Raw genomic sequence first — 60,948 nt, forward strand, 5'->3', positions numbered from 1 at the left:
TAATTTTCATTACTGACGTGTACAATTTAAGTGCTATATACACCACAACGTTCCTCATGGCCTGTATTCTTCAACTGCCTCTCCAACGACGGCCTAAAAGCTGCTGTAGACGATCTACATTTGTTTTTTTTTTTACCAATTTGTATTTTAAGACTAAACGTAACATAAATGTACTATGTGTTTATAGCATTGCCATGGCAGTTTTGTGACACCCTTGTGTGGCCGGTAGCAAAGAGATTTTAGTAAAACAGCTGTGTGCAGTTGTTTTGGACTTGAACCGCTATGGATGAAATCCATGGTTGTTTGCTGGTTAGTGATTAAGAATGTGATTTCACATAAGACACTAAGTTTCAAGCAGATGTCTTGGATTACAAACATAAATCTCATGTTATTTTAATATTTCTGGTTTATGCTGCTGTATAAATATATTTGCATATCAGTGCTGTTGTAGAACCTGAGTCAACAAGGTATGAATATTATGCCAACCTGTTCAATGAAAGATGCAATGGAAACCTCTATCAGATTACAAGGGTCTCTTCCTTTCAGAACAGATAGAATCATAACATTTTAAAAGGTTTTGGATCATAGTTTGAGATAAACCTGATAATATAAACAGAACTTAGTCCGACCTTTGGATGATATTAGCAATGTGTATATGCTCTGTGTTGGCCGAACCAATGGTAGCCAGCCTCATTGTGAGAAAACAGCTGAAATGGGCTTTGCTATCTTGCTAATGAACAAGCCTAAATGGCCGTTTACATTCATATCTTACCATCAAAAAACAAATTAGCAGTCAAATAAGCTGCAACATCTGGAAGATACGTTAATGGAAAAACGTTGTCGAAAACGATCAAGTAAAGACCTGGCCTCAGATGTAAATGGATTCATTTCAATATCTTCTTTTAGAAAGGATCTACTTTAATTGTTACCATTGTTACCAAATAGGAAAATAGTATTCATGAAATTGATGTATATTTCCATATTGCGTGCCACTAATAATACAAGTTTAAGCCCTAACAGATGGTGCCACAGGAAGAGGCCGTTGGTAGTGGTTTTCTTATGAAGACGTGTATATGAGGATATGTTCTAGTCCAAAGCAAAAATTTGTTTATAGACTGCTATAATATGATATTCAACTGACATGGGTAGAATCACAATGGGATATGCTCATTAAATTCTAAATAGTGTTCATTTCCGTCTCCTTTATTATAGGTACATACTGTGGCATGCAATGGTTTGGGGACCCCTGGTAAAAAAAAAAAAGTTACTGTGAATAGTTAAGGAAAGGAAGTAAGTAGAAATGATGACTTTATTTTCAAATGGTTAAATTACACACATATTTCATATTTTAAGTAAGATGTACTCAAAATATAAAGGGTTCAAACATCGTGGATGAGCCCTTAACTTGTGTTACAACCTGTGAGCTAATGGACGTTTCAGGCACTGCACAGGAGATTTAATGGAGTTGGCCTTCAACAAAACAACAAAAGAAAATTCGAGCTAATTTCCTGGCCGAGGGAAAGTTTTTTGTTTTTTTTCTAGCGTTAGTATTGCCAGTTGTGTTCTACTTCCTCTGGCTCAGCCGATCCACAGTTCCAGTCCAACTGCATTGTGAGCCTGGTCATCTCGTTTCACTGAAGTGTTTACAGCAGTGCATTGCAGAAAGTTACAGAACAGTAGCATGCCTTTGCAGCGGCCTCTGCTAGCCCATTGACTTCCTTGTTCTCTCACAACTTCTTAGATTCAAGATTCAAGAGTTTGTCATTTGCACAGCAGAAAGAAGCAGTTACACTGTAAAATGAAATTCTTACTTTGCAGTTATACGTGTGTGTGTGTATGTATGTGTGTGTGTGTGTGTGTGTGTGTGTGTGTATATATATATATATATATATATATATATATATATATATATATATATACACACACACACACACACTAAGTACACTAAAGTTAAGTAAAAGAGGAAAAAAGTATAGAAAATGTGTAAAGTGCATGTGCATTGTGCAAAAGTAAACAGTATTGTAAAACGGTAGCAGCGATATATGTAGTGGGCTTATATTAATGGGTGCATTGAAGTATAAGCCCACTACATATATTGCTGCCGTTTCTATACTATACGTGGGTAGTATTTATTATTCTAACTTAGGCTTCTATCATTTCTGATGTAATAAGCCTGTAAATACAAGTTACAGTTAAATTGAGGAAGGTTAAAGACAGTTTTACTACTGTGTGCGAGTGTGTGTGTTTTCTTGGTTTGTTCATTTTATTGTTTTTCTTTTTTTGTGATAAAATAAACATAGCAGTAGTTCTACTTAGATTCGATTAGATTCTCGTTCTGTGAGATTCATGGATCGTCTTGCGAGCACTGCTCCTTTGAGGTCTATCCACAGGTTTTTCGATGATGTTTAGGACTGTGAAAACCACGCTAAAACTTTCAGCTCTTTTGATCTTCTGCTTTTATGCTTCCAGAATTTGCTGGTTTGTAATTGAATCCATTCTTCTTTCTGCCAGTGAAATGTTTCCTAGGCCACTGGAACACATTTCAACACAAACCCAAAGCATGAGCAATTTAACACCATACATAACAGTATGGTGCAGACATTCTGCACCCTTTTAGTGCCAGACTTCATCAGGCTTGTTTAAGTGTTCCTTTAAAAACATCTAATACTGAATTTGGTGGTGTGCATGCAAGTGACCTCCACAGTTCCTGTTGACTGTCATTTCTTAATTACATTATGAACTAAGAAAATGACTACCTGAATACGGCTTGCTGTCTTATTATAAGTAAGACAGCAAGATCCCTCATTGTAGGCATCAATTATTTAATATTTTTGAGCTGCTTAGAGAAAGCCATGGCTGCTGAATGCTCAGGCAAGGTTTGAGGAGCCAAAGTATGTATAAAACTATGTATAATGTGTAAACATTACCATCACCTGACCTTTCCTTACAATAACTGTGAACAAGCCAAAGCCCTAACAAGCTAATTTAGGTCTAATACCTTTATCTTATCCCAGATGTTTACATAGTGATTTTTAATCTTGCTTAGAATGTTAAAAATAATATTTCCTCTTGATTCCTTTTAGAGATTAGTTTGCCTTCTGCCCACCTAAGTATTCACTGTAACAGAAATGTTGACTGGGGTGCCTAAACATTTGCGTTCCATTGTAAGTATTTGCATATATTTAAAAAGTAACACAGAACAACTTGGATGTTTTGCAAGCTGATTTAGGTGCTTTGGACAGGAATAAAGGCAATTATGTGTGTAAAAGTCTTTGTGTAAATGAATAAAAAGTGAATGAGTATGTACTGTTTTCATTATTATGGAAAGAGCTGTTTGTAAGCAGAATTATATGCTGGTGTGTCTAGTCAGGTGAAGGTTCAACAGGCTGAAAATTCTTCTGAACAGTGTTTGCATTTTTACTTCATCGTAAACTTCACAGAGACAAACTGTCATTGTTTTAACTTGTTTTAACTTCATTTGCCCAGGTACATTATAATAAGATATTTTGAAGTTGATTCGGCATAAACCATTTAATTGCTGTCAGGTAAAAAGGCTTAAGTGGGAAATGTGTAGACCTTGTTTGTAATGTCATTCCCAGTGTTAGCAGCCATGTGTTACTGGAGCACTCACTACTGCTTGCTGAAGCCGAGGGTCCTGACTGATTCTGTGGATTGTAGCTGATCAGCTCTCGTTCAGTTGCTGGTCTTCAGTTGCTTATTAATAGCATTCCTTTCAGTTAGGTTCATATGAAGAGAAGCTACAACACTGGAAGATATAAGGAATAAGTTGAGTGTAAATGAGAGCTTTTGAATCCAGTATTTGCTTGGATTTGTTGTTGTTGTTGTTCTCCCCCAACTTTCTTCCCAATAGTAGTCATTTCCAATTCTCATCCACATACTAAAACACATCCTATACTACCAGTGCTGCAAGGTAAAGACTAGTACCAGGCAAAGTTAGGCAACTAGAATTTGTTTTATCTGCAGCTAATGAAACATTGCTGAATGCGCATGGAGAAGAATACTAACTGCTAAGTCTGTTACAGTTAATAGATGCCAGCATTGTGCCAAGTGATCGGAGGAGAGCGGGGGTCATCCTACCCTCTTAGAGAGTACAAAGCCGATCATACGGTCTTGGACTAACAACCACGGATGGCCGTGGCATCACTGATTATTAATTCGGGATTTCCAATTATGGAGCCAAAGCTTCAAGAGTTGCAGCGCCCTGGCTTACGTCTAAGCTGTAATAAACTTTATATGTAAGTATCATTTACACAGTAAATTGCATTGTTTAGAAACACCACTTATAAATAAAGGCCTTTGAATGCTTTTTGGCTTTGTTCCAATGTAAGGTTCTTAAGTTCCTTTACATGCATGGGGGAAAAAAAATTCTTTAAATACTTTTCCTTTGAAAGGTTCTTTAGGGAAACCAAAGGTGGTTCTTCTATGACATTTGGAGGTAGCAGGGTAGAGTTATGGGAATGCGTTATTCCAGGTGCACTGTCACGGTATGGTTCAGATGTGGTTTCTTTAGTTCTTCAACCGCATATTATATATTTTTTTGGTTTTGTTTTGTGCTAGTCATTGTGCTGTTGTGTAGGACGTGTGGGATCAGTTGCTAGCATTATTGTCCATGAGCAGTAATTATACTGGGATATTCAGGCTCTCCTCATTTCTCCCACTATGGAATGCATCGCTGCTTTGATTCAGCCAACAGATGCGCAGGGCTTTCATAAAATGTTGCCTTTGTTTAGCAGGACATGGCTGACATCCAGGGCACAAGCATTATGTAAAACAATCGAATAATGCCCAACACCTGCTGGAAATGTGCAAGATCCAGGATTTACTTGATCGTGGAGTTATTACACCACTATCGTTTAATATGTAAACTGCAAGGTCTTGAATTTCTTACATTTACGAAGTTGACTTTCCGATCCAAAGGCAATCATACAAGTTGTACTGTGGGCCACAAGGAATATATTTGTGTTGAAAACTTTACCCTCCCATACTTTTGGCAGGGTTCTGCCATAAAAGACTAGGTGTGATAAAAGGCTGCATACTTTTAGCCTAAGACACCTACATACCTGAGTGTGTGCCACAGGCCTTAAGGTATGTGCTTTGTCAATAGCATTGCCCTCAGTCTGAACTCTGGGTTGTAGTTTTTGAGAGAGAGAGAGATGAGGAAAACATACAGAATGATGGGTGCGGCCAGCTAAGTAATTCTGTAAGAAACTAGAAGAAGAAGAAAAGGAGCTACGTAGGAAAGTACTCAGTGGTCATTTTTTGAGCACTGACTCTCCACTCTATTTCCTCCCGTTCATATTCTACAGATGGGGCCTCATTCCACATCATTCACAAGCAGCTTTTTACTTTGCCAGTAAAGCAACATTAGCATTTACCTTAAAACGACAGCCTGAGAATCATTGTGTGAGAATATGCTCTTTCTGTTGCTGCTACTTCTGGCTCGGCACACTGCTAACTCTCATGCGAGGGGAACACTGCCTAACTTGAGTCATATGTGTGTAAAATCCTGTAATGTTACAGATATCAGTTCTGTGTCTCTCAGCTTGTCAACAAATGCTGTGAAGAGTGTGTCCTTTAGTGTTGGCACAAAGTGTAAATTACACTTACTGTCTGAAGGGGGAGCCCAGGAACAAGAAAAAAAATTCTCATAATGCTGCTTTAAACTGCAGATGTTTTAGCAGTGTTTTAGCGCACCCACAAACAAATTTTGTTCTGGAGTTGAAAATGAATGTTTGCACCAGTTTATTAAACCCTCACTTTAAAGAAATTAGTTTTTGGGGACACTAAGAATTTAATTCATTTATTTATTTATTTATTGATTGATTGTAAATTAACATTTTTGACCAAGCTTGCTAGATTTTGATCGTAACAGTTTAATTTACACTTCAGCAGGTAATTCTCACTCCATGCTCTTTCTGTAAGGAGTTTGGGGTGTTCTCCTCGTGACCATGTGTTTCTACTGGGTACTGGGTATTCCAGTTAAAGGTAAAGGTAAAGGTGCACGTATTTGTCACTGTACAGTGTACAGCGAAATGTGTCCTCCGCATTTAACCCATCTGGTAGTGAACACACACTCACACACACACATGTGTTAGGGGCAGTGAGTACACACACACACCCTGTGACACCATGTCCATGGATTATTCCTGCCTTGTGCCCAATGATTCAGGATTGGTTCTGAACCCACTGCAACCATGACCAGGAAGAAGTGGCTATGATGATGAATAAATTAATTTGCAAAAGAAAACAAATCATATTCATATGGGGAAAAAAGTGCTTGTGGGTCCCGAGTGGTCCAGCGGAATAGGGCGTTGTCATTATGACCAGAGGATCATTAGTTTGTATCCTGTTCATGCTGCTAGCCATTGAAAGAGCACAGTTGCCCTTGCTCCAGGGTGGGTAGATGGCACCCCCGCTGGCTGGCACTGGTGGTGTTAACCATGGACACGGCGCTTTCCTCAGAGTGTGAAGATTGCCCGGCAGCCTTGCTACGGCAGCAGTTTTGAAAAAGAGGCACTGGCTGGCTGTGTCAGAGGAGGTGTGTGTCAGTCCTCACCTTCCTAGTATCATATGCTTTGAGCTTTTTTATTAAACATAGATATATAACCCAGCCAAAGCCCTGCATGTATTCCATTAGAACAGGCTTTCTAGGGATTGCAGTATTTTGTCTCGATTAAGTGACTTGAAATGGCCACTTTTTTGTTGCTAATTATGAGTATATTCAACAAAAATGAACTTGATAATAGACCACTGCATGTATTTTTTCCAGTGTTGTCTAACTTGCCTTTTTAAGTTAGTTGTTCTATGCAGGTCTGTATGTCTTTTGTCTGTCTTTTTCATTATTTAAAAATAATTCAAAAGGAAGTTTTTATTAAAAATCTCTCATGAAGATCATTACATTGCCACCTTTTACTGCTACATGCTAGTTTCTGCTGAACGCAAATGTATGACAGTGCTTGTGAAGTTGATTAATGGATCTTCAAGTGAATTCCTGAGAATTAGCCCCATGGGTCACATTTTTTGCAGTGACCCTACATTGGGGTGGCTGACTTTCTCAGGTTAAAATGATGTTCCTTTAAGAGGGGAAAATAACAGCCGCCTCCTAACAGCACCTTGACAGGTTACTGAAAGGCTGACAATGGGGAAATCTGTAAAGTGCGGGTTAAGGGGGGAAAAAAAATCACATCACGTAAACGTGTCAGTCACCAAGCTAGTTTGCTTTGATAACTTTGGCATATTGTCAGACTTAAGCTATTACACGGTGTGTTTGCAGAGTAAAGAATCCCAAAACATCCATTATTTGCTTATATCTTAGAGGATGTTTAAATGAATTAAATAAGGTCTTAATGCATTTTGTTTGTAAACATAAAAGAGTAAATTGTATACAGAGCATATTGACTTTATGAACACGTCATCGGAGGCACTACATTCCAAGCACCAGAGGGTTGATGGACTGTGGCCCTGATTTATTGACTGTCATACGTAATTGGTTATTAACAACATAAACCAAGACCATAGGATGAATTTAGGTTAATCCTGAGTAACAATAACCTTTAGTTGTCAGCATTTCTGCCCATAATTCTCAGTAATGTAGAGTTTAAGAATTAGAAGAGAACAAAAATGTGAATGAAAATATGTAATCTATCTAGTAACATAACTGGACATCACCAGAGAAGGAAGGTTTTAGGGTCAGCTTGACAGGTTTAATCTCTCCCGTTTTGTTTTGTGAGCTCTGTGCTTAACTGAACTGATGTTTTCTGGGTGACGCTGTGCTTTGAACATAGGAACTTCTGAATGAGGGAGCGTCTAGTGTCTGCTCGGACAGACCTTTTGTGTGACTGTTTCCATTACAAATGAAGTTTTATTTAACTTAGGCTAGGTTGTTCTGAAGGATATATTATATTTAGCTCACTTGATCGTTAGTTGTATGGTTACATGGAGATGAAGGGGAGAGTGGGGCACGACATAGATCTTAGTTTTTGCTACTTATTGTAATTGTGAAACATATTTGAGAAAGATAATATTTTTACACAAATAGCATGCACATCCCTTTTGCAAATCAGTATGTAAAGTTTATTTAGTTTTAATACTTTATTGTCTCAGCCAGACACAGTCATCAGAAGAATGAATTATGAATAGTGTAAGGAAGTTATGTCAAACCTGACATCATTATTTTTTACCATAACATTTTAACATTTTTTACCATAACATAACATTTTTATGTTTGACATCTATAGTACATTTGTAATACATTTACAATGAATTTGTATGGGGGCTAAATGGACTTAAACCATTGTTTCTCTGTTAGAACACTGGTTTTTAACTAACCATCCCATGTGGAGGTTCTACTTTAGCTTGACTATCTCTCATAGTGAGTTGTTTGTAAGCCTCAAATTGTGTATTGTATATTGCATCCACCAATTAATATAGTAATTCTCTAATCATATATACAGCTCACAACTTTATAAAATTATTATGACAAACTTATGCTACAGCTACTTTTATGCTACCAAACAGTCTTCTAGTGAATCTGGAGAAATAACTGTCTAAGTAGCTTTAATATACACAGTTGCCATGAGAATTTTTTATTAACGTTTTATCAAAGTTTAATAACAACTGTGTTTGATTCTTATCACCCTATGCTAGTTTGTGTCCCGCTCTCCCCAACATATGTCCTGACACCTGCCCTCGGTACCCAGTGTTATTTCAAAGGTGTGCAGAGAAGTAGTAATGTATGGATCCTAATGATTCCAAAGAAGTGTAAGAAAGCTTGAAACCCAGTGTGCTTTGAGGAAGTCTGTTACTTCTTCTTAACTTCTCTATCTTGAGAGCAGCCGGCATGGGAGTGTGCCAGCCATAACCCCAGAGATGTGGATTAATGGTGAGTTTGTGACTCTGTGTGTCGGGCACAGTGGGTGAGTGTGGAGCTAACAGACAGAACGACAGACGGGACAGATCATAGCACATGGCAAGTAAAGCCTGGGACTCCAGGGGGACACAAGATTTTGACAGGCTCATAGGATCAGATGAGTCTCATACTTGAGATTTAAGTCGGAGGCGCTGTTGTGAGGAATTGCCATTCGTATCGCTGTGGGTTATTGCAGCAGAGGAAAGGATGTCTGTGAGGTTGACGGAGGTGGACATCAGTTGTTAATCTTTACCAGCCTATTGACCCGTCCGTGCTCTGCCCACAAATGGTTTCTTTCATCCTGCATGGCCGGACAAGCTTCATAGAATGTTAGCAAAAAGCTTTAGTCTGCCATTATTACTAGTGTTTTGTTACGATGACATTTCTTTGTATACTTGTGAAAGGTAACTGTATCTTGGTTTCATGTGTTCTTATGCATATTTGGACATATCGACTTGCATTAAATTGCATAAACGTTTGTGCAGTCCCTGGATATGTGGTATGCTTGTAAAGAAATAAATTAGGATAAAGTGATGCATTAGGATGAAAATGCACTTCTCAAATAAGTGTTGCAAATGGAAGTAAAAAGTCATGAGACTGATCAAATAAGGCACTAAGAACCAGTGGACTTACTAAGCAATTAGAATGTACCATTATCTTATCAAAATAAAACAAATAACAATTATATTAGACAGTAAAAGCGCATAAGGGGCTGACTGATGGAAGCTAATTAATGCACAATTCTTAAAAACGGTTAAGTTAGCCAGTGTGTTCTGTCTCTGCAGTCTTGTATGTAAAATGCAACCATAAAATAAAACACAACAGCAACAAGAAGCTCCTCAGCATTAAATATTTCTTTGTAAACTCTATTCACAGTCTTAAAAATAAAGGTGCAGCAAAGGGTTCTTTGACGATGCCATAGAAAAAAAAACATTTTTGGATCCATAAAGAACCAACTTTTTTTTTAAAGATATAAATGTGTGAAGATCTTTTAAAGGTTTAAGGAAGTCAGTATAAAGTGTATTTACCATTTTCAAGGGTCTTCATACTTCTCCTTCACAAAAATGGTTCTTCTATTGCATTGCTCAAAGAACCCTATGTAGCACCTTTGTTTATAAGAGTGCATACTTCTAAGAAAGGTTTCTGTAGATGCCATGCAGTGAGTTTAATACTCTTGGAGAAAGCTGATGAAAACCTTTTATGACTTTTTGAATTTTGCTAGCTTCGTTTCAGTTATGAGCTTGAATTAAATGTTGGCTACTGTTAGGATAAATTGGGTAATATCACTTATTTAGTTGTGGCATACGTGTATTATTGAGCTGTCTTTAGTGTAGGGGCAGATTTGCTGTGTTGTTCTCCAACCTGTCTAGTTTTAATTAGCTACAATAGTACAATTTTAAACTGGGTTTAACCCAAATTCAAATTCACTTAAAAGGATTTTCCCAGCATTCTGTGAATCAGTGGTCTTCAACAACCTTTCTCCTAAGTTACCCTCCTGCAGGTTTCAACTCCAACCCAAATCTAACACACCCCATTCATCCAATCAAGTACTTCTGAAAGCAGTAATTAGATGGATCAGGTGGGGTGGATTAGGGTTAGATCCAAAGTCTGCAGGAAGGTAGCTCTCCAGGAGTGGGGTTAGAGACCACTGCTGTAAAGCCTGTCCAATTGAGCAACAGTGAGAGAGATCAGACACTGCAAAATGATGCATTAGTAAGTAGTACATGGCTAGGTCGATTACCAACTACTACAGAAAATGTAAGCATGCTAGCTACTCAAACTGAGGTGTTCAGTATCTCAGAGTTTAGATGTGTTTTTTCCTGTTAAGATTGGGATTGTTGCAGATCAGTCTATTGTATAGTTTAATAGGGTAAACGTTAAAAATACTTGAGAGAGATGTTCTTAATCGACAAATGACTTCATTGGCATAGCTTGATGAAGTCATTCTGGGCAACTATAAGATGTGAATTTTTGATGGCACGGCAGGTGGTTAAGAAAGCTGCAGCAGAATCCCCTCGCTTAATTGCATTCTGAATTGTATTATTTAAAGGATAAGGCAACCAGATGGTCATTTGGAAGGAAAGTTAGGTTTTTAACTTCTTATCCAACATTCTGGGCTGTATAATTTAGTGGAAAGGGGTTTGTTAAGGCCCCATGAAGGCACTATGTGTGTTTGAATGTTTTCAGACAAACCAACAAAAAATAGGGTTGGTACTAGAAATCAGCATTTGACTTCCTCCATCTGATAAGGTGAAAACCCTGGGCTTTGTTTGTATGTTGCATGTCACTGGTCCACTTAAGTGTACTACTGTAGGAGACCATGTTATGGCAAGATGACTCACATAGTGAGTGAAAAAAGAGTTGCTTTGACTCACATGATTGATTGGGATAGAATTACAGCAAGCTTGCTCGTTCCCAGGGGTGGTCCGTTTGTGTTAGTCATGTTATTTCAAGAGCCTAACAATGCATGTTTAACCCTCCAACCCTACCCTCTCAACAACCGACACATGCTCATAATGCCAGGTCAGTTTGGTTTGTTTTCAAAGATGTCAGTAAAGATACACGATAGACTGGTAGGCCATTTTTTATTTCGATTTGTCAGCATTACTTTAGATCTGCGTTCTACACTATTCTACAGTTTTTAAAGTCAGGTTTTGTAGTGGGTGCTTAGAGGAATGTTGTATCGAGGGTTTTTTTGTTTAAAGACATTTACAGTGATAATGGTTTCATCAGTGTACTGATTACTAGCATCTAAAGCTATATTTACACTGTAAAACTAAAGCTTCTTAAATGTCTTTAAATGGTGTAGACCTTTTAGATTGTAAGGCCATTCTCTAAAATCCTTAAATATTCTTCTCGCTCTGTCATCTCATTTACAAAAAACATATTTAAAGAACTATACATTAAAATATTCATTAGAGCACCAAAAGTGGTTCCTCCATGGAATCACTCCAAATAGTCTTTATAGATTACATAATAATTTCAAAGCATTAAATAAAACCTATTACCAGTAGTAGTGTGTTAAAACACTTGCATTATTCCTGTTGTAGCACCTGCTTAGTAATAGATTTAATTCTATTAGATTTCAACTCAGATTTGCCTGCAGTTTGTGGCCTTGGTATATTTCCCCCTCTCCCAGCATCACAATAGAAAATCCCAGGCATTGCTTTGAGTGCGGCCATAGATGGCAGTATTTTGCTTCAGGTTTTGCACAACTGTGCTGTGGGTGCATTAAAATCTTATCTTTGCTTACAGTTATAATAGGACATGGTATTGCTTGGGAAATAAAAACAGTTGGGAAAGGTGAAGATTTTCACATGCACACGGGGTTAGGGTTGCCCGTGTAAAATAGCTGTAGGTGTGGGGAAACTGGATACAGTATAGTTTATTGAAAGAATGAGAACAAAGCTTGATTTGACCTGCTTGTAGTTATGTCTTCCCAGCCATCATATTACTGCTATACATACATAGATATCAAGGAGCTTAATACATTGAATATTGACATTATTATAGACATACAGAAAAATCCAAAGCAGCAGATTAGTGATTGTTATAGATATACATATTCAACATGTTAGCTACTAAGCTCTGCACTGAGTATGTAAGGTGAACATTGTTTAACAATCAGTTCAGTTTACATGCTGTGTTCTAGCGTACAAGTCTACATCTTATACTAAATGTTAGTTATAATATGTGCATTTTGGAATGCTAGAAATGTTTCTGAGAATATTTTTAGTGTTCTGCCATATGTTAGTGTACTCATGAGAAACACGTGTCATTTGGAACCTAATGATTAAGGTGATTTTTTTTTTTATTTGACTTATTTTTTTATACATATTCCATTGACCATGTGAATTTGTAATTCGCAGATTATGCTGTTTTGGGGCTTATTTATCACATTCTAACCTTGTAGGAATAATGGAAACGGAAACAATGTATAATGTCTGCTTTAAAGAAATCTTTGTAATCTGCATGGCTGCAATAGTGAGTAAAGATTATTAGCTTTTCCTTAATTTACTATTTTAAAAAAATGTTTTATGTAATACTTTCATAAAATGTGCAAAGTGTGCTTATAGTTAACCCTAACCTGAGCTAGAATACAACATTTTCCATTTACTATATTCTTCTTCTCTAATTTGCCTGCTTACTATTTATCTTTTCTGCTTGGAGTTCAAGAATTAAAAAGAATATCAATCTCCAGTGCCTGTTTGATTATTAAAAATCATAACGGTAAAATGAATGTGAGTTGCGGTTCATTGGTTTATTTCCATACAAGCAAATTGGTCTTCACCCCTATTTGCTGAGTTATTGAGGATTTGTTGACAAGCTCTTCCTCAACAAATTGTATTTGGACAACAGTATATTTCGCTGATGTCTTTTGCCATGCCTGGGGCCAAGGTCGGTTTTATATTCTACTGAAATCATAAAATGACACTCGAGATAAACAGAATGTTTACTCTCCCTGTGTGAGCTGAGGCAGATATGTAAATTTAGCCTTATTCTTTCATCAAATTTGCATTTGCCCTCTTAACCAAACACTATAGGGCTCCAATTCAAACAACTTTAATGATGGCCGCCCCTTTATGAGCGATTCCCGTATCAGGGAAAGAGGAAAGAGCAATTTAGATTGGAATGAATTGAGGAAAGTGCCCCGGCTATCGGCCACTGGCTGACAATAATTGGATCAAGTTTGCAGAAAAATGGCCGTGTTTTGATGCTCTAGTGGCTGACTGGTGATCGCCTGCCTCTTTTGCCTGTTTATCGTTTGCCTTTTATCTGCCACTTGCAGACCTTTCCATGGGTGCCATTCTGGGCCCCGCTAATCAAACAACTTTTTAATAAGACTGAACGACAGCTCTGCAGCCTGTGCAAGGATTCGCCACTCTCACTGTGGAACACTGGGAATGCAGGGATGAATATCAATGAAGATGCACACAGACACACATGCACAGACTGTTTTAACACGTGTTATTTGTGGCACTGGTTTGCGATAGATGCATTTTTGTTTTCTTATGCATTTTCAACACAACATAATTATCTCACATATTTATAGTTGTATTTTGATTAAAGGAATAATTATTATTTCATGAATTTTAGTATCATTTTTATAAAATGACATTTACTGTTTTGCCCCCCCCCCCCCATATGTCGATATGGCACTTGCCTGTTTATGAGGCTTTTAAAGAGGAAAATTGCATCTCAATATGTCTGGGGCTTCTGCAACGTTCTGTTGTAAAGGTGGTCAGTATGACAAAAGTAAAACATTGCGATTCATGTGATGATGTTTTGATTGCCGCAGACAATAAGCACCAGTAGAACAGTAAAGTATTTACTAAAGGCTCTTAGTACTTTATTTTAAGGAAGGGAAACAAAGGTCAAACAAATGGTAAAATTACATTCATAAAATAATGTGCCATAAGCTTGATATCATTATGTCCAGTTTATGCAGTTATTAACACTTGTTTACATGATTGGTATAATTGGACTAAATCTTTTTTATGACATGAGCTTATGTTACGGTACCATCAGTCGTAGACTGTCTGTTCTAATGATACTCAGAAAAATCATATTAGATTAACATTTTGCTGCTGTCATGCAAAAACCTTGTATGTCAAAATTAGCAACTTTTACAAGAGAAGGAAAAAACCTTCTTGACTTTATTCCACGTCGTTTTATAACATTTCCATTTTGATCCATTTTGACACAATGTAAAATCTTACTGCCAGAATTTGCGTTCTGTTAAAAAAAGCTAACTGGAAAATGGAAATAAAAGGCTTTTGCGTGACAGCAGTGATCTTGTCATATTGCCCACGCACTGGCGCGTTAAAAGATGCTGTGTTATGTGTGTTGGAGCTACGGCTTCAGCTAGAAGGTCAGTGGTCCTGTCATAAAAAAAAATAGTATGCTTGTCTTGGCTCTGAATATTGATGCCTTGCTGGTCCTCGCGAGCTGGGCAGCTGCTTGGGTTAGCGCAGCCATTGAGAAGTTAACAAGCTCAAAACAAAACAAGTGACAAAAAGCCACAAAAGGGGGATGGGGTGGGAGGGATTGGCTGGGAGATTGAAGGCGGGTTTCGGAGGCTCTGTGTTTAAGGAGCATCCCCCTGTTCCCCTATCTCAAAAAAGAGGACCGTGGTGTGAGCTTTTGCTAGGTGACTGAGGGTCCGTGGTCTGGAATGCGCCTTCCATTAGATCTGCGAGTCTCCCTCTGTAAGCGCCCCCAACATTTGGGCTGTTTTCTCAGATTTCTCTTAATGCTTTGCAGTAGGTGTTGTGTTTTGCAAGACAAGATTTAAAAAATACTGTGAAAACAACTATGTGTAGCTTTCCTTTTCACACACAAAAAAAGAAAAACCAAAACAGTCCCAAGTGTTGTGTTTTTTTTCTTCCTTTTTGTCAGCCTGTCAAATTGCTATCTAATTGTAGCAGAGGTGGTTGGGGGAGCGGATATCTGCTTTTCTCTCTCGCCGGCTGTTGGCGGGCCCTGCCATTCACAAAGCCAGGGGATGCCACACACATTCTGTTTGTTCTACATGAGCAAACAGATTGTAAACTGGCTGATAATTTTTGTACTGACAATGTCATTTATGGCTGTCAGGCTTTTGTCTCCTCTGTTTGCTTTATTCAAATATGAACCGAGCGGACCTCCCCTCCGCCGCTCTCTTCTGCATTAAAATCACATCAATTCACTTCCATTTCGTCTTATCTGAAATTCATTGGAGGCAATCACTTGGTTGAATGCTCTGGTGTTTCCATGGAGACCAAAGGTCCCGCATGGACTTCAGAAGGATTAGTAACTTGTAAGATTTAAGTCTTGAAGTACACACTTGCTTTGTTGTGTCTTCCTTTGATATCGAGTCGAGAGAATTGGCCTTTTGTGCTTTGATTTAGGGGAAAAAATAAAGTATTGATTCTTATGACTTGTTACTCACAGAAGATGATAAATGTTCGGCTGCTACTTTTTTTTCTTTCCTTTTTTTTTTGCCACATTTGTTTTTGTCCTGTCCTTAAAAAAAGACCATTGGTGCATTCTTTTATTGCATTCTTCTGGTCTTCGCCCTGTTTTGCATGCGTGTGAGTGAATTGCATGTGGTCATTAGAAATTTATGTTTCGTCCCCACGCTGCCCACCATGCCTTGGTGAGCGCCTTGGTGAGCAGCGATCTTTGTGCTGCAGCTATGACAGTCGTCGTGGCATGCAGTGGTGGGTGCCCCGGTGGCACCGTTTTCAACCCTAGCCGGGACAATAAATCCTGCTCACCGGGGCTCGCTCCGGGGGCCGCTTGCCCGACTCCCCGCTCCTCATCCAGCCACCCGCGCTGCCCCCCACCCCACCCCTCCATTGTTCGGCAGAGGTCAGGGCAGCCGCAGTGTCGAGTTATTCACATCCCAACTGTCTGTCTGGAAGCTCCTGCAGATGTTACTGTGCTCTCCCTTTCATTCTTCCCATCTCTCACTCTCTTTCTGTCTGTCCGCCACTGTGCTTCCAGGGCATTTGCCAAGCTAGTTTTTAAAGCACTGGAAAGCAGCGGAGGGGGGCCTAGCCCCAATGAAAAAAGATGGCAAGGCAAGGCTCCTGCCTCTGAATTGGCTCGGGCTTTTATTTGTCGCCAGCCAAAAGTACAAAGTAAACACTGTGAAGTAAATGGATTCATTTTTAGTTGCGGTGGGGCATTTTGTGTGCAGCCGTAGGCCGCTCCTTTTTGTCCGCCTTTACCATCAATGCTAACATCTATTATCCCTCTTTGTTGGAAGTGACAAGCATTTTTTTTGGGTGGGGGGTGGGGGGGGCAGACTTTAATGTGTTCAAAATATTTTCGCTAAGCGCCGGGACAAAGAGTTATCTTTGAATGTTCTAATTATCGCATTTAACTTGTTTATGCTCATAAGAACTTTTCTGTTCCTGTAGTTTAGTTTGCATCACAAGCAAACTCTGCACATAAATCCTGTCTTCCGCTACAGAATGTTGACAAAGGGCTGTGAGGCATGTTTGTCTGATTAAGGCAGTTTTTATCAAAACCCAATAAAGGGGAAAAACAAGGTGATTTAGCACTTCACTCTCAAAACAGCATGTGGTGTTTTTGTTAACACTTCTATATGTTTACCAATTGTCATTTAACACATTTTTGAGTGTCGTGAGGTCATGAGATTAAAAATATTTGTGTGTGTGTGTGTGTGTGTATATATATATATATATATATATATATATATATATATATATATATATATATATATATATATATATATATATATAAAAAAATATATATATATATATATATATATATACACACACATCTGTGGATTTCCAGTCATTTCTTGTTTTTAACATTTTCTATTTATAGCTCGCTGTCGTGTGACTACAAAGTCTGAACACCCAAACAGCTCATCAATGGGTCAACAGTTTTAATGCACCTGCAACATTTCTTGAAATTTGTGGAGTAAACACAAGTGGCCTCAAATGACATGCCATTACCAGGAGCATCTAAACAATCGATCGACATTTGCAACTTGCTATTTACCATGTTTTTTGTACCTGTCACTGTATTTAAACCCTTATGAGTTGATTGTGTTGAAATGGATATTAGGAATAGATTGGAGGAATGGGCTTCCTTTTTGGATGTGTGATCTTGCTAATCATTAGAAGAACATTTTTATTTTAACAGATGCTTTTAAAACAAATTGACAATCTGTACATATTTCAAAGCAGTTAAATGAAATGAATAGAAATTCATATGAAATAAAAATAATTAACAAAGTAAATCAATGATCATTGGGTTTCAGCATTACTTTGTAAATGCAATGTTTCTTTGTAAAATGCAAAGTGCATGTGCAATGTTAAATAATGAGAAAAGTGTTCCATTTTTTAATTAAATGTCAGTCAAATTGGTCTTAAATCTAAATAAATCCTGAACAAACAAATCTAAATAAATAAATAAATACACAACCAATGTTACATTTGGTGTGTTTGGTGGTGATTGCATTAGACGTTCACATTCAGTTATCGGCTTAGAAAATGACAAGTCTATCATTGGACCACCATCCAGAAGCTGACTTAGGCTCTAAACGTGCAACTACAATGAACCAAGTTACATCCTGTCCAACCAATCTCTCTATTTCTCAAGAAAGAACTTACTCAGCCTTGAACGTGGTATAAGTCACAAAGGCCCGTCTCTGAAAAAGCTCGGGATCTGGTCCTGCCCATGCCTGTTGGGACAATATTCTATGGGAAGAGGATTATTCCCAAATACCAGTCCTAGGTTAACAAAGAGAACTGATGATGGCAAATTAGACTCTGGCTTTTGTGCAGAAAAAGACAGACGGGATGAAAACTTACTTCTAAGACCTGTCAAACTTGGTGGTCTAAAATTTGTAATAATGTGTCATTCCATTAAGTTGGCTGTGGTTTATATACATTGCATAAGGCTTGGTATCATTAATGAATCACTAATGAACAGCCTTTCTTCTGGGACTTTACATGTTGGTGCAAAATCATACCTCCCTGTTTTGAAGTTGCTGAAACCTTTTGAAAGAGCAGCCATTCAGCTGCAATATGATTTACATTGACAAAGATTTTATTTCCTATATTTCTAATTACTAAATAATGATTCAACTATACCTTTTTGGTTATTTACATAAACTTCAGTGTACTTTTATTGTGTATTTCAGTGTTTTTCGAGGCCCAGTTTATGTCTTAGGAAGCATATCAAGTTTAGTTAAGGCAACTTTTTATAAACTATGCAGCTTTCCAACAAAATTGTGCTGAATGGAGTTTACTACTGGGTTAAGAGTATCTAAAGGTGGAAATTATTGCACTGCTCATGATGCAGTGCAGCAGTGTCAGTCGTTACTAGATAAGGAATCAGACACGACTGCCAAACAGCCGTTTTCATTTATGTCAAAGCATGTCAAAAATAAGCCTGTCAGAAGGTTCAGTGTGCATACATGGGAAGAAATGTAGAGACAGCTGCAAAGTGGTGCTGCAAGCGCTGAGTTTGCAGCGTCTGCTTAAACTAACAATATAAGACTTTTAGCATGCGAATGTGTCAGAGTTGGTTTAGGAACTTAACAGCACCCACATACTGAACATTGCTCTGAAATAGTCTAAGCGTATTCCTCACTATTGTGCATAAAGTTTGATGATGTATCATCAATAATGATACACTGCTTTTATTATCACACAAATATATTGATCAAAAATGTATTTTGGGGGATACATAACAAACACTGCTTACTGTGGTGCATTTTGCTGTATTTGCTTGGTGCTTTATACTGTTTTGAGGGATTGATTGTGTATAGTTCTAAATGGAAGTTCTTGTTAGGGATGGACAAAATAGACTTTTTATTGTACAGATCAGCAGTGTTTCATGAACTTTCAGACCAACTACATTAACATTACATTTACAGCATTTGACAGATGCTATTACCCAGCATGACTTAAATTATATTACACAGGTAGGTGAGCGTAGCGTTAGGACTCTTATTAGTGTGGTGTGGTGTACCTATAATTTGTCAACCCTAGGCTAGCACGGGGAAGACAATGCTGTTTCCCACCATATGATTCCAATTACGTGTTTCATTACAAACAAAGCAAGATAAGTTCTGGTTAATTGCATTTAGTGCATTGCAGTGTGTGAAATGTTAAAGAACAATCCTTTGTACTTGTTTTGATTCAATGATTACATTGATTTCAGCCTATTATGTATCAGAAACAGTATATTGAATATTGTGATAAATGTTGTGGATCTTTATGTTCTTTAAAGCAGCATTTTGTGATAATAGACATTTCTCACTTCCAGGCTCCTCCTACAGTCATGAAGTGTGATTCATGTTTAAAGCCACCCATAAAGGACACAAGTTTCTGGACAAGCTGAGAGATACACAGCCGTTACTAAATGATGAAGCATGTGGAGTGAGGCTGTAGAGGTTTTTACCCCAATTTGACTCTGATTGACGCAGTGTTCCGCTGTTCTTCTGAGCCGTGTCCTGCCTGATTCACCAAAGTTTCATAGTGCAGTTAGCAGCCTGCTGAGCCCAGAGTGGAAATGGTAGACTCTATTCTCTCCGTTACAGGTTAGTGAAGCATCACAATGATTTTGAGATTGTGAGAAATCAACTCAGTAGTACTGTTAAATTGAGATTAGTCAGAAAATAAACTCAGTGATGCTGTTAGACTGAGTCAGTCGTATTGTTGGAGTTAGTTTGAGATTGTTGGGTTGTGTTTTTCAGGCCAGAACACTACCTTGGTTTCCAGCATGTTCATTTGTGGTGTTCTTTGTAATCCCATTATAGCGAATGACTCTCCATGTATGCTGAGAGAGTTCCCAACTAAAGGGTGACACTGATACCACCGCCACCAGAAAAAGGCCCACCTCGGAGTGCTTCTGTTTGTGGGGGGGAGCTTAGAAGCAGCTTTGGTCTAAGAGGAGGGGAGAGCTTAAATTAGTGAGATTTAAGAATCAAACTAGGATTGAGAGAACAAAGGATATGGCTTAAACGGTGTCCAGTATCTTCTACAATAGCTCTAGTCTGACCTGCTTGTGAGGGCTTAGTAATAGAAGTCGTACCACACTCCCACTAATTCTACTTTTTTTTATTTTACATTCTAAAGGCATATGAAAGGGGCAGAATTACATTGGATAATAGACTAGAGAGGAGGGGCATGGATTTACATTTTTGTGTGGTGTTTTAGAACCTTTTTTAATACACTGGATTTGGTTTCCAAATCCATGTGCATGATTATTATCCAGGTTAATAGCAATATGCAATATTGCACATTTTAGATCTCTCCTTCTCACATGAAGCAGACGCTCCAGAATTGCAGTATTACCTGATGAAAACTGAATAACCATTTTTAAACTGGTTGAGAGAATCTGTACCAATTTAGTCTTTTCCTATGACCATATAAGCAAGCCAAAAAGCATTTGAACTTTTTTATTTGTGGTGTCTGAGCAAAGTGCTCTGGGTGGATGGCAAAAATGAACATGAACATGGCAGCTGAAGTGAAGGAGTTAAAATATCTTTTGGTGCTCCTTTTGAAATGATGCACAGATATGCGTGGTTGTTGCCAGCAGAGCTGAACGTCAAGTTTCTGTACACAGCTGAACGTGGAAATGGTGTGTTGATTTTGGGTCTAGGTGGAGCACCTATTGGAGGTTTGGCGCACATCTCTTCACTCAAAGCATTCCATGCATGACATCCCTCAGTCATTAGTAGGAACTGGCTTTCATTGTTTCTGAGATGGAGTCCACCCAGGTTTTTTAGCTTCAGGGGCTAGGCTAAATGGTTCATATACTGTATAATAAATCCCTTATTGCACCTAAAAGAGTTGATTGAACTTTTATACTGTTCTTTACTTACTAGTCTGACCAAGTTGAAATAATCTTTTCAGCATTTCAAGCAATATTGTAAAGAAAATAAAATAAATTTTGAAAGTTTAAGCACCCCAGGAAATTTGAGCTCTCATATAACATTTTGCGAAGGTCTCAGCTCTTAATTAGCCTCAATCCGTGTCCCAACAGTCACATTGATGGGCTCATTTAAAAATAAGAAGATCAAGGTGTTTTTGGGTAGCTGGTTCCTTAGTTTGTAATAAAATCAAAAAATGGAAGTTAACAAAAATGTTTGGAAAGCTCTGGAAATCCAAGAAAACTTTAAGGAAGAACTGCTTATAAGATTGCTAGATCCTATATCCTATATCCATGTTTGACTGCAAAAGACCTTCATGAACATTTAGCTGTCCTATGGACTACAGTAAGCAATAAAATTTGATTTGATTTGATTTTGATTTGAAGCAAAGGTATGTTTGGGGGGGATGCAAAATTGAATGAACAGGACAGTTCACCAACTGTAAGCACAGGGTTGATCAATCGTGCTTTGGGCTTATATTGCAGCCATTGGCACCGGGAATATTACACTGGTGGAGAGAAAAGAAAAAGAATGTGTCTAAGCAGAATAATGATCCCAAACACACCTCACAATTCTTAATTCTTAATGTATTTTTTTGCAAAAAGACAAAAAATTGCAAAAATGTATTCAATTCAACAAATAAAACATATTAGTGCTTATGTATTTTCTCAGTATGCTCTTAAAAGGGTCATGTTTGAGATTGTTTCTTGTAGAGGATACATTCTTAGAATTATAAAATAAACAAAACATTATTTGAATAGGGGCATTCAAATATTTATGTACAATTACGCGTAATGTAGTGGTATTATTGTATGTTTTTATTTATGTATTTTTATGGTAACTGGACTAAGAAGTTCTCTTACAATAGCTTTGTCTCCCTTGTTCACTCTATACTATTTAAAATAGTTTTTTATGATTTTTTTTTTTTTTTTTGCTAAAAACAGCAACTAATGAAATCACCTTTCAATAGCCCTCCACTATGAGAGGACTCTATAATCTCATAGGCTGTCAGCGGGTGGCTGTATGGTGTGTTTTGTAGGTGATGTGTAGCCTATGTGTATTGTGACGGCACACTGTGAGAACAGGATCGAGCTGGCCGTCCGGGGTTTGTCTCAATTGTTCTTTGTATGCAAAGCGGGCTACTTTATCTTGTTGAACTGCAGGAGGGCACAGAGGATCAGCTCTGGGAGAGAGAGTGCCCTGCTGTGCTGCATGTTCCCGTTAGACCACCATCCTTTTGTGCGCCCGCTGTGACGGGTCCAAATCCCAGCATGTTTGCTCAGGTCACAATTGCTAATTTGGTTATAATCGTGCCACCTCTCGGACTGACATGAATGAAATGGTGTCAAGTAATAAAGGCAGCGGCGATGAGAGGGCTTTACCATTTGGCAGTGCCTCAATGACATATTTTCTCTTTGAGGACTTTTTTTTTTTCCTGGAGCACAGGACATCTTGGCACCCCATGGTGTAAGAAGCAACGAAAAAAAACAATCTCCGAAAATCCGAAAAAACGTTATCAGTCTTGAATGTGGCCGCTTGCGATCTCCACTGGCGTCATACAATGGCGTTTTTGAAATGTGGAATGTTGGATTACCCTACTAGGACTAATTGTCCAAGTTGCAAGTGTTATTACCCTCCAAAGCTTAGCCTTAATTCATTCATTCCCTCTGCAATAATCTTAATCTCGCATAAAGAGGACCAGACTGAAATTATTCATAGATAATGTGTGCACATGGATTCTGAAGGAGTGACGTGATGGTCCAACTTTGTAGTCAGCTTTCCAGAGGAGTTCAGAAAGCTGACCGTAAGATAAGGTCACATTTCTCTCAGCAGGAGCTGATCTGACACACAAAAGAAAGTGTAATGTTCAGTGTCACCTGTAGCTATTTCAATGAATATCATTTGAATAGAATGGAACTGAATAGAATTCGGTGCTCAGTTCAGACGGACCATAAGATAAGGTCACATTCCTCCCAGCAGGACGTGATCTGAGGAAGAAATTAGAATGTTCAGCATGAGCTGTAGTTGCTTCATGCAATACCATTTGAATAGAATTCATGTGATGAATTATTCTATAGACTATATCTGAATGTATGAATGAAACAGAATAAACTGTTTATTCTTTTTTTTCTTTTCTAGATGGAGATAATAAAAAAGCAGCATATCTGTGCAATTACATGTATGCCAACTGACACCACAACAATGAAAATGGTGAAATCTTGTTGTACTTTAGGGATTGCGTTTGGGAACCTGTTGTCCCAGTTTTCTTCTTCAAAAGCTGTAGAGCTGCTGTCCTGTTGATGAGGGTAACCCCAATGAGGGTAAGTGAAAGCACCAGGTTCACCAGTGTCAACAACAGCAACATAAGGAGCATCTATTTGATCAAAATATGAAAATATAGAGCTACATATTAGCTCATTATTTTATTTTTTGCTCACAAAGTCACTAAAAACATTCTGTATTTATTATGTTGTGTAAATATCTCTCAAATAATTATCCAGATTAGCACAACATCCTGTAGCATTAATGCAGTACTAACAGCGCTATCCATGCGGAAGTAAATTCATTGCTATTGCGGTGCAGTACTGATTAATCCTGAATCACTGATTTAAGGTTTTCCATATCTTTATAATATAAAGCTGTCTGATTTCATGTTGTCATTGTCCAAAAAACTCTAGAATGTCAAGAATGAATTTTTTAATATTTTTTTTTAGATGTTTAATCTTTTTTCTCTCATTTAAACAGAGTTGCTCTTTGCATTATTATAATTTAATGAACTATAAATCAATCTAAAGGGTCCAAAATGACATTAAAAGTTTATCTTCTCCTGTAAAATGTAGCATTTTTTGTGAATAGTGAAACATTTACTGAGTTATTAATGACACAATTCCATTTCCTGTATACAAAACAGTAGTTGTTTACTTGTTCGCTGGGTTTTACACATACACTGTTACTTGCACATTGATGGATAAATTGACACTGTAGATAGTTTTCCCTCATCCTTTTATTTGGTTTACAGTATTACAGTATATTGCCATTGGTGTTATGGTATGTAAAGGTTTATGCTATTGTTTCTGACATGTATGTTGCAATTAACCATTTATTAATTTAGTAATTTGGTAATCATTAGTGTTCTGTCTTTAAATCTGCCCTTGACCCTTTAACCGCTACTCTGCATGATGAAAATGATCACATAGTAGTAAATAAACTTCAGGAAAGGGAAATGTGCAGAGCTAGAGCAGAATTGCTCAGTCTCTGTAAATATGAACAGGTTCACAATTTATGAATTTGAACAGAATTGTATTATATAATATAATTAAACTTACCACAAAAGCAGCATTTACACATGTTAAATTGTTGGAGAAGTTTCCTGGATAAATGCCCTGAAACACACACCCCGATTCCACACAACAGCCTTAATCGCAGCTTTCAGACCTCTCGTCTGCAGATTTGTGTCAGATCAATATTTTGTTCAAGCCTCATCGCCTCTCTGTTTACTTTGGCTAGTGCTGCCTAGCATGCCAAGTCCCCGCTCAGTGTTTGGACATGTGACTATGTAATAATGACAGGTAGAGGAGCTAATAGGCAGTGCAATATCTGCAGTTTGACCCCATGTGCCTTTCCCTAATTGATCCATTGATTAGCATGAGCCTCATCACTTGGACGATGACCTGACCTGCACGTTGGTTGGCCTTCTTTGTCTTTTCAAGCACTGTGAGGAAGGAGTACACAATGTGCTGGTGCAGATTTAAGTATTCTGATGGGAAGATAAAACTGAGGATACTGTGTATAAATAATAAGACTTTTTTTTATTTTTATTAAACACTCTTTTTGTTAGTCTCTTTTTCTTCTGACAGGCAACATAAGATGACCACCTAGTCCATTGTGTCCATCTCCTTACCCAGTATCCACACATCCAACCCAAACTTGCGCTGGCCCAGCTGGAGCCCTGTGCTCCATGGCCTATATGTACACTTGGCCAAGCTATGTAAACTTCCACATGTGGATGTCAATCTTTTCCATATTTGCCATGAGCTTTATCAGGCCTCGATTAGTTTCCAGAGCAAATTTGGAGTGTAAGAAAACATCTGCAGCGTGCCATGTGTAAGCCAACAGTCTGGGCTGCAGCATGTCACAGAATATTTACATGGCTCTGTGCTTGTTTTTCTAAATTGCAGCCCACGGGTAAAGCGAGTAGTAGACCTGCAAGAATTTTTAAGCTTACTTGATCCCTTTTGTGGCTTTTTTATGTCTCCTTTGGCATTGATTGTAATGTGGACATCTGCACAGCGTAATCAGTATTTTGTGGCGTGTACCCTGCTGTTAGTGTGGTACAGTCAGCTTTGCTTAATGAAAGCTTTTATATTATGCATATAATTTGATGGATATTTTGTTACTGCTATGTTTTTGTGTTCTGTTCACCCCCTTAGGATTTCACAAATACTTGTTAAATATGAAACGTTTGCTTTTGAGTTATTATATTTATTCAGATTGACTGGTACAAAGATGAAGACTTTGCATGTGAATATGTACTGGGTATGCCATCCTAGATCCAAAAGGTCTTTGCTTGTTCTTTCATTCTCTTTCTTACCTTCTCTCTGAGACCACCGGTGAACCACTCCCACTTCTCAGCGCTGGGTCGATGCCATGGCAACAGTGGAAGCTCCAGGGCTCGATGCAATAACGGTGCTCCGATCAGCCCGAGATTCCCGTATTGACCACACTGGGAAAGATTAAATGCTGGTGACATTTCTGAGGTGAAATTTGCAATTTCCACAAATATGAGTTGGCCGGGACGCGGCATGACAGCACATAAAATCAATACAAATAACCTGAATCCCTAATACCTTGATCCCTGTTAGTAGAGGGATGCATTACAACTAAGACACTGGGAGTGGGAGCAACAGCCCAGGAGCTGATCCTGATTCCTATCGACTGGCTCCAGGCCAAACACTGCCGCAATAACAATTAGGTGCACAAGTTTGCCAATTCTCTCCTGCAGCAGCTCCACATGCTTCAGTGCAGGCCAAACAAGTGAGTTGGAGCACAACTCTTTGGCAACAGCAAGGCTTACTTTACTAGCATGATACCAAGGTCTCATGTTCTTGGTCCGTACCAGCATTGATGCTAAACTTATCTGGTTCTGGCCTGGACTGCTTCTAGCCATGGGCATCGTTAAAAGACTGTCTCCAGTATGGTAGTATCCTCATAAATATTTTTTTCATAAAATAAACACACAGTGGTTTACTTTACTATCACTAAACATGAGGCTGTAATAAACCACTTGTTGGTTTTGAGATGATATGATGACTGGTATGATGCTTAGTATCAGACAGTACTTTGAGTTAAAATTTTGGAAATACAGAGAAAAGGATCAGTTCATACCTTTCCAGTGTTGGAAATGGACAATATAATTTAGTATTACCTTGTAATGTACTTGTAATCTACATGTAATTGCATTGTAGTTACTTTTTTCTTTATAATTACACGTTAGTAGGGAATATCACTAAACCACTACACAAGTTAACAAGTTAACCAATTAGAAACTAGTCAAATAGCAAAATATGCAGTATTTGAAGTAATCCAAAATGGTTCACCTTTTATTATATTTTATAAGCTATACAAAAATCTCAAAGATGAGAGATGCATCAATATGGCTGTTCTAATCCATTCTGATATATGCTGTATTTTTCATGTATTTATCAGTTAAGACCGACAGTGATCAGCAGTGCTGATTTTGTCTGCTGTTAAATAAAAATTATTGTTTTATTTATTTATTTACAGGTATGCATTTTATTTTGTTACTTTTCATTCATTCAGATTCGATTTTGTTTGGGATCATTATCTTGCTGAATAATAATTTCTTCAATAATTGCAAGTTGTTCAGGTTCTGAAGCACCAGTGTTGCAGAGAGACCTGTGCTATTCAAAATGGGTCCATGTTTTTGTTTGTTTGTTGGTTGGTGTGTTTTATAAGTGTGAGTTAAGCATTAATATTTGGTTTAGAAGTGTTTTCTGCCTTACTGATCTCCCTTGAATGCCACTTTATAAATGTCAAGTCCCTTTCTTATTGTCTTGAACATTGACCTTAGCTTTGGCTAAAGAAACCTGCAGTTCCCTGAGTGTCCTCCCGGAACTATTGATGACTTTCTGGATGATCAGCCACAAATTCATTTACTGTTAATTTGGTTATGGGAATTTTATAGTACAATTGGTATTTCTTGCTCCTGGGCTCCCCTTACAATTGAGAAGTGTAATTCATGTTTTAAGCCATCGCTAAAAACATGCTTTACAGATGCATTCCTGGGCAAGCTGAGAGATACAGAACCATGTGAATGGTCGTGGTATAGTACTATTGCAGGATAGTTCTTGGTAGTTCTTGCGAGCATTGTCCTGCTCGCTTAACCAAAGTTACGTAGTGCAGTTAGCAGTGTGCCAAGCCTGGAGTACCAATAATAGAGAAGCTATTCTCTGTATTACAAGTCAATGGAGCAAAAATAAATAAAATTAAAGCTGGCTATTATAGGTAGAAATGCAACAGAATGTTGCTTTAAATAAATGATTATAAAAGTGTTGTGATTACTATAGATCTGAAATTGTTTGCAATGCTAAAAGAAAGGAAGAGGCAGATAAACAAAATGTTTTTAGACGTATTATTTATTAAAGTAGTTATCACTGCTTATTATTTGAAGTAGATCAGTTGGTCTTTATTTGAACAGGATGTCATCTAGCATTGGTCACACGCTCAACAAGTCTTTTAATCCATCTGACACTATGAGTTTGCTCGTGAATGTGGAGGGTCCTGTCTTTGAGTGATGTGTTTTCGTCACTGTCTGTCCCTCCACTGAGGGATGCCTGAGCTGTTCTGTCAGGAGGTATTAAAGCTTTATGTTCTGATGGTGGACAGTTGGAATGTGTGAATGCTGATATCTTAATCTGTGTCTTTTCAGAAACTGCCCTTTCCCCCCCCCCCCAATGTGGTCAAGCAATCCTGGCCTGGACGGGTGACCCGTAACAGTGCGAGAGGGAGAGTGCGGTAGTTTATCTGGGTTTGGAAGTGTGCGTATGTGTGTGCAGCAGGTACGAGGAGAGAGACAGGTCCAAACTTCTCCCCTTCAACAGCTCTGTTTGCAGTCTGTGTGTGTGTATGTGTGTGTTGGTTTTAAAAGCGAGGCCAGAGTAAAAGCAGAGCCATCATCATTACGCTGAGAGGTTGAGTCGTGCTGGCGTAATGTGTGTGCTGAGTTGCTCGGTCTGTTTGTAAGGCCCTCAGCAGAAGTGTGGCGCTTGTTGACATTCTCCATATAATATTGTTTGAATTTTTCATCAAGATCCCCGCCTCTGTTACAAGAGCCCTTTTGTTTCCAGCTTGTTTGTACATTCTTCGTGTGTGTGTGTGTGTGTGTGTGTGTGTGTGTGTGTGTGTGTGTGCCCACCTCTCCTCGTATTTGTTTGTTCGTATGCTTCGCTTTTACTGAAACTCCTAAAAGTCTGCTCTGTTTTAACCAAAGTGGGGGCCGGAGGGTCCTAGCTGTAACTCTACACCCCCCCCCCACCCTTTCTCCTGGCACCTTTTGTGCAGGGGACCCTGACGTGGCCTTGAATGCAGGTCACCACAGGTTACTGACAAAGACCCCTGAATAGCCGGGTGTCTGTGCACGGCTGAATGCAGGGGGTGATGCGCACCATTAAAAATAGCCCGCCTCCCTATCGGTGTTGTCGCCATTAAAAACAGCTGGCCCAGACATTCGCCTCCTTTTCATCCGTGCCAGAGTTAGTTTTTTCTTTGTGCGGCCCATTGTGGCAGCCCGCTGCAGGCCTTTGTCACACCGTCAGAGTCCGAATCGTAAAATGAGTTCATCTTCAATTCAGAGGCTACCCTGTTGTATCTCCTGCACCGTAAATCAACAGACGCTCGTACTCTGCCCAGTTTGGGCCTGGCTTTGGGGCGTTGTCTCTCGGTTTCAGCTTCAGCAGGACATGAAGTGAAGACCATAAACGCTGCAGGCACTGCAGATCTGTGGACATTCATGTTGCAGTGTTTTGTGTCAAATAGTGCACTTAAGGTGTGCTTTAAAAAACGACAGCAAAAACAACATATGTTAGCATTTGTGCTATAATGTCACTTGTGGTCCAAAAGAGCTGCTATTCTTGTGCCTTTAAAAAATAAATGTGTATAATTGGGGGTAAATCAGAGTTGAAAATGTGTATCATATGTATATCATATATGTATCATCATTCAAATTGCCAACAAATCTTTACAGGTTAATTGTGGTTCTTCTTTTTGTCCGCTAATTTCTGACGTAGTTAAAACTTTAACATATCGTCGCTGTCATGAAAAAGCCTTTTCCATTTTCTTGTTTTTACTCTTTGACAGTTGACACTTCTTTACATCGTATCAGAAGTTCATGATGGTTTGACTTAAAATTTAAATTCTTTAAATTTAAGAAGGTTTTATTCTCCTCCTGTAAAATTGCCATTTGAGATGCATGGTCTTTGCTTTATAGCGACAGTATTTCCAAATTCATTTGTAGAACAATATTTATCATACTAAAACAGATGCAGGTAAACATAAATACAATAAGGTTCTCATTTTGAAGAAGAAGTTGATATCTTGTGGGCTGGTTTGGAGAACAAAGCTTGGTTTCCAGATTATTCCAGGATGCTTCCAGCAAGTGCATGGATTTGTTCAATTTCATCACCAGCTCACCTGATTTAACATAATCATGCACTGATTTACCAAACCAGGTGTTTGGTTAGTTTTTGCTATAAATAATACTAGACATAAGAAGAGCTTTGCTAATAATTTAATGACCACAATGATGTAAAACTGCTACTTAGTATTTAGATGTATTCTAATATAAGTATTTTATTGAGCAAATAAACACTTGCTGCCCAGATATAGAACTTTTTATTGTAAGAAGATATAAAATTAAGTATGTGTTAAGTAAATAAATAAATAAATGAATGTTAATGTCATTTGGAAAGAAAAAATACTTAAGAGTATGGAAGCTAATTTATTTTTTTTTAAAAAAGGTGTTCGGTTTTTGTGTTGTTTTTTGACAGTTTGATATTTTATAGTATCACTATAATATTAAATGGTTCATTTTTGTGCCTATGCTCAAAAGAGTCATTAATGAAAGAATTAATTCCCTGTCTAGTTGTTCAACCTGAACCACACTGCAGAGCAAATTACTGGGAAACAATAGTCTTAAAAATCCCTTAAAAATAGTCTGTCTTGCACAGTCTGTGCCCTCGCCCCACACTGAGCTCACTGTGTGTTAATGAATTTGTAGTGTGTGTGCACTCATTGGGGTTAATGGAAGGGGATCTTGGCAGCTCATCTCAATGGCACAGCCCACTCTTTCATGCCCGCTCTCCATGGATGTTTCCGGAAGCAATCCTTTAGTCCGCTCGCTGCCTCTCCGCCTCCTTCCATTGTTCCATGCTCTCCAGGGGCCCCTCGTGCTTTATCTGCTGCCAATTCTGCCACTCCTCCCGCCCCCTATCTGAATGTCTGCTATATAGCTCGGGTTATCTTATCGGCTGTGTCATCTCTTTATCAGCTCCATCCCGACCCCAACCGCCCGGCTCATTGCTCAGACGGCCTACCTCAGTGCCTCTGTGTCCCTCAGTCTCTCTCAGTCTCTCTCTCTTCCACACACGTGCGCACACACACACAACACACACACACACATAGAGAGAGAAGGACCCTGTCTCTTCTTGCACATAATCCTCTTGGAGTGTTCCGAATCGGGATCCATCGGATCAGACGATGGATTTGGATCTAGATATTGGGAATGTCTTTCAGTATGTGTACACACTACTGTTATTCACAATGGATGACAAATGATCATCTTTCTCAAGCATGTCCGTACCTTTCATAATCTTTCTAAGAAGGCATGGAATGATTCGGAATTCGGTATTCAGAATTCTCTCCTGTCTAACTAGAATAGGGGGAGAGTATGTGCAAAAAGGGAAAAGTCTGTTTGTGTCTCTCTTATTTCTGTGTCACTCATGGATACAGCCCTCAAACTTTTGTTTCCGCTCTTTGGCTCTCCCTTTCTCTTGCTCTGAATAAAGCCCAAAGCCTTGCCTGCTCATTGGCTGCTGATGGAAGGGATTGGCCATGTTCGTCTGAGTGAAAGGTGAAGCCCGCTCAGCTGCTAACTGTACCAGTCGACAGCCAGCAGACTGCAGCTGTGTTTCTTTCTCTTTCTCGCCCACTCAGTCACGCATCTGCTCACACGCGTTCAAAAGCACAAATAAATGCACTTCTGCAAAGCCATTCACCCTCCATTAGCAATGCCCATGTAATATACTCACACACAGGCACAAGCCGGGGGGAACTCTATTTATTTGTTCAGTACATCGCTTTGTTGTCTGTAAGCCCAGGATAGTAATGCTAGTCATCTCAAAATATAATAATGGGAATTCGTAGTTGGTTATTGTCAGTGCCTGTCACCTCTAACCGTTAAAGTGAATTGAAATTGATTGCTTGGTCAAATTAACACGGCACTGCCACTGTTGGTTGCGTGGACCCCTATTGTTGTGTAGAGTCATAGTGTATTATAGTGTATTTCACATCCCCTTCCACTTTATCTAAACTAGATGTTATCAGACTTATCATGAATACTTGACAATAATGCGCCTTGTTTTTTGCCTTGTAAGGCATTTGATGTGTCAGTGAAAAATGTATGTCATTTGAATACAATATTGAACTGAGGTGACACGGTGGCTCCAGAGGCCAGTCGTGGGTTGTGGGTTCGATCCTTGCTGTGGTCACAGTCTGTGAAGAGTTTGGGTTGTTGTACCAGTGTCCACTGGCTCCGGTTTCCTCCCACCTTCTAAAAACACGATAGATGAGGTGCTTATGCTAAATTGTCCCTAGTTGTGTGTGATGCCCTGTGATAGACCGACAGTCTGTCCAAGGGGTATTCCTTCTTTGCACCCAGTGTTTTTGGGTAGACTCTGGACCCACTATGATCCTGACTAGAAAGAAGCAGACAAAACGATGAATAAATGAAGAGGAATGTAACTAAATAGATTAAAATCGATTAAAAAGAGTAAAAATATAATTTATTGTGGACAAATTGTGCTTTAGAAAATGGTTTAGCATAAAACTGGAACATAAGATTTCCAAGTTTTGAACGCTTTGAGTCCGGTAACTGCTCTCCAGCTCTCAGGCTGCTTTGAGGCTACGCCTCTCATCACTGTGTCCTATTCCACACCCTTTGTTTTTTTTTTTTATATACCATCAGACTTTAATTACACAGTTAATTACAAGGCCCTCAGGCTGCATCTAGTGCACTTCCTGCCCTTCAGTCTGTCCCTGATGTCTCCCAGTCATACTCCACACCCTGTACGCTATACAGTGTCTGAACTGCTCCACACCCACTTCACTGGCCCCTGCCTCTCTCCACCAGTTTTGTTTCCCTAGAGTTATATAGTTCTACCTGGCTTGGTTCAAAGCCAAATATTTGTGACTCTTTCACACATGCACTTTTATTCTGGAGTTTAACAGTAGTAACACAGGCAGGGGTTAAGTGTGAACACCGGTCTACCTACATGAGACCTTGAACAGCATAACAAAATTTTTTTTGATGAAAGAACAGTGCCAAAAGTGCCACAACATCACTAGAAAAGCATAGCATCGCACCCCTTACAGAGCATTAGCTTTAATGGTATGAGAGCAATGTACTAGGTATTAAGCCTGGAAAGGCCTTACAGATCATTTTGGAATGGCCAGTATTTTGTCTCTGTCACGCAAAAACCTTGTATTTCCATTTTTGTCATTTCTTACTTTTTGACATAATGTGGATGTGGTAGTAGTATCTTCCATTATATCAAACGTTCATGATGAATGGACCAATAAAAATGCTCCATAGTTTCCTTGGGATGGAATGAGATTTTTTTTTCTTCTATAAAGTTTATTAAGTACTTCTAAATTAAGTCGAATTAGTACTTCTTTTTATGTGCTGATGATGAAATTTAACAAATCCATTGAACAGCAGGAAGTTCCAGAGCAGAAGAGGGATTTAACTGGTGTTTCAATTATCTCACTAGATGGGTACTGTACACCTGGCACCGAGACAGAGAGGTAAGGAGACAGAGGGAAAGGTTGAAAGAGTGATCTCCTATTCTTCTCCAACGCTCAGGTACACCTGTCACCAGACAGTCGGCTGCTCCCTCCCCCTCGCTGCCACGAGTGAATAAAATGAGATCAAACAGTTTGCGTGAGTGGGTGCCTGAGAGGACAAGGCCAGGCTATCACCTGCTCACCCAAGCCTCAGCTCGCTGTTTTACAAGGGGCTTTACCTCAGGTGCATCAGTTGGCACCTTCACTCATAACTGCTCTTCAGTGCTGTTACTTGTTTATGAAGTGTTGACTGATAGCAGGCAACGGATTGTAACAGTGGCAGGAGAATATGTTCTGAAACTTTTACACTCTTAAAACTAAAGGTGCTGCAAATGGTTCTTTGGACATCGTTATAGAGGAACCACTTGTGGTTCCATAATACACCATATTTGTAATAGAGATGCATCAGTGTGAAGAACCTTCATGTTTTAAAGAACCTTCACTTGACTTTTGTATCTCTAATATAGAACTGTATATTCATAGAACCAAAGGTGGTTCACCTAGGGAATTGCTCAATGAAGCATTTGTCTCCCCTTTATGTTCTTAGGAGTGTAGATATTGTATTTTACACACCGTTTTTTTTTGTGTGCTGCTTATCATGTGTAGATTGAAGCGAATGATGGATGTTCTCATTTATTTACCACTTGTGGATTGGTGCTAGAAAGAATTTTAGATATTTTAGGTAAACTGTTTTATTAGTAGTTTATAATAGAGGGTTGTGAAACACAACAGAACGTTGCTGAATCTACTTGTTTGCTGCTAAAAGGTGATCATCCAAAAGCAGAATGTGCAGTTTTGTCTCAATGTGATGTAGCCTGAAGGAATTGCAGATTGTGGAGGTTTACCTGAGCGTCTCTGGATAGTAAACCTGCAGTGACCCATGCAACATTCCCTAATCTTTGCCTTGACCTTTCTAATTTGCTGCACTTAAGCTTTTACCACCCTTAATAAAAACCCACTTTAAACTGATTCCTCATTCTCCCCCATTACAGCTCAGTAATTGTAATCTATGCATTGAACACCTGGCGACAAGCAAGCGCCAGTTCTTCCAATACCAAGCTCACCAGTCTACCAATAAAATGACCCAGTACTTTTAAGTCATTTTTCAAAAATGTTTGTCGGTGATAAGCAGGCACTTATCATTTATCTTCATACAATTTAATATAACAATTCTAAGCCTTGTGTATCAGTTTGGACACAAACCAGGCACATTGTGGTGTAGTGTGTTGTGTTTGAAAGTGGTGCACAAGCCTGAACACAGTTTAAGGAACACAATCATGGACTGTTCATGTGCGTCTGTCCTCCAGACCTGTGCATTTGAGGGAGAATCAAAAGCAGTGTGGAGGATTCGTGTTCTGTTTGGCGGCTAGAACTAGGTGTTTTTTCATGCCTTTTTCATGAGTGTAAATTTGTCATTATCTCTAAAGTGTGCTGTTGAGAGACTGCCTAACAGTAGCAGCTGTCATAGCAGCTAGGCGAAGGCACAAGCCTCAAACGCATACTACAATAATATTTGCTAACAGAATGACACTGTATCGGCACTCGCGATCATGTGTGTGAGAAGATGCAGCACAAAATGTGGTTCAGTGCAGCCTTAATATGTTCTCAGGGTCTGTGTTGTTGGTTCTCAAATTCTCCAGTAGCCAAAGTAGAATTACACCCCTGTAGAATATGTTTGTGGGAAAGAACTTCCATCTTACCATCTGTGTCCTCAACCCTGCTAAGTGCATATCGCGATCGTAACAGGCCACATGTTCACAATCTAATGGTTCAGGCCATCTGTGTCTTTCTTTATTGTAAAATGTCTTTGAGAAGGTTTTGAGAAGCCGAGGTGTCCCCAGACTTTATGTACGCAATCTCCCTGTTTACAATATGGATGCCATTCACTTCGGCACACTATTCTTTCCTTCAGTTGATGCTACAGCAATAACGTCATAGTAGGTGTGGAGGCGGACGAACCTGTTGGAGGTTAATGCAGAGTCTGGCTTCTTAGGACACTCTTGCTCTTTTCATGTAGTGCTTTGTGTTGGCCACATCAAAAAGAGCTATTGAGGACAGGACTGTTCTTCACCATCCTTTCATGGCCTGGCTTATCACTGCTAACTCACTTTGATTAGCTGAGTTTCAGCCCACAATGGCCAGACATCTTATGGTGGAGCACAATGCTTCAGTAACAAAGCCAACGCCTCCAGTCCTTTCACAGAAGTTTGCAGTGAAGCTTTACACTACACGGATCAGTCTAGGTTGATTTTATGCTGAACATAAATGTATTCTCCCCCCAACTCTGAGATGGGTCATTTTGTTAAAGTTGCCTTGATGTACCTTTATTACGTTTAGAAATAATGTAAAAAAAAAATAATAATAAAAAAACATATGTAACAATGATTGCTCATGTTTCTCAAGTGTCTAATGCATTATTATTTCAGTGAAATATTGCATATTTTGTGGGAATGTTGTACAGTTTGAACAATGTCCTTTAGGGTTTTTTTTGTTGTTGCGGAGATATCTCTCAATTCTGAAATGTTAAAAATTTAGGATATCATGCAACACACTTTGTCAATTTAAAAGCAACATACAAAAACAGATTTATGTTATAAGCAAATTTAACCTTCTAAACTCCTGGCTTTTTCCCCCCACTGTTATAACTTGGGCCAGTTTGCATTGTTTTGCATGTATTTAGCGATTAGTAATCTTTACGGTTTAATAAAAGTCGCATAGCATAAGGGGAACAGTAGTTTCACTTAAGCCAAATACTTGGAATAAAACAAAGCATTATAAAACATTTTAGGTGAACAAAATCTATATTTTGCACAAGTCAGCACAAGTGCTGATTTTACTCTTAAGAATGGATGCCTACTGCCTACATTGCTTCCCTAGGGACTACCACTGCCACTGTTACCTCATTGACTGTGTTGGCTAACTGGCACACTTGGAGAAAAAACTCTTCATAGCTGTTGTCCTTTTCTCTATTACCCTCATGACTGATTACTTTATTAGTCTAGACTTAACACTGTCACTGGACAATATTTTATGCCCTGTGATTGGTTTGTAGAGTAAAGCTAACACGGACAACATTGTGTGGTTGCTTGTGCTGAGAGTGAAGTGTGTGTGTGTGTGTGTGTGTGTGTGTGTGTGTGTGTGTGTGTGTGTGTGTGTGTGTGTATATATATGTATATACACACACACATATTCACACTGTTTTCTGAAAACAGTTGTTGGGTTGCGAAGCAGGTGTTTGATCTTCTACATTGTGTTTTTCTCAATCAGTCTTTCTCCCTCATATGAAGAAAAATGACTTTTTCCCCTTAGTGATTATATTAAGTGTTTGCAATAAAAATGCTTTCTCATCATTATGCTCATAATCAAACCTCTACAAGCTCTCCTCGATTGCTGGCAATTAACCACAAGACGAGCAGAGCACAAACATTAATATCTGAACAATAAAAGGACCGTCTGTCTGACCTGTGGTGCAGCACGCAGAAAATTAAAAAACGGAATGAAGTGTTTCCATTATGGAGACTTTCCATGCCCTTGTTGTTCACAGAGAGGACGTGCTTTATTACACCTTTTGTTCCTGTTATCGCTTCCGTCATTTGTGTGACGGGTGAAAAGTGTTTTGCCGATAGCGTCTTCATATCAGCTGATTATATTATCAAGCGAAAGCTCCAGACTCTGCTGCCATACTGCGCCTGCTGCTCTGAATGACTTTGGCAGTGCTGAGGTTAAATGTTGTCTTAACACCTTTCCCCCTAGGACATATTAAAACAGTGTGTACTCTGATTGAGAATGATTGAGAATAGCTCATTAATTACAGGGGGATGCCTGCAGCCTCAGCAGAATTGATTAAGGGTTAATGTGACATAGGAACATGATTATGCATAAACAAGACAACACACTATAATAAATAATAAAATAGCATAGGCTTTTATTATACAGTTAACAGACAATAGACATCAGTTAAGGTGCTAATCTACATTTTTCTGCATTTTATTTTAATCTCTGAAGATCAATAATGATGTTTCTGGGGGGTTTTTTATATAAAAAAATCTGAATTGTTTTTTTACACAACTTTTTCTCAACACCTTGTTGAAACATGCTGTTTTTGTTGCTGTGCTTTACAGTTTAACTTCGGTGTGGCTGGGTGGGACTGTGGGACCTGTTATTTGGTTTCAAAATGGCTGATTTTGCATCTAACTGGAAACTCCATCAACTTTGTTCTGTCCATGACATGACCTATTCAATGAAAAATGTTATCCAAATATAGAAAAAGGCTGGACTGAGCATCTATATGGAGCAAATAACCCTTAATGACCAAATCAAGCTCAAAAAGGCATGTGTGATACTTGACGTTTGCTTTTTTTAGTTTGAAAATTAGACAACAAACACTGGACTTAGACTGTCACCAATATTCTTGCAGTAAAAATTGGACAAAACTAAAATACGCAGCCATTTGAGTAACTTGAACCACTTGTACCTCAGCACAGGATGTATTATTATTATTCCATGCATCATGGTCCAGTTTATGGACTAGTACTACAAACCAGAATGTTCTGAAGATAATATAGTTCCAGTTATAGCTTAAGTGTTTAAATAAATAATAAATACATTCAAACTTTTGGCATTTTTTTCCAACGCACGATTGGTGACAGAACATTTGGGTTTTTTTTTTTTATTGAAATAGAACCTTTACATTAAATTGAGTTCTCTTAGAAAGGTTCTTCAGCCTTGTACATCTCAATTACAACACTTCTCCCTAAAGGAGACATTAATTAAAAGGTTCTCTTGGGACCTGAACATGGTTTCTACTATGACATTTCTATGAAGAACCCTTTGGGTACCTTGGTTTTGTAAAAGCATATTATTCATCATCTAACAACAAGAAGCCCTTGTATGGGGAAATTGGGAGGAGACTGTTGGACTTCGTAGGTACAGGCGTAGGTGGGTGCTCCTGTAGCAAGGCATGGCAGTGTGTGTTTGTGGTTGTCCCTGACAGCACAGGCGACTCCAACCCAAACACAGCACCTGTGTTTGCTCTAGTGCTAACCCACCCCCCCAATCTCCTCCATGCAGGTCACATGGCCACCAGATAGCCTAGGTACCATGGGAATACAAAAGCAGGGGCTTTTAGCCCCGTTAATCATTAACGTCACACTTCCTTTTGTCCCCCTGTTCGGCATTGCAGAAACGAATGTTATCTCCCGTGCACGGCCAGGTCAGACGTGCCTGCTGAGCTGCAGGTGAAGGTGTTATGAGGAAGAGAAGCAAGCCAGTGGGTATAGCATGGGGATAGAGGGGGTCACCGGGCAACACGGGTGAACTTTGCTGATTGGTCCATACCTGAAAGGAAATGTACAATTCTACATGCTCATTCAAAATGTTATAAAAGCACCTGTCCCAGTTTAAAAGTAAGACTTTCTAAAGTTCTAGTCATATGCAATTGATTTGACATGCTGTATGTATACTGTAAAGCTTTACAGCATGTTAATTTCCGCAAATAAAATGTGCACTTAGGCAATCAGGAAAACATGATTTGAGACTTGACACTTGATTTCATGATTGTATGTTAACATTGTGACTGTGAATAGATGTATTGGGTTGAAATAATACATGTGAGCTGCACACCAATGCATTTAATAGATCTTAGAAAAACAACACAAGTTGTTTACTTTACACAACAGTAAAGTAAATAATGTTAATTTGCGTTTAGGTAACTATTGCTAGTGTTAGCATGTATTTTTGCAAAACTATGTAGAATAGAGTCTTTTGAAATGACTGATGATATTATAAGCTTTACTTGACCCTAAGCATTATTCTGTCTAAATGCAATCATTTAGAGTCTAAGCACAATAGTATAATTTCACCTTTTTTTACCTTTATATTTTAAAGTGTAATATTAGCTACTCATCACAGATAGCAAGGAAGCTAGATAGCTGGTTATTTTAGTCTCATACTTTCAAAAGATTTTCTAAAATAAAAAAAACTAGGTCATTATGTTATTCATTATTAACAGTTATTTATGACACTTATGGAAAATGCATGATTCCTTTGGATTCTGTACTGTAGATGTTTGCATATTCTTTCATTATAGACAATTATGAATTGGTTGCAATTTGTTTTAATTAAATAAGTTTCTAATAAAAAATAAGTTCTAATTATAATAATTTCTTCATAACAAAAATAAGTTTCAAGGGCTAAACACTGAAAATTACAGTTTCTCCATGACTCCATTTCAGTGAAATCCATGATGTCCTAGTCAGTAACCAGTTAAGTACTCATAAACTTTACAAATATTTGACTGCATAACATCCTAGACGGAAGGTAAAAAAATGAATGAAACCGCAGATAATGCAAATCAGTCTTTCCTTGTTTTGCTGTTCTGTAGTTAATTAAATGTTGGCCTTTTCCTTAGAGTTTACAAAGTGAAGGGAAACGTGAGGGTTCATTTACTGTTTGCGAAAGTGCCATCTGAGGCGCACACACTCGTGCTTACGCTGCTGAAGAAAAGCAGAAAATGAGGCCATGTTTATCTTAAAGGGGTATTAAGTCAGCCAAGCCTCAGTCTTGTACTGAAAAGGTTCTGGGACACCACTCATCACACCCTGCCCAAACTTGCCGCTGGGCTTTTTTCTACCTCAAAACAGAACACCCCCCATTCACACACTCGCACACATTTAGCCTGCACACACACAGGCTCACACAAACGTCATTAGAACGCAGGCCTTCAGGAGAATCCGTTTGTTTGAGCTGAGCTGAGGAGAAAAAAGCATCAGTGAAAGTTGTTTACCTGGAAGTAAAAATGAGCTCAAGCTAATATGCTTAATACTCAACTAGATGCAGTCTAGTAAAAAGTACAAGAATTTTTCAGTCTTACAAATAAGGGGGGGCATCATGGGAGCCATAGTATCTAATAATTGCTCTTTTTTTATATGAAGGATTTTTTTATCTCATTTAACCCCTTAACACTCCAAGGTTTATTACGCACTAAGGTGTATTATTTAGTAACTACAGGGACTTCTGTACAAACTGGTGGGGCTATTCTCTGGTAATAGAAGTTCTTAACACTTTCGGCCCATAATCTTTTTAAGGGGTTAACTGTGTTTTTAACAGGCAAGAGTGTATTGCAAACGTATTTAAAGCTCCACATAATGCAAAGATTCTATGCCTGTATAATGTTTTTCCCTTAATCGTATACTGTGAAAATGGTTTGTCCAGGCTCCCGAGTGGTGCATTGGCTATATCCCCTGGTGATGCCACAGCCACCAGTCTTTGGTTGGTCAGGATGGCCTTTCTTCTCCCCCCTCCCATCTAGTAGCCAGTGCGGGTGTCTTTTAGCTAGCATATCAGAGTTAGTAGACTGCCCTTTCCACAAGCACATTAGGCTGCATTGGCAGCACAAAAAAAACCATTCAGAAGAACTAGATTTGCCTAGATTTATTGTTGTAAATGAGACAATCAAGATGTAATTAATGTGATTTTCAACTTTGGGGAAAAATAAATAATATAATTTGACATTAGACTGATATGCAGTTGTTTGACCAGATGAGGCCTGTTACCTCATTATTTTATGACAAAGTATAGATATAAAAGGTTTGGAATTAATTCCAAGTATTAAATTATCATTTGGTAGCTGTTCATTGGAAATTTCAGTGTGTGGTCTAAAGAGACGTTGATGCAAGTGAAAGATCTGTTGGGAGTGCTAGAGGAGTGGACATATAAATCATTAATAGTGTGGTTCATGTAAAAAAAGGAATATACTTGGGAACCAAGCAACACCCAAAAGCTTGGAAGATCCTTTTAAAACATCGTCAATTCAAGAACGCCCTCGATGGGGATAGATGTATCCTTGTCAACGTCTTCAATCAAGAGACACTTTCATGAATGTAAATACAAAGTGTTTACCTTAAAATGCACAAAGTACAAAACGACCAGATTTGATTGCGTAAAGACTTGATTAAAAATGCCTGCCCAGTTCTGTAAGAAGATTCTTCTTGCAGATGAAACCGAGAGTATGGAGAAGGAAGGAAACTTTTTATCATCTGAAGCACACCACATCATCTGTCAAACATGGTGGAGGCAGTGTTATAGATGACTGCTAAGTGAACTAGTCACTAGGGTCACTGGTGTTGGTGATGTGACGACTGATAGAGGTAGCAAGATGAATTTTAAATATGTACAGAGCTTTCTGCTCAGACTCAGTTAGATTCTGCAAAACCAATATGCAGAGGTGTCAAGTAATGAAGTACAAATACTTTACTGGAGTAATTATTTTTCAGACAACTTTTTGAATCCCAACATTTTTCAACATTAACATGTAAAAATGTTTTTGGGGGGAGGTGGGGTAATGCACTATAGGCCCCTGTGTCGCAGCCAAAGCTTGTGGCCTTTGTTTTCCTTACATTACTTTTCTACTTTAAGTAGTTTTGAAACCAGTGCTTTTACACTTTTACTTGAGTAAAAAGCTTAAGTTGATACTTTAACTTCTATACAAGTCTTTTTAAACCCTAGTATCTACGCTTCTTGAGTAATGAGTGTGAATACTTTTGAAACCGTTGACGCTTCACAGTGCAGATGAATGACGACCCAAAACACACTACAATAGCAGCTCATGACCTTCTTAAGGTAAAGAAATTGAATGTTCTTAATCCAATTAAGCATGTTCTTCACTTACCAAAGGCAGAACTAAATGCAGAAACTTAAAAACAAGCAGCTACTGGAGGTGGCAACAGTAAAGGCCTGGCAAAGCATCTCAAGGGAGAATCTCAGCATTTGATGATGTCTATCGTAGTAATTTCAGACTTCTGGCAGTAATTGTCTGCAAAGGATTTGCCTCTTAGGGATTGGTTTGTCCAATAACTTTTGAGCTTGTGGAAATGCATAATAATACAGTACATGTCCAAGTGTGTGACCAGTTAAGAACATCAATATTTTTATCAAATGTGGACTTGCCTCTTACAGTTGGGCCTTAACATTTATATTAATTTATAAACTAACATAACCTACAACATCCAGATGCCCTACTGGATTTACACACAGTCTGTTTGTTTATTAACCCTGGAGTCCTCTGATAAGGTAATGGAAGATGAGCTCACTGCAAACCACCAGTTTAACCTGGCAGTAGACAGCCTCTTCTTCGAAGCAACACCCACTCATACGCACAGCTGCATTAACACACTGAATGTTCCTGTCAGAGAAATAAAACGTGGATTAAAGAAGGCATATATTCTGAGCCTCGGCCAATGGGGAAATAAAGGAGGCTGATCTATTGAGTCAGAGCAGGCCCTAACAACAGTGCAGCTTAGACAAAGATGCCTGTTTGCTGGCAGCAGGTAGAAGATGGATGGCTAGTTAAACATTGCACTCATACCTGGCCGGTGCCATGGGCCGGTCAGTGAGGCCAACTGAGGGGACATTGTGTGGCCGTCACATCCTCCCATAGCTCTTATCTCTGCTCTCTTCTCTCAGACCTGGTAAATGAGACCTGTTGACCAAACAGAGAGTTTTGGAGTTAAGCTGGAATTTTCTGCCCTTTCTTTATTAGCTTTGGAGCTGTGTGCCTGTATAAGTCCTCCTCTGAGACCAAACCTCATACAGACTTGGCTTTCTGTTGGAAATAACATTTCCACCCGAACCATTTCCATACCACTAAATTTGTCTGTGAAGTATAGGTTTTAAATATCTACTACATGATTAAGTATTGGCCCTTTGCCATTTCTGATGCTCCAACATCTGATAACGGGCTCTATTCAAAAGCCTGCTCTGACTCCATTTAAAAAATTTGCATGAGGAAACCACTTTTCCTATTAAAACTAAATCAGTTAGTTACCATCCACGCATACACAAGCATTTGCATGATGTAGCTTAGCCCCATACATTGCTTATATATGTCTAATTGTGTCAGGTAGCAGTTAAGTGAACCAGCTTAAGACGCATTGCTAAACAGGGATTTTTTTCAGTTTTGAAATTTGGGAACTACTAAGTCTTTGTGTACATCTGCCAGTGCCAGCCTACTCAGCCGACTGACATAGTAGGTTTGTTTTCACTTGCTGTTGTGGTAAGTTGTGAATTACTCAACATGAACAAAGTCCTCAGCATGTTTGAGGGGAAAATAGCAATGGATGATGTCCCTCAGATATGTAATATAAATGAATATATAATACATTAGGGAATATTTGTAATAATCTTTCTTTGCAAATGCTCATGCAACAAATCTATACATTGCTTTGCTTACAGTGGAGAAAAAAACATGCAATTCCGGTGTTAGACACTCAAAACCTAGTGAAGTACTTATTTACAGCTAAATCCAGTACATATCCTTCCTGTTTCTTGGTCATTCCTTTATACAGTTAGAACACCCACTTTTGTTTTTTTAAATGTCTGCATGAATCAGCAATGATTCGGTTTTGGACTGATACCATTAACTATGTTAAGACTCTGTAAACACTGACATCCTGCGTGTGTTGAGTACTTTTGTTTATGTATAATCTTTTTACTTATCTACACATTTTTATTATTAACCACCCCCTCCTCATCCCTTTCTTTTTGTGCAGTTGGTATGCTGAGAATGTTCATTGAATGAAAAATCAATAAATGTTATTAAAAACAAAATGTAAACAAAGCCATTCAGAGTGGTTTGGTCAGATTTCACAGTGGTGGTGATTGCAACCAGATATCTGACAAGTATAAAACCTCTAAAAGCTACATCACAGAAAGTTATTATACCTGATGTCCGATACAGTTGAGAAAGTGTGCTGTTTTAAAGTGGCGAGGGACATTAGTTGTGGTTGTAGACAATGCAACCTTTGGTTTCATTACCATGAAGTTGTTCTGAGTTGTTTGGCCTGTCTGCAGTTCAACCACTTCACCCCAAACCACTTTGAATGACTTTGTTTACATATCAACGCTTTAATTACGCAGAAATGTGGAGGAAAATTCTTTGGAATTTCTCTTTAAGATTTAAGTTTGCAGTCTGGAGAAATCGGCCACCAGTGCTGGGCTACCAACAATGCTCAAAACACTGCAGTGATGAAATGCATCTCTTCCAAGCCATAAGAGTGGAATGATGCACCACTGAAAATGGCAGAGACTTTGAGGCTCTTGTATCCCCACCCTTCACTTTATGGTGTTGTAATTATACCCTTGAATAAGATACTAATCCTCAAGAATGAAAGGACGATATGTCTGGAAAGGTAAAAAAAAAGTAAAGGAAGAAGCACCAAGAATGATGTGATTGTCATTCTTTGCAGAACCTTTTTCGCAAGGATTTTACCTGGCATTTAGGTTCTTAAATAGTTATCATAATTGGCGTACGGTTCTGGGAAAAAGCTTTATTCATTAGTAATTAGTACAGAACCTTTACATTAAGGTGGTTCTTTAAGCTTTAGCAATGTTCTTCACATTTCATTTTCAAAAAATGTCTTTTTAAAGAACCACCCACTGGTTTAGCATTTTCTGCTTTTAACTGATTTACCTACATTGGTTGAAAACTGTTTAAAAAGTACCCTTAACTCATTCAGTTTGCTGTAAACTGTAACTAAGATGTGTAACTTGATGGGTTCAAATATACATGACATTCTATTTAGACTGCAGTATGAGTGTTTTTCTGTTCACTGTAGTAATCTATCAGTTTTCATGACGAACAGCCAGTTATAATGAATGCATAGGTCCTGTACAGCACAGGATGTGTTCATTCGTGTGTGTTCTCACAGCGGTATCTTTAATGTGTTCCGGTACTTGCTAATCACCCTGCTTTTGTGTGTTTCATCTTATATGACTTAGTCGTTCTCTTTCATTTCGGAGCGGTAGGGCTCTGTGTCATGTCTCAACACTGCGGCCTTCAGCACTCATAAATTACACAGTTGTGGCAACTTAAAGAAGTGCTGAAAAGCCATGAACAGAGCTTTACTTTAGCACCAGTGAAGCATAGTGCAGAACCATCCCACACACACACTCACGCGCTCAGACGCTTGTGCGCAAACACTCCCCTTCTTGTGTGCACACACACAGGCTTGCATATGCTAGTCAGGACAGTATAATGCACAAGCAAGCACAAAGTAGTAAGGCTGTCACGATTGCTCAATGTTAAGTACTGCTACTAATAATTGCTATAATTATTATACTAATACTTATTTATACTAAATACTAATTAAGTTTAATGTTTTAAAGGTAGGGTTTCCCTTATAAACCATATTCATTTTTATGTTATATAAAATAAAAATGCATGTGTGCATAAACATGCTTTAGTAGATTAGTAATATAATCAGTATTAACACTATACTTTCTCCCTCATCCTCTTTGCAGTATCACTATAAAAGCACAGGTCTCACTGAGCCTGGTGGCTGCTGTAAGATCCCCTCACCCAAATAAATGGTGGGTTAGCCTCCTCTTTGAAACATGATAAGGATATAATAGGCCATTCTCATACTCTGGTAATCAGCCCTCCTACTGTGGCCTAAATCCCTAACGCTAATCACACTTTCTTCTTGCCAATTCATTAGCGTTCACTGTCGCAAGCTGTCTCATCTGTGCCTTAAAGCTTTTCACAGATGTTAGATTTCATGAAGTCATAAAAGTGGGCTTAAGACATTAAACTAGAGTAAACTTGGAGTTAACCTGAGTTCAGCCAGTTAGCTTGATCTGCTGCCTGTTTTACATTTTGATGCATAAAACCTGACAGCGTTGCTCTTGTAGGCCTGGTGTCTCTTTAGGTTAATGTTTGTTTTCTACTTTTCGTGATTGAAAAAACAACTTTTCAGTTGTGGGACTCAGAACCTTTATTTTAATTTTTACAGCTTGACTTATTAGCTTGTCTTTTTAAGTGACCCTGATTTAGTACATATACACTCTTTAAAACAATGGTGCTCATAAAAGGAGATAAAAGTTGAAAGAACTGAATGTTCTAGAACTAAATGTTCTAGGAAAAACCTGTAAGTTGATATCGAACATTTACATTTTGAGATGGGTGTTCAAACCTTTAAAAGATTCTTCACAACATGTTAACAAAATACTTTTAAGTGGTTCTTGTTTTTACATGTGGTTCTAGAGAGCACATTTTACTTGATCAATAACCCTTACATTGTTTGGTATTTCTTTAATGTACACATTCATTTTCAAAAAAATCTTGAAATAACCTTTTGTTAAAAGATTTTTTTTTTTTTTGACATTTTTGTTCAAGCAATAATTCATCACAGAATGGGGGCAAAATGGTTCTGAAAATCTTGAAAATGAAATATAGATTATTTTTTAATTAAAACCCTTATTGCCATACCACCTTTCATCACAGCTCATCGACATGCCTTTTTTAAGGGTGGAAGGGCTGAGATATCAGAACCTTCAGGTCACTGACATTTAATCTTATTTCTTTGGTGTACTGGGTGACCTTGTGGTTATGGAGGAAAGGGCTAACCACTTGACAACCATGCAGCTATGTGGACGCTACATCACTGAAAGCATTCACTCTGGACTCCCAGCTACAGACGGTGCGTGACATTATTTGGATTTGTTCCAGGCTTATGTTACTAACTTCCCCTGCTCTAGTTCATCTAGTTAAATACATAAGTCAACCTTAAAGCTCTTTTCAGGTTTTTTTTTAGGGGAAATATATGTTGGAATTGTCTCTCCTTCATAAAGGGGAACTTTGCTCTTTTAGTGGACTGATTTCAGGTGCTATTGATTTAATGGGTCAGCTATCATCAAAAACAGCATGATTCACATGCATGCTCTCACAGCAAGTAAAAGGAGAGGACCTGCGGTATTATCCCTCGGTCACAGTCTTGACCTTGCTTATTTTCTTGGACCATCCTCCCTAAATGACTGCACATGCAAAGGTGAAGCCCAGCCATGGAGATACACGAATGATATGATGTACACTCATGGAATAACAAAATGGCGAAAAGCCACCTAAAAGCAGATAAATGGCTATACAGTATGGCGTACAATGGGAATTAAACGCATGGGGCAGCTGGGCTCTTATCTGAACGAAACCCGGCAACAAAGGAGCGCTAAGACTAAGAGGCTTGATGCATGGGAAAGCCATGGGCCAGCCATTGTGACTGCCCTTCTGCTGAGCAAATAGTCCAAACTGTTCATTCCCCGTCTTCCATTCTCTCGCCGCCACATTGTTTGTGTCCTTGCATTTCATTCGGCGAGGAAGATTGCTCTCAGGCCCAGTGAGCAAACAGTCCAGAAAAGAGCCGGCTATCTTCTGCTGTTCCCAGGAGAACTAGCATTTTGATTTGGGCTCCAAGCTGTCAGAGGATTGGAGAGTTGATGTCAGGGTGCCTGAATTAATTGCTTTAAGCCATGGAGGGGCTGCCTGCGTTTGTCACCAACTGCTCAGTAAAATGCATCCTTGCGGTTATGCACCCTTTTGTAGATGCTGGTTTGACATCTTGTACTTCATACCTAGTGATTAAGATTTCTTTTTTTGTAATTAAAATTCCTGCTTTCTGCTTTCATGGAAGTCCAGGATAGTGCTTTGCTAGGGGTGGAGCAAGATTTAGACCAGTGTTTGCTCTGTTTTTTTTTGCTTTGTTTACTTCTAAATTGTGGCACGTTACTCTTCTGAGACGTCCTGGCTTATAGAAAGACTTTATATACACTATAAAGCAGGTTGTATTTGAAAAATAATTAATATACTGGCTCAGAGAAGCTAATGTTTTAATGTTTCATCTGAATTATCTAAAAATCTTCATTAGTTACTTGTTCTGTTTTACCACTTTAGGTTGTTTTAGTTTAAAATGCTAGAAACAGCCAATCATTGTGGGTAATGGGTCTAATGGAAAGTGTCGCTTAGTCCTTTAACACACATTTGGTAAGCAGAATCATGACCCTCAAATTTGTCTTGTGGAGAAGTAAAACATTTACTGCCTCTGACGTAACCCTTGATAAACCTCAAAAAGAAAACAAGCTGAATCCAGAATTACTAGCTTCAGTCCGTCATTTCTTGGCATATAAAACTGGGCCACCGTGACACCAGTCATTCATATGCTGGTGTAGTTTATAAATTCATCTTAAAACGGACTTCTTTCCATCAGTATCTGATGATGGCAAAATGTAAGGTTCTCGCTATTCCCCATTGCTGTAACCACCAGCGTAGCACATTTGCATTTTAAAAACATGAGGGATTTTAACCCTCACCATCAAGGGTCGCGTTTGAAAAGCTTACCCCTTTGTAAATGCTCATCTCATAAGCAAAGCCTTTTTCCTCATCAATCTTTTTGATTGTATATATCTGAGCAGCTTCATAGGATCCATAGTGTTGGAGTAGTCCCTAATAATGCTTGGTTTTGCATGTAAAAGTAACTCTATTTATGATTTGCATTGGTATACTAACAGAACAGTCTCTGGGTAGAGCTGCCTGAATAGTGGGCTGGTCCTCTTAAGCCCTAGATGCACAGTAAAGGTAACAGTTGGACTAAAAGTTCTGGGCTTTTTTTATTATTTTTCTGTTTGCAAGGATTGTATCTAGACAATAGCTTAATTTTAGAATATTTAAAGTTGATGTGAATGTCATTGAATTTTGTAAGTTGTGTCTGGTTACTTCTTCAAAAGTCAAGATTCATTTTACGTCACTGTTTTCTAACCTCTCTTGAACTCTGAGGATTAAACAGACGAGTACATGTAAATGGCCTCTGTGTAATGTGCCTCATTTAGCACTCCTTAGCATTTAGAAAAGTGGGAATGGGTGTGGCTAGCGGCTGTAGGCTGAATAGGTGGATGTATGTAAATCACAAAAACAGTGAATTCTGAACGTGGCTGTTTTTACAGCTTAGTTTAGTTTCCATTGTATTGACTGAGGGGTGACCAGTATTTTTTTTCTTTTGCGTATTATATCAGACATTCTTTTTCTTTCAAAAAAAGCAAGGATTATATTTCCACAACTGTCTGAGTAAAACAAGAATGTGTGACATGACTGCTTTTTTTTATGTGGCTTATTCCTGCTGCTAATTGATTCCATTGTCACTGCCGCCATATCTCCGCTGGGGGTCTTTTTGTTGCAAATTGGAAAATAAAGGGGTGCAATCTCTGCTAATAAATCTACTACCCCATACAATAGTCGCACCACTTAATCTGACAGAAAATTGAATTAAGCTGGCTACTGTGTCACTGTCAGTGGTAAGCGGACGTGGGTTAAATGGTGTGCGTCAGGGGAGCCCTAGCTTGTAGTATCTACAAGTAATCTGTTTAGCTGCGTTAAAGGCACCTCTGGGCTTTTAACACGGCCTCATTCAAGCATTAATCTGTGAGTGATGAACGATCTCTGCTTTTATACTGTTAAAATGGGGCAACTGGTGTAATGTGATTTATGAGTGAGATTTGGGGGAGCGGTACAGCAGACTGTTGCAGGGATGCATCACAACCATAGCTTCACTTGAAGAGCAAATGTAGCACAGTCTATGGATTTATGTATAGAGTTAGGTTGAAGGTTACTTCATTTAGGCTAGGATGAAGTAGGCTTTCTGAATACCCATTTGAAATAAATATGCAATGGGAAACATGAATAGATCATATAATATGGATGGTGTGAGGAAAAAGGTTATTTATATATTATACAGGAATAGTTGGTTGCATTGGATCCCAACATTAATGGAATAGAATGTTCTCCATGATGCATTGTCACATCCTGACAGTTTACAGATGTATACCAATTAAAGATTATTCCTGGAATCACATGTTCCAGCCAAAAGCAAACTGCTGAAAGTTTGATTGGCCGGCCACTTCCAGGAAGATTCACCACTGTTCCAAGTTTTCTCCATTTTTGGATAGTGGCTCATTGGCTCAATGTGGTTCGGATGAGTCCCAGAGCTTTAGCAATGGCTTTGTAACCCTATCCAGATTAGTTGCCTTCATTGAATAGATTTCATATGATTTCATATCTGAATTTGAAACTCTTTAGAATGTGGCATCCGTGTATTGCTTTTTGAGACCTTCAAGCCAGCTTTACAGTTTCAGACAGGTTCTATTTAACATAGTTCAAGCCCTATTTTATACCAATTGAAGGTGAACTTTCCTAGAAGCACATATTCAAGCCAAGAGCAATTTAGGAGCCTTTCTTTTAAGAGTGTGCTATATCTACAAAACAACGATAATGATGTTCAAGTCTAGTGTAAACTCGATTGTTTTTGTCTATGCAGGTCTGTCGAGTTCGTTCTCAAGGAAATGGGTTCTCATGAATATTGCATAAATATGTCTGCAGTCTTCTCAACTACAAGCTCTTTGGTGTCATAGGAACTGCTGGGATCACCGCTGCGACACACACATCTCACGTACAATAAATTGAACAAGCCCTGCCTCAGGATAACCTATCGCCTCTACCATTTCTGCATTGCGAACACATGCAGGACAAAATTTGATTCGCTTTTGTTATTCAGAGAATCATACCGGGGCATCTGGGCTTGTTTGTCTTTAGCGGGGAAATGGAGATTGGTTTGGAAGTGGGAATGAATTGCTGGCGCCTGTGTTTATTGCTTTCATTAAGATTTAATGAGTTGAGTGTCCTTCCCAGTTTTGAACGGCAGCCTTTAACCAGAGGAAATGTTGGATGAGAGTAAGAGGCGTTGGCATCTATACCATGCACATATGTATGTCAATGTCCATGCGAGGGGGGTGTGGGCAAACATGTACTAGCCTATGAGGCCAATCTGAATGGCATTTAACTCTTCTAGAACAGCCCCTTTTGTTGTATCTACATATGCTCCGGTTGGGGAAAATAAAGGGACAAATATGATACAGAGAACAGCTCTTTTCCAGTATAAATTGCCTGATAGGAAAGATAGGATCTGACCTTCTTTGGTTTGGCAAAGCCTGTGTGTGTGAAAGAAGGCAGGAATTTCACACCATGCTGCTACAGCAGTGTGAACACACTCCTGACCTAGGTTCCAACCTAGCCCATTTCCGGTGCCTTCCTTTAGCTTCTTTACAGACTAAACCTTTTTTTAAGGGTTAATCAGAGGTTCTTTAATTAAAACAGTGGTTCTATATAGAACCATGATGACTCAGAGATCCAAAAATGCTTAAATGCTTAAACTGGTTATCTGCCTGGCTACATTTTTTTCTTTTGGATTTTTGGGAAACATTCTACAGATGGTTCTATATAGAACCGTCAAAGGAGAGTTTAATATAGCACTACAGAGATTTCCACTGCTCTTTTCCAGTACTTTAAATAACCATTTTTGCTTAAAGCCTTAAATATATGAGTATTTTTTGTGAATTGTAGATTTTACAACTTTAGTGCTGAGATTATAGGAATGCTCTAAGCATTACCATGCACATTAATTGTTCTCTATGTGCTTATTGTGAGTTTGCAACATTTCCAGCATGTCTTATTTTATAAAGTCACCTGCTGCATATTTCTGTTCTCTCGGCCTCACAGCATTTCCCCACACCTCAATACGCCTGAAGAACACTGTTGGGATAGTTCCACAAACACACATGCAGATGTGTGACTTGCTTATGTGTTGTGGCATAAAGGGAATGAGAGATTCTTCTGTTTTGCTTCCTAATGAGACTGGTGGCAGTCCAGTCCTGATCATCATGCTAATGTTTTGGAGTGAATGTACTTTGATGGATGGTTGTATATACATTATTAAGATATTTGACTCTTTTACTCTTCATACTTCCACATCACATTTACAGAGGAGGATATTAAGAGGGTTTTTTAACTCTGAATAGAAGTAAAATAAGAGTTTATTCCAAGTCATTTTACAGTATTTGTAGATTGAGCATTTACAGTGTCAAACAATGTAGAAAACTAAAAACAGACAGAAATTGAGATTGTAGAAGTTGAAGCTTACTCTAAGAAAATAAAGATTCTGTATAGAAATGCCTGAGTTTAAAATGATATTAATGCTATTTGCCTGATTAAATGGTTCTTTATAATAATAATAATAATAATAATAATAATAATATTTTTTTTCCAAGTGAACTAGGCAAAAATCATTCATTTATGTAAATGAATGGCATGGTTCTATATTAAACCCTGAAGAACACTTTTAGGAATATGAACTATAACAGGAATTGATCATATAGATTTTTTATTTATCTGTGAGGAATGCTGGCAAACCACCTGATCATGTCTAGATTGGTTGATATTGTTGACTTATTTTACTAATGCTTGTGTGTGTGTTACCTTGTCATCAGAATATATCTTTGACATGTGTTTTTTTTTTTTTTTTTTTTTTGTGGTCAAGTTGCAAAAACGTCTCTGATAGGAACCACATTTAAATGTGAACTCCAATTTGAACTCAAAATTCTTCTTGTGGAAATAAATAACTGATTCTTCATTACTGTAGAAATATTTTAGGAGATAACCTATAAATGAGATTACATATTGTTGTTAAAGGTTTATGACCATTTGTAGCTGGTTAAGTTTAGCATCAGCTTAAGGGTTTGAACAACTTGCTAATAGCCTGAAACAACAAAAAATTAATCAAATGAAAATGAACCCCCCCCCCCCCCCCACACACACACACACACACACACACACACACACACAAACACACACACCACCACCACCACCACCACCACCCTACCCCCTTTAAAACCCACTGAGCTGTGGGGAGGCTTTTTGGTGGTGAGTCTGCCCAAAGGAACTGACTTTGTGCTGCTTTAATATAGTGTGGGGCAGCAGCTTCCCTTGCTTGGGTTTTGGGATTAGGAGTGTTTCTCCTCACGGCGAAGTTAAGCAGGGATAGTGTGGTTAGCAGTGGGCTGAAAGCAGAATTACAGCTTGTATGATGGCTGTCCCTGGAGACTGCTCCACTTGGGTGTTCTGGGTTCTGACTCTCTGGCCTCTGTGAGCTTTTTTAAGGTTATGTAAGCCGTCAAACCTCCCCATAGCCTTTAGCTTGTCATACTGGCACAGTCTGCGTTTCTGATCGCAGGTTATATAACGTGTGGATGAGAGCGCTGTAGACTGATGCCCAGCCGGGTGTGAAGTGTGAGAACAGGCTTTATTAATGCGGAGGCAATATCCAATTTCAGAACCAGCACACAGACTGGCTTTAACGGGGAAATCGGTAAAACATCAATTGCGCAAACAGCGGGGGAAAGTCTGTTATGCTTTAAAGTGCGCGCGCAATGCGGCCCCAGCTTTTATCTGAGCTGATATCCGTAAAGTTTTGGGAAATTGTTTACTTGCAGCTTTGTGAAACGGGAATGCTGTAGATTAATGTGCTCTGATTAAATTCCGTTTCCAGTAAGGACGAACAGGACAGGCGGTGTTTTTGCTCTGCTAATCGAGATGCTTGTTACCCGCTTATGAACACAGCGGGAGGCCCGAGACTGCAGTCTGTCATTATCACCGCAGTTACATGTAGATGTTTTGGTCCAGCTGGTTCTATATTCTCTCATCATCGTGATGCTTTTAATCCCTCACTTCTGTACATCACTGAACTCCAAACCCCGGATGACGCTGATGCGACTATGATATTAATGTGTTCTTCCCAAACCATGTGTGCTGATCGTCAGATCTGCAAAATATCTTTGTAATATGCAACTATGTAACTATTTTTTAGATAGTTAGCAACTAACTATTTTTATCCATAATTTATTTTTATATGCAAATATGTTATTTAGCAACAAGAATAAAATATTTGTTGTTATAGTTGTGTATATATTTTTTAGCTTTTATAATAATAATAGCAATCTTTTTATTATTATTATTATTATTATTATTATTATTATTGTTGTTGTTGTTGTTGTCGTTGTAATTAATAGGGTTATTGTTATTAGAATTAGTAGTATTTAATGTAAAATGTCATGTAAATGTATTTATAGTAGATATTTGTTTATTATTATTATTATTATTATTATTATTATTATGCTATTTTTGCTGTTTTTATAGTTGTGGCCTTTGTTATTATTTTGACATCATAATCATATTATTTGACAGTCATAATCTGTGGTGACATAAAAGTAAAATATCGGATAAATGAAATGCAATGAGATGAAATAAAACCTTAAACTGATTTTCTGCTGTTTAGCTGTTATGTTATTTTTACACTATTGCCCTAATTGTACGCCTAAATTCATCTATAAATTCATCTATAAATTTACAGTAATGTGTATATGTAATTATTAAAATAGAACCGACTTTTATTTTGTAATATTACTACTATGATTAGTAATACAGCTTTTATTTTGTAGTATTGGTAATACGACCACAATAATAATATTAATTATTATTATTATTAATATTATTATCGTGATTTATTATTATTATTATTATTATTATTATTAATAATAATAATATTTAGTGGTGGTGTTACGAATAATATTATAATAACAGAAGTGGGCTAGGGCTGGTTCCAATTAACTGATTACTAATCGTCAGCATTAGGATGGTGATGTTTAAGACACTCCATCGTTTGTCCGTTTATCCAACCACATATCCATCACGAGCTAAACGGCGAGGAAGCTTAGGGCAAATACACGTGCGATCAAACTCCAGCTGCTTGATATCCTCCTTCTGCTGTGTTTTATTGATTGTGCAGATTGCCGGTGCCAGATAACTCTACCGCTCGGTCAGTTTTATTACCGGGCTATGCGCGGCGAGAATGTCCGGAGATAGTTTTGAGTGACACGTCTTACTTTGAGAAGAATAAGACAGCCCAGTCTGACTGGAAAAGTAACCCCGTTTTCTCCACGTCTGTCTTTAAAAACGTCAAGCAAGTTACCATTTCCACGCTGCTGACCTGTAGGAAATGAGTTGAGGGTAGTGTAGGAAGCGATTGACTCGGTGAAGCGATCAGTCTGCATTTCTCCCGCAGTATGAAGGCCGTCATCCGTCAGCAGGAATCAGAAACAACTCGCTGCTGCTGCTGCTGCTGCTGCTGCTGCTGCTGCTGAAACGTGCAGTCCTCCAGCCGCACTGTGTTGCGACAGTCGCTGTGTTCCCTGCGAAACCCAACCCGAACCCCTACAAACCGGCACACACCGTCTGTAGAGCCCCGCGTAAATCAAAGAGTCTGAATGACTGAAAGACTGAAATAGTTCCTACCTGTGCTGAATGAGCGCCCTGCAGCTGGAGGCACTACTGCTGCCTTCTGCAGAGTGCTTAGAGGCATCACGGCATTTATTTGAGCTCCAACTCTGTCACTGTTGACTTTAGCACAAAGCAAAGATTTCGCTGCCCCGCTAGTTTAAAAAAAATGATTATTTTACAGAGATATCGATCAGTGCGCTATAAAAATTCAGCCTAGCATTATGTCTAAAATGAGGGGGACCGAAATTTAATGTCTGTGTAAATTTACCTAGAAGTGACGTGCTCACATCCACAGTTTACATTCTCGCTATTTGGTCGTCCATGTACACATCCTATATATGTATTAATACCATATTTTCATTGTTTACCAGCTTTTGTTTATTCGCAGATCGGAGGGCTTTGAAACCGGACTGCGGGGCCCTAAAATAAGGGGAGCAGGAACGGCCTCTCTGTCCACACTTCAGCCTGGACAGCGTGTGTTAAAGGATTCTCCCCTGGTAGTAATATTTTACCAACACACACCTGATCTACAGTATGTGTACAAGCTTTACACACTGAGTGTGTGATAGTGGAAGGGGCCTTAGCTTATACCACAGTGTTCACGTGTAGGGTGTCTTGCAGCCTACCTGTGCTCTTCAGGCAGATTTTAAAGCCCTCTTTTACTGGTTTTATGAATCTGCAGAATGCACCATAGAAGATGTGGTAAACTGTCAGATTGGATGGCTGCTGGGACATTCAGCGATTTAGCTGTTTCAGTCTGGCCTGAAATGTATTTGTTTTATGTAGAATTAGCTCATTTACTGAAGTGAAATCAGTTTTTCTCTTAATTAATCTCAAGAGTTCAACAGCTTTACACAAGATTCATACATGAAATAATACAGACTCGTGTGGCGATTTTATAGATGTATGTGACTGATAATAAATCAAAATGTGTAAACCACAATAAACTCTAACCAGCATGCAGTAGTAGAAATAATCATTTTTACACTAAAAATTGATTTATATGAGATATTTTTATGAAATAGCTACATTTGTTTTAAAAATGATATCTATATCCAAGAAACAATATATAAGAAGAAATTGTGTCTATCTATAAGAAGAAATAGTACATATCTGTAAGACGTGATGTCTGTCTAATAGTTTGCCCATATATAATAAGAGCTGTCTGTTAATAAAAAAAGAAATATTGAATGTATAAGAAGAAATATTATCTGTAAATAAGAAATTTATAGAATAGAAGTCATAATAGAAATTCCGTCATTTATGGTGATATGTATTTAAATTGCAATGTTTTTTGTTGCTTTGTTTTTTTTTGCACAACACCAAGGACTCGTCGTCGTGAGTTTCCATTAAAAAAATCAATTTTCCTACTTGAATGATTCGCCTCTTAAAACACCCGTTTTGAATCTTAATTTCGAGTGCTGGTTTTGAATACTAATTTCGTGCTTGATCCCACTGAAAGCTCTTCAGATTCGCGAGTCTGTTTACCGAGGAAGAGGTTCTTGAAAAAAGAAATCCCAGCAGAGCAGAGAGGTTTGCACCACGCTTATGATCATCTGCGAATAGCCTACCTACAAAACCCCCGTTCTTATATTTCTGCCATTTGTATTCTAGTAATTTTCTAAATGCTCTCCAGACTGATGTAAACATTTGAAATCTCTCTCTTTAGTGACTTTTTTTTATGATGGTGGAAATAAAATACCCCTCAAATCCGAGTAGATGATTTGGATAAAAAGACGCACATTCACCGTCATCAGTAAAAATTCAAATAACACTTTAATATAGATTCTGTTCTTGTCATCAACTACAAGAATACACATTTACAAGCCATAAATAAGGTTTGTGTTTTTTTCTTCACAACAGAAGGACTTGTTATCGTCCTTATTGGTGTAAGACTGTCAGTAGTCAGGCGCGATTTTTGGTCCGTTTCGCCTGGAGTTCATCACATTCTTTTCTTCACAACGTTTGTTTTGTATTTGTTTTTTATTATTGTTGGATTTTTTTTTTTTTTACAAAATAATTACTAATAAACTCGACCACTAAATTAACGAGAAGAAACTGCAGGAAGGAAAAAGTGTCCAGAGAATACATAATGCACAAACTGCATTTTCTTTACAAATGTACAAAGCTCGTGTTAAGGGTCCGTGAGTCTGTCTGAACAGTTTTTTAGGAGGAGTTCATGATGGGCCTGGAGTACATGCCTTGGTAGTAGGACGTATCTGCGGCCAGCGGCGAAGAATCGAAGCCAGCTTTGCTTGCCACGGAGCCCATGGAGAGGGCGGCGCCGGCCATGGGGGAACCGTAGCCGTAGTGCATGACCTGCTCGTAGGCTTTCAGGTCCATTTTGTGGTGCGGGTGGTGCTGCTGCTCGGAGGACATGAGGTTATTGATGGAGAATGGGTGGTTGAAAGAGTAGTGGTGCTCGGGCTTGAGGTGGGCGTCGTGCGCGAGCACTGAGTGATGCTGGACTAAGAGTTGCTGCTGTTGCTGCTGCTGCTGTTGCTGCTGCTGGTGTTGGGTAGTCGGCGAATCCGCTGGGTCTGGACTCACACCCCGGGCGGACTTCATATCGCCCAGCGCGCGCTTGTGCTCGTTGACCGGCGAGTGGGACGGAGGCGTCTCGTTGCCGTTGCAGCTTTCCGGGCTTCCGTGCGAAACTCCGTCCCCCGACTTCCGCCCGTTACCCTCTTTGCCCATCTGCTTGTCGCACTTGAAGCGCTTCTGTCTGCGTAGGTAGCAGCCATTCTCGAACATGTTGCCTGAGTCCGGGTGCAGCGTCCAGAAGGAGCCCTTGCCCGGCTTGTCCGGTGAGCGGGGCACCTTGACGAAGCAGTCGTTGAAGGAGAGCGAGTGGCGAATAGAGTTCTGCCAGCGCTGCTGGTTCTGCCGGTAGAAGGGGAAGAGGTCCATGATCCACTGGTAGATCTCGCTTAGCGTCAGCATCTTGCTGGGCGACTGCTGGATGGCCATGGTGATGAGCGAAATGTACGAGTAGGGCGGCTTGGCGTGCGTGTAACTCCGACGGTACGTCTTGGGGTCGCGCGCCCTGTTCATGTTCGACTGGCCGTACATGGGGCTCATTGGGTTGACGTTGGGGTAGGCGCCGAGCGCGTTCATGGCGGGCGCCTGCCCCGTCATTGGGCTCATGCTGGGACTCAGGGCCGCGCTCATGCCCGTCATGCTCGCACCCATGCCGGCCATCGCCCCGGCGCCCGGGGACATTCCAGTCATGGACGGACTCATGCCCGTGTTCACGTAAGACATGTTCATGGTGTTAGCGGTCATGTTAGCCGTCGTGCTCATTCCTGACATCGTCATGTAGGTGTTCATAGAGTTCATTCCCAGGCCAGTGTTCATGTTGCCAACAGAGGTGTAACACTGAAAAACCAAAACAGAGATATGTCATTAAAATGGCATTAAAAGGAGAACGGCGTAAACACGTTAAAGCACTTTAAATATTCATTTCATATCTCGGGTTATTCTAAATGAAAAGCGGGTCAGTATCTTAAGGGTTATGTCAGATATTTGACTTGTGCCGAATGCGTAAAAACACCAATGAGAAGCAGATATTCTAGACGAATTATAAAATCGATTTGAGATAAATGTCCTAAAATATTCAATAAAACGATCTCCAAACCAGTCCCCCTACAAGACAGCAGCCAAGTAAAAAAAAACAACAACAAAAAAAAAAAGGTAAAAATGAAATATTAGCTCATAATCAAGCCAACTTTCCTCCTCCGTGTGCGCTAAAAGAGTGCGTAATGCTATTGCCATATATCCTCCTATATACATAAGGGTCCGGAATTGGAAGTTTGCATTACATGTCAGGCACCAACTTTTGTTAGGATAGCGCAGGGCTTCGAGACGGGGGAGGATTTGGAGGCGCCTCAAGTCAATATTTGATCTCAAAGTTAATATTATCTCAGGGCTAATATTGAGTTGTATAAAACGGATTCGGCTTTTTTGACTAGAGGAAAAAAATATATTTATATATATGTACACAGGCTATATTTAGGCTTTACCAACCTCAGGTTCTCCGTAGTAGGTGCTCCAGTCTGCGTGTTCGTGTCCTTCCATTTTGACAGCACCGAGCATCCTGGAAGTTTCGTCCCCTTTCCCAAAAAACGCTTTCCCACAGACGAGCGTCCTCTGGCAGGCTGTGGCTGTTTGGAACCACGGGCTACTCGTGTCGCCGTGCTCTGCTGCCGTCAGGGGCTGGCGCATGTGTGTGTGTTTGTGTGTGTGTGTATATCTGTGTGTGTGTGGGAGGTAGCCGTGGCCGCTGATGACTGGAGCTCAGTGACGCCCGCTTGCGCCTCTTAACGCTGTGATATAAACTGTGTGCGCCGGGCGAGCCTCCAATCCCTTCAGCACTCGGCCCTATTTGAATAATCTGCTCACACCTAGGCGCGAGACTTTCTCCGTTTGCCCCCCTGTCGAGCACCTGCGCCGCTCCAAAAAAGAGCAGCCTCCATGTGAAAAGATTCATTATGACCTAATCTTATTGTATTCCAGCAGGAGAGAGTGGGAAGGGAGGAGGGAGGGGTGTTGAGGGATTTGAGAAGGGGGGGGGGCTTTATCATGCACAGTCTGGATGATGAAGAATGTTTTTGGTCATTTATTGAAGCAAGTCTGCATCCGATAGTTTATTGTGTTTTTAACGTTTGGCTTTCTATTATTCGAAAGATTCCCAGGTTTTTGCTGAATATTAGGACTAGGGCATTAGGTGGGTTTGGTGTAGTTACACTATCAACAATAAACCTTCCACAAAGGGTTGTTGGGGCGATGTCATCGAAGAAACACTTTAACATACCCTTATAGACCCTTATGCATATATTGTTGCACTATTGGAAAGTGAAATAATCTTTTGGTACTATATAGAACCAGTTTGTTAATAGTGTATACCATAGTGATGCCATAGAAGAACCCATTTTGATTTCCCGGAGAACCATATAAGGGGATGTGTAGAAGGTTCTTTACCAATTGAAAGGTTCTCGACACGTGCACATCACTTTTACAAGCATGGTTCTTTATGCAACCAAAAGTTGTTCTTCTTCTGTGGCATCTCTCAAGCAGTCGATTGTAGCATCTTTATTTATAACAGTGTGCACTACGAGCACAGAAGGTTCTATATAGTCCCAAACAGAGGGTTCTAACAAAAGTGGAAGCTACTGTAGAGAACCATCTGTTTCATATGCCTACAACACATTTTCATGACAGTAAAGATTCATTTAACTAAACCAAGAATCATTTGATTATTATTATTTTCATTATTTTCATATATATATTTCATTTTTATTTTGCTGTCATGGAATTATTTTAATTGTGCTTATAATAAACAAGGCTATTTCCTGACATCTTTAGATGGGCCCATTCGCTGCAAATACATCCCAGCTTATTTAGTCCATTTTATATTTTATGAAAATCAACGTTTACCAAACTAAAAATGCTACACAACAGCATTTTACCCTTAACCCAGGATATATGCAGGTGGGT

General features: G+C 39.0%; 1 protein-coding gene and 1 long non-coding RNA gene across 2 annotated transcripts; both read right to left on the reverse strand.

The window, feature by feature from the left end:
• Positions 1–37,809: 37,809 nt before the first annotated feature.
• Positions 37,810–55,507, reverse strand: LOC140564765 (uncharacterized). Its single transcript, XR_011980541.1, has 3 exons — positions 55,468–55,507; positions 55,163–55,386; positions 37,810–38,807 (listed from the first exon to the last, which is right to left on the reverse strand). It is a non-coding gene; the product is annotated as an uncharacterized lncRNA (long non-coding RNA).
• Positions 55,508–57,248: 1,741 nt separating this feature from the next.
• On the reverse strand, positions 57,249–59,903 carry foxa2 (forkhead box A2). The gene is made up of 2 exons (XM_072690402.1): positions 59,479–59,903; positions 57,249–58,830 (listed from the first exon to the last, which is right to left on the reverse strand). Exons 1-2 carry the CDS (start codon positions 59,674–59,676, stop codon positions 57,619–57,621), a joined length of 1,410 nt encoding a protein of 469 aa, XP_072546503.1. The 5' UTR covers positions 59,677–59,903; the 3' UTR covers positions 57,249–57,618.
• Between the last annotated feature and the right edge of the window lie 1,045 nt (positions 59,904–60,948).

Source organism: Salminus brasiliensis, chromosome 10 (genome assembly GCF_030463535.1).
Source record: "Salminus brasiliensis chromosome 10, fSalBra1.hap2, whole genome shotgun sequence".
Taxonomy (NCBI): domain Eukaryota; kingdom Metazoa; phylum Chordata; class Actinopteri; order Characiformes; family Bryconidae; genus Salminus; species Salminus brasiliensis.

Bases quoted from the DNA above. Each gene is read 5' to 3' on its own strand.
- foxa2 (XM_072690402.1), bottom strand. From the start codon at position 59,676: ATGCGCCAGCCCCTGACGGCAGCAGAGCACGGCGACACGAGTAGCCCG. The intron at 58,831-59,478 runs GTTGGTAAAGCC...TTGGTTTTTCAG, and splicing joins CCTACTACGGAGAACCTGAG to TGTTACACCTCTGTTGGCAA.